The following is a 65789-nucleotide window of genomic DNA, read 5'->3' as shown; positions in this document are numbered from 1 at the left end:
TGGGTTTTTATCTCTTTGTTTACCAGTAACATGTGCTATAGAGCCCTACAGATGCTACACATGTCGTCCCACCACCATCACCAGCTGGATCCTACCCCGGGCGGCCTTTTAACGACCTCAATCAGTATCTATCATGTAACATTGACAGCATGTCGTAATGTTGAAAATAACTAATCGTAACTACTCTAACTTTCGGCCAAACATTAGTTATTGAGTATAAAATAATCAAATATGCTCTGTTTTTAACAGCGTCCTGAAGGTACGGGACTTTGAAATTTAAAATAAGTTGAGAGAGAGAGAGAGAGAGAGAGAGAGGGAGAGGGGAGAGAGAGAGGGGGAGAGAGAGTACTTGAGCACTAAATATCTAAACCGGATGAAGAGATCAAGGTATTTCTATTAGATCTTTCCCTGATAGGTGTTCATGAGTAACTCATGAAAATTAATGACTGTGATTAATTAATGTTGTTAACTACTATGATTCATGTCTTGGTTTTTTCGTTGAATTTAAATGTTTTAGCTTAAAAATCATGGATAAAGTGACCCCCATAAAAACTTTCACATTGCCATGCCTACTTAATGGAAATAGTTCTATGCGCGTGGGAGACCATATTTAGGTAATGAGTGCACATGTTTCGGTCCTAATATGTGACGCGAGGTGTACCGACCGTGCATTGTAATTAATTAGCCATTATAATCATGTGGTTCATCAAAACCGCGCATCTTAGTGTCATATAGAGCCATTGCTATCCTGCAACACGGGCGCTGTCCGCTCCAATGGGCCGCAGTATACCGCGAAAGGTGTCCTTGGTATGAGCTTTTAACTGTCTTACCATGCTGTACTTCACCATTCTCTTCCCTTACTGTCCACATTCATCGTAAAAATAACGGTTAATATGTTTATGTGTTTATGCATAAAATATAGTAAAGGTATGAGAGAGAGAGAGAGAGAGAGAGAGAGAGGGGGGGGGTTGTTTATTAAAAGAATTGATGGTAGTGGACTTTCGACAAAACAATTTGATTAAAATATGACATATGCTTTTAAATATGATGCTTTTAAATATGATTTTACAATTCCGGACAAACAGAAGTGTCTAAGTTGTTTGTTTTTCATACAAACCTCTGGAGAAACTGACGGGGAATTCCCGAATTCCCCCCTCTAAGTCAGGATTATCAGTGATACAGCAGATGCTATACATGCGTGATGACCTCAATGCAAATAAAACCATCGTCTTCATGGTCAGTACCAATATCTATATACCTTTGGCGATTGGTTACCGCCACCTCCACCGACTTGAGTCATCATTTGAAGTATTTTTACTGTGTTTATTTTGATGGGAGACCATCTAATTCATGCGTAATTCATCTGGCGGGACAAGACCTGTTATATTTGATGCAATTGTACACCATATCAGCACAATAGATCTTCAGTTTTTGAAATAGGCGCTGACATGTATTTTACAAATAACGCCGATAACAATGTGCAAACCACTTCAGTCTAAGTTTTGTTTAGTTAATAATGAGGTTAACAACATTTTCCTCCTGAACCCAGTATTTCATTTTGTTTCTCATTACAAGTTTCGTGAGTGTTAAACTGTTCAAGAATACTATTTTTTCTTTGTTCATTTCAAAAAACGATTAATAACACAAAACATGGCTTTTATCTCCATAACATTCAAGAATGAGAGTTTATAGTTTTCTGCTGTGAAAAAGATCAAATAGACCGTCATAAATAAACGTTGCGCATTCTTGTGTCTGTAATTACTTATTAATTCAAAAATCATAGTTGTAGATGACTGAAAGAAATCAAGTAACCAATTGTTGCTGTTAATTACGGCTCCATGTCGTTCCTGGAATGCATCATAATGACCACGTGATCTTTAAAAGGGAAACACGATCATGATAACATTTTTCAAGCTATTGAGCGTTTGGTCGGGGATTTCCCTGTTTTATTATGCTTTTGTGTGAGTGAGGGAAATGACCACTGTTGTGTAAGAGGTGAAGGTCAGCCTCATATATAACCAAATCAGACAGAGTTATTCACTAATTGCAAAAGAAACCTAAAATCAAAAAAACAAAAAACAAAAACACACCAAAACCCTCGCAATATAGGCTGTGCGCAGTATATTTAAAGAACGTATTTTAATGAGAAAAATATATTTGGAATAAATATTTCATTTTGTTTTTCTTTTTTACTTTTTCATTGACGTGTGATTTTCATCATTAGCAAAGTAATTGGTATGGTCCAAGAAAAATAAAATCATAACACAGTATCATGGAACAAGAGGCCCATGGGGCCACATCGCTCACCTGAGCAACAATGACATGGGCGTTCAAAGGATATTGTACCATACGGCCCCTCGGTAGAATTACAAAAAAAAAATTTGTAAAGTATTCGAATTTTACACTTATTTTTGCATACTCTTAATCTTTGACATTGTACCTTTATGTAATACCATTTTTACCAAAAATAAGAAGATCCTATGCAAGATATAAAACTTAACTTTTGGTAGGGGTACACTGTTAACTTCCAATTCTCTATTTTTTCGTTCTGCCCCCTACTTCCCCATCTATATTAAGCGATCAAAATATTTGAGAGCATATAGGTACATTTTCTTTCTTAATACTTACTAGTTATTTTATTTTTTAAAAACTTTTTTTAATATTTATTGTTCAATATTGCACCACTTGGTGGAATGAACTACATGTATATAGGAAGAAGATTTTATTTAAAGAATTCCTACAGATGTGAAGAATAAAATTGTGCCTCAATGCGCTCAATTCCTCAAATTAAAACACATTCAAAAATTTAATTGGTCTTCCCCATCATAAACGACTGTTGTTTACCTGGCGTAAAATCCCGTGACTTTTTAACCTTACTCATTTGATTGATGAATACACTCGAATGAAAAATGTTGTCAGGTGACATATAAAATAGTCAATGTATTGACAGGCATAGCACTGTTTTATTCAAAAACAACAAATGGCTGCAAACCATTTTATGCTGTAATATTGTCTTAGGAATAGCGATAATGCCTTTATCCCCGTAACAAAATGTGTCAGACCTATGGAAATTGTGAAAACCGTTTTTACGGGGTCGTTTTTATTTACTCGTGTCTGCAAAAACTATTAAAATTAATATGGAATTCATATAATTCTGAATCATCGAATAAAGAGGGACCCCAGAAAGTAGTTACAGCATATCATTTTGTGTACACGTATTAAACGTTTATCGAGACATGTCTAATGTATGATCAACCAAATTTCAGCGTCAATCATGGAATTATAAGCAAGACACAGAGCTCACAATTTTGCTGGTTTATAACTTGGTATTTCTTATTCAGCATCTAAAATGTAAACCAAAAATGGCCTCATATCTGTGCACAAAGCTCTGTATCTTGCTTATAATTTGAAGCTTGACACTCAAATATGGTTAGTAAATAGAAATTATAAACAATTAAACAGAAGAGGCATGCACTAAAACAAAGAGCACAATTTATTTTTCAAAATGAATCATAGATATACCTAGTACATATTTCCGTCAGCGATATTAAACTCTGTTTAAAGTGAATAAACTCGAGAAAACGCCGAGCATCTCAACAAAACACATTGCATTAATCTACCATTACGCAAAAGATCATACCGAATTACCGATAGAATGAATTGTATTTAGTACTTTGTTAATACATCAGATTTTGCTAATTTGCGCAGGTAAACAGTTAACTGTCTGATTTATGGAAGTCTATGTTTGATTTGTTACGTAAAAAATACAAATTACAGGCGATAGTTCCCCAGATTACATTGCATTAATAATATGAAAATGAACGAAAATCAAAACAAGCTAACATAATACAACCGTCAAATGTGGAAACTGAAAACGCATTGAAATATTTAACCTCAATTTACTTAATAAAATTGGCATCAATGTATCTTGCATGTTTCAAAGATTCCCTTTGCACGCGAACTGTTGCAAAACATTTGTCAGATCGACCCGTTTATCATTCAACATGGCTGCTTTAAACAAAGAAACTACTCTTACACCGTCCCGTTTAAGAAGTATGGAATACAGAACCCGAAGTTATAATCTTATCTAAACACGCATTTCTTTTATTATTATTTTCGTAATAACTCAGATTTGAAACAGAATTAGCCCATAATTTTTGCAATTTACATTTTTCTTTCAATAAGGAATATTTATGCTAAATTACGTTGAATTTGACTCAGTAGTTCTTAAGAAAAAGATTTTAAAAAATGCACCCCCCTTTTCTGCATTTTTGAGGGTTTCACTGCTTTGAAAAAGATTGGTCTTTCATATCTGCAATTTGTATTTGCCTTACCATAAGGATGCTTTGTGCCAAATTCGGTTAAAATTGGTCACACGGTTTTAGAGAGAAGTTCAAAATGTAAAAAGTTTACAGACGGACGGACGGACGATGGACAAAATGTGATCAGAATGGCTCACTTGAGCTTTCAGCTCAGGTGAGCTAAAAGTGATGAAAGTTACTGCAAGGAACAGATCCCTACTGCAAAGTCTCGGCCGAGCTCTGTCGAAAATGTTAAAAAGGTTGCTATTTGAACCATCCTGAAATGTTGCCATGTCTTTGCACTATATCACCAAGGCAAAAATATATAAATAGTCCGTTTCCGAGCTCTGTCGAAAATGTTAAAGAGGTTGCTATTTGAACCGCCCCGAAATGTTGCCCTGTTTTTGCACTATATTAGTAATGAAATCAAGGCAAAGATAGATAAATAGTCCTTTTCTTAACCCAGCCTGTAAAACAGGGTCGGTCATTCCGAAACATCATATTGTTTAAACAAGAGTTTATTTTATTCTCAAAGGGTCTTGGGAATAATTTTGCTCGCAATGAGAGAATCGGAATCTGAGGCCTGTTTTAAATAACTTAACTAAGTTTGACTTGAAATTTCCCTTTTCCCACTTGACCCCCCCCCCCCCCCCCCCCCTCGATCCGCGCTTTTAGCATCCTTTAAACAACCTATCCTTGGGACCTAGATATCAATATTGCAAAATAGTAGAAATATCTATGCCAAATTCTCAATAGGTGGCATTCTTCTCATGATTTCTGAATTAATTATGTTAATTGAAGTATTGGATGTTGAAATCTACTTTGGCTACGATAAATATCTATCTTCTTTGGATGTTTAGATATATTTTCTTTGGATGTTTAGATCTTTTTTCTTTGGATGTGTGGATCAACTTTGGCTGTTTAGATTTATCTACATTGGCTGTAAAGCTGTTTAGATTAATCATTTTACAATCTTACTACCCTGACTGTTAAGATCAATCTTGGTTGTTTAGAACAATATTGTTTAAATTGTTTTGGATGTTCAGATTTATCCAACGTGGCTTAGGTCTGCTTAGATCCACCTTGTGTGTTGATATCGTCTATTTCACATCGGTCTTCCGTTGGAGAAACTAGATACACATGGTATCTGTGCTGTTGATATCTACTTTGACTGTATAGATCTATCCTCTTTGGATGGTTTAATTTACTTTGGCTGTATAGATCTACCCTCATTATACGGTTAGATTTACTTTGGCTGTATAAATCTATCATTGTTGGATGGTAAGATTAACTTTGGCAGTATAGATCAACCCTTTTTGAATGGTTAGATTTAATTTGGCTGTATAGAACCATTCTCTTTGGATGGTAAGATTTTTTTGGCTGTATAGATCTATCCTCTTTATACGGTTAGATTTACTTTGGCTGTATAGATCAACCCTTTTTGAATGGTTAGATTTAATTTGGCTGTACAGATCCATTCTCTTTGGATGGTAAGATTTACTTTGGCTGTATATATCTTTTCTCTTTAGATGGTTAGATTTACTTTGGCTGTATAGATCTATCGTTTTTGGATGGTTAGATTTAATTTGGCTGTATAGATCCATTCTCTTTGGATGGTAAGATTTTTTTGGCTGTATAGATCTATCCTCTTTATACGGTTAGATTTACTTTGGCTGTATAGATCAACCCTTTTTGAATGGTTAGATTTAATTTGGCTGTACAGATCCATTCTCTTTAGATGGTAAGATTTACTTTGGCTGTATATATCTTTTCTCTTTAGATGGTTAGATTTACTTTGGCTGTATAGATCTATCGTTTTTGGATGGTTAGCTCTACTCTGGCTGAATAAATATATCCTCTTTGGATGGTCAGATTTACTTTGGTTGTAAATATCTATTCTCTTTATATGATTATATTTACTTGGCGTCTTTATGCGGTAAAATTGACTTTGGCTGTATAAATCTATCGTCTTTATACGGTTAGATTTACTTTGGCTGTATAGATCTATCCTCTTTATATGGTTAAATTTACTTTGACTGTTTAGATCTATCGTCTTTATACGGTTAGATTTATTTTAGCTGTATAGATCTATCCCCTTGGATGATTAGATTTATTTTGGCTGTATAGATCGATCCTCTTTGGATGGTTAGATTTTCTTTGGCTGTCTTGATCTATCCTCTTTATACAGTTAGATTTACTTTGGCTGTATAGATCTATCCTCTTTATATGGTAAGATTTACTTTGGCTGTATAGATCTAGTTTCTTTATATGGTAAAATTTACTTTGGCTTTATAGATCTAGCCTATTGGGACGGTATCATTTACTCTGGCTTTATAGATCTATCCTCTTTGGACGGTTAGATTTACTTTGGCTGTTTAGACTATCCTCTTTGGATGGTAAGATTTTCTTTGGCTGTTTAGATCTATCCCCTTAGATGATTAGAATTACTTTGGATGAATAGATCTATTATCTTTATACAGTTAGCTTTACTTTGGCTGTAGAGATCTATCTTCTTTATATGGTAAGATTTACTTTGGCTGTATAGATTTATTCTCTTTGGGTTGTTCGATTCACTTTGGCTGCATAGATCTATCGTCTATGGATGGTTAGATTTACTTTGGCTGTATAGATCTATCCTCTTTGGATGGTTAGATTTACTTTGGCTGTTTAGATCTATCCTCTTGGATGATTAGATTTACTTTGGCTGTATAGATCTATTCTCTTTATAAGGTTAGATTCACTTTGGCTGTATAGATCTATCGTCTTTGGATGGTTATATTTACTTTGGCTGTATAGATCTATGCTCTTTATATGGTTAGATTTACTTAAGCCGTATAGATTTATCCTCTTTGGATGGTTAGATTTACTTTGGCTGTATAAATCTATTTTCCTGGTTGGTTAGTTTAACTTTGGCTGTAAAGATCTATCCTCTTTGGATGGTTATAATTTCTTTGGCTGTTTAAATTTAGCCTCTTTGGCTAAATAGATGTAGCTTCTTTGGATGGTTAGATTTACTTTGGCTCGATGGATCTATCCTCTTTATATGGAAAGATTTACTTTGGCTGTATAGATATATCCTCTTTGGATGGTTTAATTTACTTTGGCTGTATAGATCTATCGTCTTTATACGGTTAGATTTACTTTGACTGTTAAGATCTATTGTCTTTGGATGGTTAGATATACTTAAGCTGTATAGATCTATCCCCTTTATGTGCTTAGATTTACTTTGGCTGTTTTCATCTATCCTCTTTATACAATCGTCTTTGGATAGTTAGATTTACTCTCGCTGTATAGATCTATCCTCTTTGGATGGTTAGATTAGATTTATTTTGACTGTATAGATCTATCCTCTTTGGATGGTTAGATTTACTTTGGCTGTATAGATCTATCGTCTTTATACGGTTAGATTTACTATTGCTGTATATATATTTTTCTCTTTATACGGTAAGATTTACTTTGGCTGTATAGATCTATCCTCTTTGGATGGTTATATTTACTTGGCTTGGGTACTTAGAATAGCTTAGACTGTTTAGATTTCTTGGTCGGTGGATTTTTTCTATTCTGTGTTAGGTTCCTGCGAGAAACCAATATGCTTCAACCCTGTGGTTCATATTCAAGATTCATCAGACATTGTACATGCTGAGGGATTTGGGAAAGGTTATATTACGTGCAGTCGGATATTGGACTTTTGATCTTGATATATGTAGGTCTGGTTACACTGTGTATGTATATAGGTGTAAAACATCGGAATTAAAATTAACAATGCTTACAAATTATCATAGAAACCGGCTCTTGTCCATTCACGGGACGCTGTCTACACGTAGTTATCTCTATCCAAGCGAGAAAACAACATATACAATCCCCCCTTTTTTGTGTACTCACTTGTACTTACTGTTGTATGAATAGTAAGTGGTACCAGAAAAATGAGTCGAAACATTAATATCGATTCAAAAGGGTATAAAACACGACTTAGGAAAGACCCTGCCAGACTAAATGATGGGAGCAATAACAACTGCGTTGGTGCTCTTTGTCTTTTTACAATTAGCAAGTAATGCAGTTGTATCTTGTATTTCAATTAATATTCATTTTAAAAATCTTAAATTATCATAAATAATCAGAATTTCGTTAGTTTCTGTTAATTGTAACTGTTGCTGCTTGCTATTATAAATGAAGTGTGTGGTTTTTTTTAATGAACAAAGTGTTTAGTTACGGTATTATTTGGTTAAAGTTTATTTTCTTAAAACATTTGTTAGAATTTATCATCAAAATTGGAAAATAAAATTTTTCCTTGAAAAAAACTACTGTTATTTTTTTCTTTTAGAATGCAGTAATGTGTGCAAATTTGGCGCTCTGACTGACCGCTATGGAGTAACGGTGAAATGTGTCCACAAGAACGGGTGTCCTGATGGGTTTTACTGCGAAAGAGAATTTTGCTGCGCGGGTAGGTTTTTTTTAATCACTTAAAAAAAGAAGTTATTGAATAGAGTTTATATTAAGGGAGACCATGTTGACTACATAAATGAACGTTTTTCCTTTTCTATAGAAAACGTATTTGTAATTGTAAAATATAAAGAAATAATAAAAATGCTTATTATATTTTTCTTCTCTCATTTCGTCTTCTATTAAAATCATATGCTATTTCAACAGATAAATCAAAATGATCAAATTATGATTTTATTTTCAGATTAAGATAAATGCTGACAGAATGAATTGTAGAATAACTTAAAAAAACGATGCGTATAATACAGGATTACAAAAACTATTTTCCTCAAAGGCCAAGTTTTAAGTGTCCTTTTTTCTACATTTTTTTAGCGCGAAATCCTTGTTCGTATAGTACTCCATATTTGACCACGAATGGCGCACTCTTCAAATGTTCCAAGGAAAAGTGTCCATACGGCTTTAGTTGTACTGACACCTGGAAAATCAAGGTCTGCTGTCCAGGTGAGTTAAAAGAAAAACAGCCATTTAGATAACCGAAATAACTGTGCAACAAATTTACATCTATCTAGAGAAAAAATTTTGCCATCTAATAAAAAATTCAATGAATCACATTGATTCATCTCTATTTGTTTGGATTTAGGAGGAAAATTGTGCACTAGTACTATTAGACTCCAATTAATATCCCAGCCTCTTTTCCTCTTCTTTTTAATAGAGCCTAAAAATAAATGTCCTCCTCCGGAACCCTGTCGAAAGAGGCGATTCTGTACGGTAGAGCCTAAACTGGAACAAACCAAATACGGGCTCTGCCAGACCGGATGTACATACAAGTGTACCTGTCCCAAACCGCCGGTCTGTCGACGCCCCCACTCCTACTGCACGGTATCCTATAGGTACATCAACATCTACGGGGGCAAGCGCTGTATGGTCAGGTGCAAGTATTCATGTCGACTACCACCTGTACCGAAATGTCCAACCTATACTGGGGAATACGGAAACCTGTGTCACCCAAAGTACACTTACGCCACGGTCTACGGAGGCAGGTACCCCACCAAGTGTAAACTTGAGTGTAGCTGTCCACCCTTCCCAAAGTGTCCTGCCTACCCCCCCGTATACGCCAATTACGGACAACTCTGCTACAGGCGCTATATCTATAAAGATATTCACGACAAGAAGTGTGCTGTCCAATGCCGAACCATCTGTGCCTGCCCACCCGCTCCAAAATGCGAGATCAAGTACCGTGGATATTTGAGGTATTGTCCCAGGATCTACAGCTACAAACGCATCAACGGCAGGAAGTGCCCCGTCAGCTGTGTGTCCAAATGTTTCTGTCCTCCTCCACCACAGTGCCCAGACCTGAAGTACTACAACCAATTCAGCCTCTGTCGCCACGTTTATGAATACGAGATGCGCCATGGCAAACGCTGTCCTATCAAATGTAAAGTGAAGTGCGGATGTCCCCCTGAACCAAAATGTCCAAAGGCGTATTCCAACTACGAAAATTACTGTTCTCCCGTTTACACGTACAGAGACTTTGACGGCAAGAAGTGCCCTGTCAGATGCGACCTCACCTGTAGATGCCCACCCTTCCCGAAGTGTCCGGTCAACAGGTACACCGGCGGATACAAGGGACTCTGTAGACCAGTGTTCTCTTACAAAGACATCCACGGCAAGAGGTGTGCTGTGTCTTGCAGGAATATCTGCCGCTGTCCACCGGTCCCAAAATGTCGCAGGAAGTACCGAGGCTATGTGGATGTATGCAAGCCCTACTACAAATATAAAGAAATCCACGGCAACAAATGTCCAGTGAGCTGTAGCTATAAATGTAAATGTCCGCGTATTCCAAAATGTCCCTCTCTCGAGAAATATGGCGAGTACTCCCACCTATGCCAGAGAGTTTACAAATCCAAGAACATCCACGGCAACTTTTGCCCCATATCTTGCCACATTAAGTGCAAATGTCCGCCTCTCCCTGAGTGTCCAAAGATGAGAGAAATCGAGCGTGGTGTTTGCAAGCCTCACTATACCTACCAGGAAATCCATGGAGAGCTTTGTGCTATCAAGTGTGTGGAGAAATGTTCCTGTGACCCTAAACCCGAATGTCCAGACATTAGCAAAGAGAACGCGCACCTGTGTCGAGTACGGTTCCTGTTCACGAAGCCCAAGTACGGAATCAGCTGTCCCTACAAGTGTATTGTGGAGTGTCGCTGTCCTCCTTTACCGGAATGTCCTGCTCTTCCTCCTGCTTACGACAGCATGCAGGACCTCTGCTACCACGACATTAAATACGATTCCTTCCATGGAAAGAGATGTGCTGTTTCATGTGATGTCAAGTGCCGATGTCCCCCACTACCCAAATGTCCCACGAAGTACGCTAAAACATGCCACCCCGTCTATAGTTACAAGTCTATCAACGGTTTGATTTGTGCTGTCGATTGTAAACTGAAGTGTAAATGTCCAAAACCTCCAAGATGTGCTCCCACTACTTACCATTCTGAGTACGGAAGACTGTGCACAAGACAGTTTGTCTACGAGACATACCATGAAAAGAGATGTCCAGTCAAATGTATTACAAAATGCCACTGTCCGCCCTTCCCAAAATGTCCGGTAGTCAACAGGAAGCTGTGCCAGCCGACTTACGAATACAAGGTCCTGAATGGATTGACTTGCGCCGTCAAGTGTAACGTCAAGTGCAGATGTCCTCCGGTACCTGAATGTCCGACCATGCCAACATACGCAGGCTCGTCTAGATACTGCAAACCGAAATACCTGTACAAGCGTATCTATGGAAACCGCTGTCCGGTGAGATGCGTACCTGACTGTTTCTGTCCACCACCTCCCACCTGTCCAGAAATCTTGGAGTCGGATAAGCATTTGTGTACACCGAAGTTTACGTACAAACAGATTGGTTCCCTGTCTTGTCCCATCAAGTGTGAAGCCGTGTGTCATTGCCCACCCCCTCCTCTCTGTCCTTCCTTGGAAAAACACGAAACGTACGGCGCACTGTGTCACCCCGTGTTCAAATACAAGATGGTCCACAACAAGAAATGCGCCATCGCCTGTGACATGGAATGTACCTGTCCACCATTGCCTAAGTGTGAAAAATACAAAGAGTATGATAACCTATGTAAACCCGTCTACCAATACAAGACCATATTTGGCAAGGTATGCGCAGTGCGTTGCGTCAGGGTGTGTCACTGTCCACCCAAACCCAAGTGTCCCCCGGTAAAGACGGATGTTGGGTACCAGGGCTTGTGTGTCCCTGTGTACAAGCACAAGGCCATCCATGGACTCACCTGCCCGATCAAGTGTACCCACAAATGCTACTGTCCCCCGTCCCCCAAATGCCCGCCCATTCCTCGCTACAAGAAGTACACAGGTCTCTGTCAGCAGGTCTTCACTTACAAGTACGTCAATGGTCGACAGTGTCCCCTCGGCTGTAAACTGGACTGTAAGTGTCCCCCCAAACCTGTGTGTCCCCACCCAGACGAATACTGCACTGTCCAGTATAAGTACGTGAGGATCGGGAAGAAGAGGTGCCAGGTGGGATGTAAGTACTCGTGTCACTGCCCGGAGCCCCCACAGTGCACCAACCACCCCCACTGCGACGCCAGGTTCGTGTACAAGATCATCCACGGACAGAAGTGCGCGGTGGACTGCGCATACGACTGTAAATACGGCCTGCAGAAGTAGAGACAGTCTCCTCAGTTTGTGTAATATATGTGTACATGGAATAAAGCCATTCACATTGATGTCCACGTGTGCTCTTTCCTTCTCTTTTTCTTTGTCCTTATTTATTTCTTATTAATGTAAATAGAATCGGTAAGAAAGTGGGCCCACAGGATTGTAAGTATGCAGGAATCATTGGGATTTAAATGTCTATAGCCTCGAAATGCTCTGGCTCAAACAAAAATTGACAACTCAGATATTATAAGGTCTTTTTCATGAGAGTTCTTGTACAAGTATATTCCTGCTATATTAAAAAAACTTACACGCTTTCTGAAAAGGGTCATGAGGAGTAAATCAAAATATAGTTGTATTATATTAAATTTTCACATGTTAATGCATATCAATTTCAATGCAGTTATATTGTTTAATTTAATTTTGTATCATAGTATATGCACACTGTTTTCTGTTCTTATTGCTAGTAATACACTAGCAATAAGAACAGAAAACAGTGTGCATATACTAGAAGCTGAAATCAATAACGACAAATTCAAACATTTTCAATAGTTCAACAAGTTATATCAACAAACATTTAAACACAATTTTTTTTTTAAAAACACCAGCAGGATTTGTAACCAAAACACAAATCCAGCACGAAACCAGTGAGCCAAGAGTGACTTTGGACCTTTTTTTTTCCTTCCAAAAAAAAAATTTGAAAAAAGTATATCACTCGCTATCTCTGGGTCACCTCTATCTTTTTTTCTAAAGCGCAGCAAATTTTATGTTGAAATATGACATCTTTACACTTTTCAAATTCGTTGAGATTGAACCAGAAGAAAACAAAATCATTTGAAAACAGCTTTAAATAAGTAGGATTTTGCATCAATTGCGTTGTGTTGCTATAGTCAGCCCCATATTATGATAAAACCGTTTGCATTTTAAATATCTTTCTACCTATTCCACTTCCCGAAAAAAACTAAATAAAAATAATATTCGAATAACGTGCAAAATAAATTGATGACATTTTCACTCTCCCTGTTCTCCCAGATTCCTGACCATTCTACATCTTTACCACTTTCTGTACAATTATTTTTATCATAATAAAGCAGTGAATATAACATTGTTTACCACTCATGGGTAATAATGAGGCGAGTAACTCTAAATTGTAAATATGTGATATTGAATCCAGAATCTTCATTATATTTGGAGGGTAATTACATATCGTAGTAAATTATTCAACATACATACGTCGGATCGCATTATAATGCAATTTTTTCGTTGTCATTTTCCCCCTGTAGCCTACTATTCTATATATAACGCTAGTTATTGCAAATATAATTATCTGTCATAACTAGGATCATTCACATTTTTACATTAAATGTTCTTACTGACGAATTGGTCGATACTGCTATAAACTTCTGTCTTTAGAGATTATAGAGACGTTTTGTTACATGTACAGTTAAGAAGAACCTGCCAGATGTGTTTCATCTTTTGACCTCTGTATGCAGGAAATGAACAGCATCTGTGGATTCTTATTAACCTCTTTTTCTCGGAATAATAATGCTTCGGGTATCATCTGATATAAGAATTATCTAATTTAAGACATCGTGTTTTCAATACTACAGTAGGTTTTCTCGCACTCTTGCGCAGTAGCGTTACATGCAAATGGCCGATAACATTAATATTCATCAAACGTGTAGCAAAGTTTAGAGACAAATAACTAAAAAAAGAACATGGTTTACGGGCTTAGAGTTTGTAAAGCGTTTAATTATAAGGAGCATGATGTATATTTTTACTAAAACTCATGTCAAAAAATTTACTCCAAATGCGCCACATATACCTTTAAACAATTACAAACATATTATAGTATTGAATTAATGCCAACACTAGACCCGTCAAACCTACATTTCACTTTGTCGTTAACCAATAGTAGATGACTCCAGAAATTTCAGCCCCTACCCTTGAACACTTGTATATTTGAATAATGAAATTTGAATTCCACAGTGCGGTTCCTGGGTGCCTACGATTCCGATGATTTAGCTTTATTTTTCCCCGGTGTTTTATGATAAAGTTAGTGAATAGATGTATACAGATTAAGGAATTATAAAAAAAAAAGGGAAAAAAAAGAGAAGGTATTGTTAGGAAACGTGATATGCATTGGTAAAGTGGGAAAAAAACAATAAAAATATTGATATCTATGCATGCACATAGATTATTTACACTATACTTGTGTTATCATATGCCAAAAAAAAATACGTTCAAATACATTAAATTGCTCCCAGAAACAGTATTGTGACTGTGATATCTTTGCAGGTGATTCATTTATTCTCATTGTTTATCTTGCTTCAATTACGCTATAAAAAGCACTCGAAATGATAATAGATGAATTTAAACCATTTAGAGTTGAAATATTAAAGCATGACGTTTTTTCAAACTCTATATAGGTTTGGTGTGATTTGCAAAAAGTAAAAAGGTCCTTGCATGTTAAACTTTCGGAACCCCAAAAGAAGGAAAGAACAACAACAACTTCTCATCTGTCTGATGAAATACATGGAACGGAGTCCTTAATGCAATCATCAAATTACAAGACAGTACTGGTGTTTACAGATAGATTTTCCAACAAATCGAACACATTATGCAAAATCTGACTCATGCTGCATTGTTTGTTCCAAATTAATGACATGTTTTCTCAGAAAGTTCAAACGTTGGTGGAATTTACGTCTTCGTCATAATGAAACCAGAACTTACACTTTAACTTATAAAAGTTTTTAAAACCAAATATAAATGAAAACTTAACAGCATAAAACATGTAATTAATGTTATGCTTTGTTGATTTTAGGATCAATATAAGTTCTTCTCGTTACATATCTAATGTAACATATAACATTTTGTTTTTATTGTATTCTCCATGAATATACACAAAACTAATATCCACTAAGTGTCCAGACATTATTATCTATATGTATTATGAATAAGTTTACTTATCAAATATGAATATAGGAACTTTTAATTTCTTATAGTTATTCTTATTTCCGTTGCCACAATCAACAAGAGGCCCATGGACAACATCGTTCCCCTGAGCAACAATGATCATAATGAAATCAGCTTTATGGAGTCATATATAACAAATATGAAGACAATGTAGTGAATAAATTCTGTATTAAAAAAAATCTAATTTCCCAACATCACATATTGAGCATTGTAGTTCTCAAGAAGATCTTAAACAACTGTTCATATATGTGATATAAACCTACATCAAACTTTGGAACCATTGTGGGGGCCAAGAATTGATCAGGGGCCATAGTTTAAACAATATGTCAAAATGCTTGCATACAAGTAAAACCATATACTAAGTATACCAGTAATAAAATTTGATTTCTTGAGAATGATTATTTTTTTCCTTTTAAAGAAGATGGGTGAATAAGGCGTGTAAAATGCCCATTTGAGGAATAATTAGATACTGCAAAATTAAAACATCATTTAATCTAGATCTGATACTTTTAAAAACAATGATTAAAAACAATGTATATTTAACGTGACATCGGTTTGTAACCCTTCAAAATTTTAAATACTTGCATTAGGTTGATTTAAACTGGCGTATGCGTGTCAAAAGCTCCAAATATTGTCATTTTTATAACTTCAATGCCTTTCTTTTATAGAGTGGGTCTGAGCTCCATATTTTTGTCATAGTCTAAATGCAGGTTAATGGAATTTAAACCGATTTTAATCAACAAAAATGTGGAGAGATGACCCACTATACTTTAAAAATGTCATTTTGTAGCCCAACAATTGAACGTTATAGAAAAATAATGCCGTAATATAAGTCCGTAAATTCGTGGCCAATGTCTCATATAGCATTTAAACAACGCACTCTATTGTGAATGAAATGGCTCAGTGGTTAGAGCACCGAACATTTTGTAACTGTATAGAACTTGGGATTTTAGGTTTTGGGTTTGATGCCACTAAAACTTAAGGATTTATTATTTTTTTAATCGTTTTTTTGTAATATTTCAAACTGAATATAGTTGGAAATTATCCTTTTGTAAACTTGTATTATAACATATCAAATATATTTAATTGAAAAAAAATGTTAAATTTTAAGTTGTATTTTACGGCTAAACCAAATAGACAGTTGCGCCCTCTTCTTCCCCCATCTTCTTTAATCCCTAATGTGGCTCCACCCCTACCCTGAAGATTAGGATTTTGAAAAATTTAAATCTACACTATCTGAGTATACTTTCACAAGTTTCAGCTTTTCTAAACATTTTTGGGAGTTGATTTTAATCAACTCTTCTATGCAGTTACTCAGACAAACCGAAAGAGAAACAGTGTTTGGACCTCAGCACAAATCATTGCTGCTGACAAAACTTAGTTCTTGAAAATAATTGATAAATTCGATGTAATGTATGCTAAAGCATTGTTTTTCAAGGAAACTTATTTATAAATACCTTGAAAATAGTCAAATTTTAAATGGTACGAATAATTTAAATATTTTTTAGTCGTATATATTCCTACGCCAGAGTTCAATATAGTCTCGTTCAACTCGACGCTCGGCTGTCTCCGTAAATCCTTGTCGGAGATTTTCGGTGTCAGCCGAGCGTTTGGTTGAACGAGACTAGAGTTCAATATTGCTTGGATCCATATAATTTTCGAGAAATATTTCTATTACTGATACATAGTTTGATTGAATTAATTTTATCTTTATATTATTTAACATGATCCATAGGGGGGTTTCTCGACATTCTTGTCGAAAAAGTCCAAAAACTCATATTATAAAAATGTGCGTTATTCTAATTAGAAACTACATGTACTTGTCATGCAAAATAACATATCATTGATTTTAAAATAAATAAACATGGACAAAATCAACTCCCGTCCGTTCTTCATTACTTTGATTTAAAAGAAGAGTTTTATATTACACTCCTTGTAAAAATTCTTCCCCCATTGTGACCCCACCCCAACCCTGGGAATCATGGTTTGATTTAAATCAAAATAATATAAATACAAATTTTAAAAAGGGGATGTTATTTGAATATTTTTGTACACTAATTCAAATCAATATAGTTCAAGTATTGAACCTACTTAAGGGTTACAAAACAATGTTATGTTTAACATACATTTTTTGACAGAATAATCAGACACAGCATGTGGTTGGTTTTTTTTTCACTTTTCAGTATCGTATCTGTCTTAATATAGACATTTTATTTGCCCTATTTCCCGATTTTATTTTACATAAAACTTTTTCTCACTTACTTTACATTTATATTTCTTCCATATTACTTCCAAATAAATTGACTACTTATTGTTAAATCGAACAGGTGTGTTTGAACTTTCTTTTTCATTCGATTTTCAGCTTCAGCCCTTTATAATCAATGATCCCCAGAGTGTAAGTATAAAGAGACCTATACTCGGTAATGCAGAAATCCTACATATACCAACCAATTGCCTTTTGTAATTCATCCTTGAATGAACACCAAACATGTTTGGGACGTTTCAGAAGTTACTCTCCGCCACATGTTCTAACATCAGTCGGTCATTACTCCAACGAATCGCGTAAATAAGAAAAGGAATTTACTTAGAAAGGTTCGGGATTTTCTTTAATTTACAATAGAATTTTCTGGGTTTTTTTAAACAGTTCTTTTCATTTCTTTAATCAATAGGAAATTGTCCTATGTTGGAATGCCTTAAGTTTCCGTTGTATTTATTAGGATTCGAACTCTCGACCACACAGTCGCTCCGTCGGTCGTCTCCCTGAAGATGACGCGGCGAACACTTTATATCTCCTTCTGTTTCTTCCTCTGCTGGAAAGCGGGTAATTTTACCTTCATAATTAGTTCTCTTAAGAGGACGGGAATCATGATTATAAATCGTTTAATCTAGTGACAGATGCGTTTTTAGAATTACTGTTTGACCAGTTTCGAAACATTGATTCAGTGAAAGTTGTTACAGTTTATCTAACGGAAGATTTTTGGTAAAGTCTCAGAAGTTTGAGCATGTTTTTTCTTTAAGCTAAAAAAAATCGTTAAGTGTTACGTTAGTCAAATATAACACAGAAACCCAGAGATTTAATTACTGAATAAATAATCTGCCGGAATGAATTATTGTGACCTGATACTTGAATATACATTAACAGTCATTATATTTTTGTAATCATTTCGTAAAGCTGCGTTTGATCCGGCCGCTGGACCATACGGGTACCTCACGGACAAAGATGGCCGGAAAATCCGGTGTAGAACTTCCAGATCCTGTCCGGAAAGATCCGTCTGCTATCAGAGGACCTGCGCTCTAGGTACGTAACGTGAATTTGAATTCAAAATGGCTAGAAACATCTTTGCAGTACAATTCTTTGCAGTTAGTGGTATTTATTAAACATTTTGCTTGCTTTTAAGAGTAAGGGGTGTTTTAGAGTATATGTAATGAGAATCGGTTTTATCAATCGTCTTTACAATTTCAATTTTTAGCAACCATCTAAATCAATAAATTTTCTTAACTAAGTCGTTGTATTCCTCGTAATATATATGTATACTTGAATCAAAATTTACAAATGTTTCTATATTGTTTTGAAATTGAATTTCATTTTTGAAATAGCAAGGATCATCTAACCTCTTTAAATATATTTGATTTTGATTGTGTATCTTTGACCTACAAAGTAGTTTTCCTATAACTTATAGCATTTAATCCTTGTGAAAGAAAGACTCCATTCCTAACGAAGGCTAATACACTGGTTACGTGTTCGAATGACACACCCTGTCCACGTGGATACAAATGTACCACCGTGGAGGGATTATCGCTAACCGTCTGTTGCTCACATACTTCTCGTGCAGGTACGAAAATACACGGGCCAGCCTTGTGAACTAAAATCAAACATGAATACATAATCTGCTATGATTTGTCCCGTCGAGCTCTTAATATTTGTTGATATTTGTAGATAGTTATCTTGAGATTTAATTTTTCTCATAATACGTCAAATTTCAATTTTTCTAACAGAATATACGCAGGATTTCTATTACATTTTCATTCCACTGTTGATTACATGTAAGGTCACAAGAATAAATCAGATGAAATCTTCAGGTTTCATTATTTCAGAATCTCGGACGAGGCCAAGAAATCCGAGAAATGACTGTCCACCACGACCCGTCTGTAAGAAACCTCACAGCTACTGCAAGGTGTCCTACACATTCACCACAGTCGGCGGGAAACAATGCCCGGTACATTGTAAGTATAGGTGCTCCTACCCTGCTGTTCCAACGTGTCCGGCTCCAAAGGGTAAATATGGACACCTGTGTCACCAGCGATACGTGTACGCCACCATTGACAGCAATCGTCGTCCGATCAAATGTTTGCTAAATTGCTTCTGTCCTCCTCTGCCAAAGTGTGCAACTCCTCCAAAGACCAAAGGTTTTGGCCAACTCTGTTTCGAGCAATACCAGTATAAGGAAATCAATGGTAAAAACTGTCCCGTCAAATGTAAAACTGTATGTTCTTGTCCCCCAAAACCGCCATGTGTGGGGAAGCATAAGGGCAGAGACTGTCAGCGGGTTTACGAATTTCTGAAGATCAACGGTAAGACATGTCCAGTGAAGTGTACACGAAAATGCTTCTGTCCCCCTCCCCCTCGCTGCCCACCTATTCCACACGACGGAGAAGTTCGATTCTGTCAACCCGTGTATGAATATCAGAAAAGATTTGGTAAACTGTGTCCTGTTCAGTGCAGCATTCAATGCGGATGTCCACCTGCTCCAAAATGTCCAAAGCCGCCGAAAGGTCAAGAAAATCTGTGCTCGCCTGTTTACGCTTACAAACGTGTAGGTTCTTACAGATGTCCAGTCAGATGTAAACTGGATTGCAGGTGTCCTCCATTTCCAAAGTGCCCGCCTCAAAAACCTGATGAGGCCAAGCTCTGTAAACCTTTGTATACGTATAAAGATTACCAAGGTAGGAGCTGTGCAGTGAAATGTCAGTTGGTGTGTAGATGCCCAAGTGTTCCAGTTTGTAAACCAGTAACGGGTAGATATGCTAGTCTGTGCAAACCCCAATACTCGTACAAAATGATTCAAGGCAACAAGTGCCCAATAAAGTGCGATAATAAATGCGAATGTCCACCAATCCCAAAATGCCCATCTTTGTCACACTTGGGCAAACACAAGGACCTTTGTCAAAAAATATTTGTAAATGCGAAGATAAATGGAATTTTGTGTCCAATAAAGTGTACATTTCGCTGTCAATGTCCTCCACTACCAAAATGTCCTCCACTTCAGAAGCCCAAATACGGGACCTGCACTTCTGTTTATGCATACAAGGAAATAAACGGGATTGTTTGTGCTGTCAACTGTACGAGTAGTTGCCACTGTAATCCTTTACCAAAATGTCCACCGATAAACAACAACGCCACCCATCTGTGCAGAACAAGGTACATCTTTTCAAAACCGGATCGTGGTCTGGCTTGTCCCATCAAATGTGTGGTAGAGTGCAGGTGCCCGCCCATTCCTCGATGTCCCCCGCTACCGGAGAATAAAAACCATACCAATCTATGTAAGCACGTCGTCGAATACAAAACGATCAACAAAAAGCAATGCGCCGTGAGTTGTCATGTGGATTGCAACTGTCCTCCTTTGCCAACACTTCCAAAAGTTATTCCTAAAAATTGTCATGTAATTTATATATACGAAAACATAAACCGACTTCTTTGTGCCGTTAAGTATAAACTGAAATGTTTATGTCCAAAACCACCCACATGTCCCAAAATAAAGCAAGATCCAAAATACGGCAACCTTTGTGTCAACCAGTTTACATACAAAATGATTGGTAAAAGGAAATGCCCTATGAAATGCTCCACCATTTGTAATTGTCCTCCGGTCCCCAAATGCCCGACACATGGACAAGGATTGTGCCAGCCTGTTTACAAATATGAAAAGATCAACGGCCTTACATGCGCAGTTGGCTGCAATGTCACGTGCCGCTGTCCACCGGTTCCAAAATGTCCGCCGATCCCTAGTAACAGCACGGCCGCCAAGCATTGTTTTCCTACGTACGCTTACGAGAAAGTATATGGTAACCCCTGCCCGGTTCGATGTAATGTGGATTGTTTCTGTCCCCCGGCTCCAGCATGTCCAAAAATATTGGAGCAATCCAACTCTACTTGTACTCCAAAATTCACCTATGAGAATATCAACGGGGTTCCCTGCCCCGTGAAGTGTGAAGCCGACTGCGAGTGTCCAAAGTTTCCCGTCTGTCCTTCGCTTGATAAGTATAAAGGTTTAGAAGACTTCTGTCGTTTTACCTTTACTTACAAGAAGATAAACAACAAGCAATGTGCAGTGAAATGCGCCGTGGAATGTTCCTGTCCACCTCTTCCAGAATGTCCAAGAATTGATAAGCCGAGTACAGCCTTGTGTAAACACGTGTATAGATACAAAGCTATTGGGGGTAGGAGGTGTGCTTACAGATGTGACAGAGTTTGTCACTGTCCCCCAGCACCAAAGTGTCCACCCTTGAAAACTCACCCTAAGTACAAAGACATATGTAGCTACGACTACCATTATACCTATATACACGGTATAAGATGTCCAACCAAGTGTAACATTGGCTGTTTTTGTCCTACTTTACCGAAATGCCCCGATCTTCCCAAAACGTCTGGCTTTGAAAACCTTTGTCGCCATGACTTTGTCTATAATAATCTAAACGGTCGCATCTGTCCTGTAAACTGCACCGTCAAGTGCAACTGCCCCCGGCTTCCGGTGTGTCCGGATATCCCTGTGTACAAGGAATATCCGGGAGTTTGTCAGAAGGTTCTCCAATACAAGACCATCAATGGGCTTCACTGTGCTTTCTCCTGCAAAATCAAGTGCAAGTGTCCACCTAAACCAAAGTGTAAACCTCAAGGTCATGGTCACGTGACTTACAGATACGAAGAGTTTCACGGCCAGAGATGCCCTGTGAAGTGTAACTACGAGTACAATCCACATCCTTCCCGTCCTGGCCTCCCCCCACGGCTTAAAGTGGTGCCCCATATCATCACCCATGGCCGACGATTTGAGGGCATGTCCTATCCAGGATTTAGGTCAAGTCCTGAATTTGAAGACGAAGACGGTGGCCACGATGCTCATGGACAGTCCGAAGATGAACGAGAATCTGACAACGATCTGACAGAGGACAGTGGTTATCCCGAGTATTAATCAGTTTTCTGTACGATATACTAATGTCAATAAATCGTAATTCTCCTCTTTTTATGTTGCTACTGAATTATTTTAGTATGAAATACAAGATATTACCCCCTCCCCTTGAAAAAAAAAACTTGGTCCATTAATTTCTTGGGACTTAAGAATATTTTTGTAGCGACATATTGACTGTCACTAATTATGTTCTTTATTTCTAAGAAAATCGATCATCACTGAAAATACAATTAACAAAATCTAGTCAGATCAATTATTTAAAACATTTCGCCCAAGTATGGAAAAACTCATCACGTGAATTACTTTTATTACATCAATTAGATTATCGTGTTTATTGTTTAATGAATAAAAATATTTGGTTAACTTACTGGTATTCAAAAAAATTGAGATTTATTATTATGTTGGACTATTCTATTATCAATAAATGCAAAAAATCAGACTTCCAAACATTGTAGTAGATTCCGTTATAACCTCCAGATTAAATTAACGATTTTTATCTCCCTGTACACATAAAAATTTAGTGGAAATTAAAAGAAACAAGAGACCCATGGGCCACATCGCTCACCCGAGCAACAATAGCTATTATGAAATCAAATTTATGAAGTCATATACAAAATATCTGGACAATGCAGTAGAATAGATCCTGTATATTCATTACTGTGAATTCCTTATCTAACGCAAAGAATAAATATCCGCATAAAATCGCGTGAAGCATTACTCGCGGATATTAAAATCTCGCTTTAATTTTTTAGACAGTTTTGAGCCATATGAAACTATAACAAACAATTGGTGCTCACGATTTCATTTTCTCGCGATTTGTTGCAAAACGGCGGCATCGCGGAATTAGGTACTCGCGTAAAATAAGGAATTTACGGTATGTTAAACATTAAGCCCCTTTTGTTACAGGATGATTTAATAGTCATAATACAAAATGAGTCTGAAAAAAATATCTTTTTGAGAAGATTTTTGAAAAATACCAATGTATTTTCAATCATTCTTTATCATCTTCCCTTGAAACAGGGCATTACTCTTCATTTTAACAAACTTGAATCCTCTTCACCCAACAATACTTAGTGCCTAGTTTGGTTGAAATTAGCCTAGTGTTTCTAGAGAAGAAGTCGAAAATATAATTTTTTTTATTAAAACAAGACACAAGTGTTCTGATCAATGTAGGGAAACTGAACCAGCTTATGCAGGACTTAATCATCAAATCTGACCAAAAACTTTTCTTCCAAAATACTACTATTTTCTTGCATTAATACAATTGAACTTTAATTCCTTAGATAATATCTCAAATACCACATATATTTTTAAATAAATCAGAATTCCCATGCACTGTTTCTTTGGCTGATACATGTATACGTTTTCCACCTTTGCATCTCAAATCCTTGTATATTTTGATGATTATGCTTACTAGTAGTCATATTGAGTTTGAGAAAATAAGGTTTAAGTGTATTTCTGCTAGCAAACATTGGTTGTTTAAAGATACTTAACTTAAAACAAACCTTAATCTTTTGCTTTGTAAGTACAGAAATCAGTGTAACATTTGCTAAGTACTCATCTTAACAATACATTAAGCTTTTGCAACAAAACATATCTGAAGAAAACAAAACTGATGCTCATTATAAGTAAAACTGGACATACCATAATAAGTAAAACTGGACATACCATTCATAATAACAAACAGATTAACCAACTTTGATAGTTATTTTTTATTTTCATGAGATTCAGCTATGGCAGTGACTTGATACAAATACAATGCAATAGATGAAACAACCTGAGCACAATTGCAATGGAGTAACTGTCTTTGATGTTGAACACTAGGTCTTTTTTTCTGCCATCTTCAGACTTTTCTTTGCCATCTCTAGAGCACCCTCATAAGTGTGATTCCCACCAATAAAACCGCCCGCATGAACAAAGATACATCCCTCAATCCCAGACTTCTCTGTAAGGACATCATCTCTCAGGCCTCGCCAGTCCTCTGGCAACGACAGTCTGTACACATAAATACATGTATATACATATGTACACAAACAGCCAATAAACATAAATATTTTATATTCATGAATGTCCAGCCTCTAATCCCATATACCGTGGAATCATTTTTAATTGTGGGGGTCATGATCAATATTCATGGGTAGCCAAATTTTTCTTGGTTCGTGGGGACGTAATTTCGTTGGTAGCAAGTTTTATTTTGTAAAAAAATATTAAACATATGCTTGCAAATATGTATATATATACGTTCGTGAGAATGTAAATTCGTGGGCAAAGGTTACCCACAAAAGCCACAAACATTTGTCACCTACCAACAATGATTCCACAGTTCATTACTTAGGGGTAAAAAAAAACTACTCTTTAAAGAGGCAAGGTCACCATTTTGGTCAAAAATTATTTTTCCAATTTTACTGTTTACAATGCTTCAGTAACGCATTGTTAATAAACAGTCAAAATTTTAGTGTCATTCGTTGAGTTATAAGGGAGTTACAGTGCTTACAGTTCTTTGCTATGTAAACAAAGCTTAATTTTGTTTGAGGTGAAAATTCCAGTTTTAGATCTAAAATGTATGTATATAATGTTAGGAACTGTCTATTTATGCTTAAAATGAATAAGAAAATAGGCAAATCAGCTTGAAAATGATTTTTTATTGGTATATTGAACAAATATAAACAAAAACAGGGCACAAGCCTTGTTTACATGTCAAAGACTTGTGAGTCCTGTATCTTTCTTATAACTCTACGACTGACTCTCAAATGTCATTTGATCATTAGAAATGCATTCCTAAAGCTTTGTAAATAATAAAATCAGAAAAATAGAATTTGACCATTCCCCTTTAAAGTCATTAGTAAGATTATTGTGACTCTTTACCTTGTATGACAAAAGGAAGAACAAATTTAGATGTAGCATAATGCTAATATGGATAGGAAACAAACTCATTTCAAATTAAATTGTACCACTTTTGATAAGCTTACCTGTTTGAAAAAGACACTAGAGATTCTGGCACACACTGTATCCTCCATTTGTTAGCTTGGTCTGTGTATAGGACGTATTTGATTGGTGGGTTGATATCAAGCTCCGCCTCCAAGTTAAACAGGTGGTCCTTCCAGGGACAGCCCCCCGTTTTAAACACCACTATCTCCCCACTAGGGTCTACCTGTACAAACCAAAGAAATATAATCCGAAACTCCTCCCTCATTGGTAATTGATTGGATATTTTGTTGTGCTCTGGTTGGTTAAAGATATGTGGTAAGTGTGTGACAATGACTAAAACAATTTTGCAGGTACCCATTGTTCTTAATACATGTATCAAAAAAATTCACAATTGTTATTGTGAACATTAAGGTGGCTCTATACACCCACAGTTTATTCCAATTTTCAATAGAAGACCACAAAACATATACTTATCAAATATTAAAATGATGATAGGGATACTATAGGTATTTTTAAAGAATTTTCAAATGTTTTTTCGTGTTTTTGTAAATTAATTTTTAAAAAGTTAACTATTAACAAATTGAGAGAATTTTTTTGGTCATATGATGGATATTTCATTCGGACACCTAAAAATAAATATAATACTTCTTAACATTCAAAAATTTTATTATTGCAATTTTTTTTAGTACATGTATTTCCCCAAAACAGAATTTTTCATATTTTTTCTTACTCTGTTGACAAATCATCTGAAAAAGCTGCTTGATGTTATAAGAAAATGTATTTTAATAACTGTGACATAAAAAATTTGAATAAAATCATTGCAAATAAACACAAAAAATATTTTAAATTTTATTTGGTATGAAAGTTCCTCAGGTAAGAGTTATCGTTCGGAAGTCCCAAGGCCCGAACATCTTGGGGACTTTTCATTTCTGAGTTATAGAAAATTTTCTAAATATCATGATGGAATGATAGATACATACATATTTCATTATAGGCCTATATAAGTGAATTTATTCGCTTTAATGCAAAACTAAGTCAAATAAATAAAGGGGAAAATTAACTAATAGGATTTATGTATCCCAACCTGAGAGAAATTCAAAGCCACTTTCCCATCCCCTTATGATGGTTAGGAACATCTGTCAATATTAATGTGGATTAAAGTATATTATAATTAAAATACTTTCCCAGGTTTAGAATTTTCTTTCACAGTATTCAACCCAAAAATAAGTTTTAGAAAATTTTGGAAAGTTAAAAATTTTATTGTCCTCAACAGGATTCGAACTCATGACCTACAGGTTTGTAGTGAACCCACTAACCCACTGAGCTAAGCTGTAAGATATCGAAGATTGGAAAGAAACTATTTAAAAAATTAAACTTGATTTAATTGTTTTATACTATAAATAATACGTCACAATGTGAAGGTGTCACATTACTTGTAAGTAATGATTTTTCCAATAAACAAATTAAATCTAAGACTATTCATTTAACAATTTTTTTAAAAGAGCGGTCCACATACAATTCGCCTCAGTTTAAATCAGCCAGTACCGGAATTGCATGCTTCCAGATTTACTTTTTTGCGTACCTGCGTCATCAAAAAGTGGTGTATAGAGCCACCTCAAGACTTGCAATATCAACAATAAGGAATATCAAAAAAAAAAATTCCCTGAAAATATTTTTAAAAATATGTGAGAAAGCAACATGTGTTTTATAAAAACAATTTCTACACCAGTAAATCAGCTGATTAGTTATCACAAGAGTTTATCAACCTCAAAGTACCCACAGTTACATGTATATGTATTATCTTTTTCTGAATTTAACCGCATCAAAAAAATAATGATTGCATTTTCTCACAAGGTAAAGCAGTCTTAATACAAATAATATAATCATCAATGAATACAACTTGAGAATTGTTTACCTCTGTTCTCCCTTTGACGGCTTCTTCCACTAGCTCTCTAGCTGGTAACCACGACTTCTTGTAATACAAGACCTTGTCCAGAAACTCAGCTCCCACCATCTTCATGGCTTTCAGAAAACCAGCCTATAAAACAGAACCAATTTGCTGGACATAGTACTTTGTTAATATTTAAGATTTTTTTATGAGTTGCAAATTTAGCAAACAAAGAAACAAACATTTATTCTTTTTACATGCCCTTGTTATTTTCATAATTAAAGAAAAACAGTTGTTCACAATAACTGATATTATTTCTGTGTGTTTAATTATTTACAATATTAAAACAATCTCAAAATAAGCAACAAAAATAGATACATGTATTAACGGAAACACCTGATATAAATACATAGTACATGTACTATATTAAAGCAAATAAACAATCTATATTTTGGCAATGAAATTTACTTTATAAAAATGAAATTCATATCGCACTGTGCTGCACAGAAAAATTGTTTGTCCTCATAGATGGGATACAAATATTGTAAAGAAGTAGTTCTCTTTTCATATTAATGTTTTGTGCACTATGGCTTCTTACCATTTCATCAGCATTTGGTTCGTTCCACAGAGGATTGAAGTGACTGACCCGGCTGCTAATGTTTGTGGATATCTGGTACCTGTATCAAAATCAAGAACACATACATTCATTACCTACTCTGATCGTACATATACATGTCATATATATAATGTCTACTGCTGCTAGAGTAAATCAAAAAGAGTTTGTTAGACTATTTAAATAATGTTGATTCCTTATCAAATGCTAGAATATTTAATTGTGTAAAATTGCGAGAATCAACCCTCGCAGATTTCAAAGTTGAAACTCTCGCTTTTATATCTCAGATAGTTTGAACTTAAAAAAAAATAACAAAAATATTGGTGCTCACGATTTTATATTATCACAATTTGATTCAAAACAGCGGAATCACAGAATTAAGCACTCGCATACAATAAGGAATTTACAGAAATACAGGAAATTTGATTCAGATTTTATATTCTCACAATTTGATTCAAAACAGCGGAATCGCAGAATGAAGCACCCACATAAAATAAGGAATTTACAGAAATACATGAAATATACTGTTCAATCTATTTCCTAACTTACTTTTGAAAAAATGAAAAGTTTAACTGTAACAATAGTTTCAATTATTTACTTCTCCACCGAATAAAAGCCTTCACACGGCAAGAAGATGGTACCTTGAAAATACAGTAAAACTTTGTTATCTCAAACAAGATGGGACAGTTGGACTGTTTAAAAACTTTGAGATATCCTAGTATCCGAGATATCAAGAGTAAAATACTTTAAAAATAAGTGGTTGGGACTTACAAATCACTTTGACATATCCATTGAATTGGAGATATCAGAGTTCAAGATATTAAACTTCAATTGTACAATGTACTCATATGATGTCATATACATCATATACATACAATACAGAAGACCTTGATAAATAAGTGGTGTACATGCAGGTGTGTATATATTTCAAGGCTATTCGGTGTCACTAACCAATGCTAATTTGAGTTCAGACATGATTCAAAAATATTTTCACTTTAATTTATTTAATGAAAGGCTGGAGAGGATAATAGAATCACCTGGGTTCCCCGTCGTATTGATTAATTCCGTTGTCAATAGCATCAATCTCCTCCACGAAGTTCTCGTACACTTTGTCGTACACGACATCTGTTATTGGGTCTTCAACTGGAAGCTCTAGGATCTTACTCACGATCTCCCGCCCAAAGTGACAGTACACCAGCCCTGCACTGCTCAGCTTTGTTGTCCATTTCTTGGGCGGATTGACTGTGCTCATTGACTCGTTAAATGTCCTGAAATATTTCACATTATGCCAACTCAATAAAAAAAAAAATTTGAACGCCTTAGGAGTTTCTAATACCTTTAACAAAATGAATATCAATTATTCATATTCAATAAGACTAGCTAGTAGCTAAATAAATTTCATTCATTACATAAAGACAAATTTTGAGCCTCAACTAGTGTTCCATAAACAAGAATTGCAATTTAACTGTCCAGCATAACTCTACCTTTGGTGATGGTCAAATCTATTTTTGGCTGGGTTATACACTCCCCCAACATCCACCACCACATCACATGTGTCCAGGACTGCTGGGTCTCTAGTCCTGATAAAAACAAAGAAAGGAGTGAAGGTGTCAGACATGTTTAAAACTTATACCTTCCATCGTGAATCAATACACAGTACCATAATTATGAGTTACCATACTGTATCTGTACCTAAAAAAGCAATGTCCCCATTTAGTTATCTCATTATCAAATTAATGTGGTATAGTCAGGTATATGGCATTTCTACTAGCTCTGGCTAGTGAGTGAACCCTTTAGATCCATATTGGTAGAGTGTTGGATTTGCTTGCCACAGGACCCAGGTTCAAACCCCAACAGAGGCAATATTTGTCTCTTACATTACAATAATAATCTGGTATACCTGATAACTTCAGCATCAGCATACTTTGGAAGCTGTCTCAGCATGAAGCATGCCAGAATCTCGTCACAGTGAAAGGAGCCATTGTGTGTCCCTATCTTCATGCTGTCTATAAGTCTAGGTTTCTTGTTCGGAGATTGGTCCTCGCTCATGAATGCTTGGGCTGTGTTCACTGTATCAAACAAGGGGTGTCAGTACATTATAGTTTCACTTTGTGACCAATCAAATAAAAGATGCTCATATTCATACAACATTCCCAACCTTTCCTGGCAATTACCAATGTATAAAAGGATAACTTTGTATTCCTTGCCACTAAGTACATCTGATGGTTCACTTTTAACTTTATAACGATGACATCCTAATAATAAAATCCACAGACATTTGTAAAAATAAAATTTAATCAATAAATTGCTAAGGAATTCAAATGAACAGCATTACAGCATGTTCATAAACACTGTGAAAGTGAAAGTACACTGGACCGGTGTTAACACGAGGTACGTGACTGACATAAATCTACATCAAATTTAAAATTTCTATGTACTATATATGTAATAAATAATAAAAGATATACATTTATTTCTAGACGACTTATCATTGATATTATCAAACGTTACCTAAGCCCGACTAAAATCCTCACCGTCTGGAGACAAAGCAGTGTAGGAACAAACCACAGTTTCCGGGTTATTGGTCCGCCGGTGGTTTTAACTATTAGTGCAAATTTTATGATAATGGCAGTTGTCGCAGATGCAGCTACTCCGAGTTTGCTATAAAATAAGCAAGAAGAGGTAACTTACAATTTCAATCATAGAAAGAATAAGCCAACTGATATTTATGCAATACATAAGCTAACGTTTGTCGTTTATTTCGAGGTATTTATCCGGATATTTGATGAATTTCTCAATGGCGCACTGCGCTATGACGTCACGCCTTTGTGTTTCCTGCAAAGTGCTCGCGTCCATATTTTTTTTTACAGTTTTCATATAGATGCCGATTCAAAATTTTCCTTAGAAATAAAAGTCTGTTTTCATGCAGAAGAAATATTTGAAATTTTATGCTTACCAACTCAAAATTTGTATATGTTTTCCAGCTTTTATTGTTTTATCGTATTTGAATATATTAAAGTTAAAATCTTACTCTGTCAGACTAAATATATATCATATTGATATACGTTATAGAATTGTATTATAGTCATCATTTACAAATTTTTATTTATGGTACCAGGTCCAGCACAATCTCCTGATTAAGAGTCATTGAAAAAAGCTATATAGCTTAAAAAAGCAGTGCAGAATAGCTTGATAATGCTATTTATGTGCAGTTTTCCCACAAAAATGTAAATTATCAGATATATACAAAATATTGCAAGTTAACTACTAATCATATTTATACCATCGATCATACATGTTAACCTTCAGTTATGAAAAATTGGTAGATTTTGAACTCAAAAGCGGTAGCATTGCACGCGGCGTGCAGCAGTTTCAATTTTCATGTGAAGCTAATGGCTACAATAAGGAATATGAAGGAATGCAATAAATGAAACAATAACACTATTATCACATATCATTATTGCAAAGCAAGATTTATTTGTGTTCATTGGTGTAGGATTTTGTAGCTAGTTTTGCTTTTCTTAGAGTGGTCTTTTCTGGAATTGATTCAAAACAACTTTTGTTATTATTTAACTTGGTGGCCAAAATTGAAGAAATAGTGTCATTTGATAGTTCAGATCTGAAACTTGTCTGTGTTTTTTTCAAATGAGAAAACACCCTTTCACATTCTGCATTTGAGTTGGGAATAGTCATGGCCACTGTTATAATAAAACAAAGTTTGGGGTCAAAAAGCGGTAGACTGCCGCGGAAATTGGTGGAGTTAACATGTATGCTATGGACCATTAAAACTGATTAAAGAGCAATCCTAATTGAAATTAGTGCTGCTTTTGAACATTTCTAAGCAAAAAATATATTTCCATTGTTTGGGTAGCTGTCCACAAACTTGTGTGCACTAAGACATGGATACATATCTCTTTATTGTGCTGAATGATTACCAATCAATTATCTTGTTTACCATATCTGACCTTCTTTATATTTCATGCAAGAAGTAACTGTGAGGTCATGAATCATTGTTTACAGAACAGTTTAAAGTTGAAAACTATCACCACACTTAAGTGCGATTTTATGTACATGCTAAAAAAAAATACACATTTAAGAAAAATGTATGACAAAAAAACTTAATCAAGCTATTCTAAAAAGCTTTGTTAAGCTATAATGATAGCTTTTCAAGCTATATACCTAAATAAAGAGACTGTGCTGGACCTGAGTACACTGTCAGGTCCAGTACAATCCCAAGATTTAGCCATTTGTAAGCAACATTGCTTGAATTACCAGAACTGTTCTTCTTTGTTTAATATTTCATTAGGTAATTGAAGCTTTGTAGCTATATCTAGTGATTGTACTGGACCTGTCACTGTCATGTGGGGCAAATCCCTTTCTCCCTCAAAGTAAATAAAATTGATAAATGCAATGAAAGTACTAACAAACAATGCAACAGATATATATACTTGTACATGTAAGTTCAGTGTATATGTATGTCCATGAAGTACATGTAATAATATGCCTTGAGTAATGTATAGCTTGAAGCAATCTTTAAACAGCATGTTTTATAGTCGTGTATTATCGGTGTATGTAAGAGATATTTATTAATTCAGCCGGTCAGGAGTTATGTTATTTTTTTTCCTTCTAAAAAAAATTTTTTTTCACAAATATTTTTTGAATTGCAGGTTTGAGTTTGTCATCTCTTGTAAACAAAATCACAAATTATAGTGTTGAAATTGGAAAATCAACAGAAAAATGAATCCACAAAACTACCACAAAGTTTACATGAACCATGTTCATTCGAGCACTCTTCTGTCCCAGTTGTCCACCATGTGGAAGAGCCAAACTCTGTGTGATGCCATGATAAAAACTGGAGCTGTGACAACAAGAGTAAGTGACGTGATAATGTTAACTGGAAGTATCACTCCATCGCCATTACAGGGCTCGACATTAACGCTTGTCCGCTTGTCCGGTACCAGTTAAAAAAATATACGGACAAGTTAATATTGCTTGCCACTTATCCGACTGGATTTTTATGTAAAGAAGTCTCCAACATTTTAAAAAGTAAAGAAAGTTTTGTGATAAGTTTATCTGTAGTCCCGTTATAAGTTTATCGATTAGTTATTTTGAATTTGATCCCGACTTCAAATTGAATCAATTGAGTTACTCTTGATCGGGATTGAAGTTCACTAATTACAAACAACTTTCAATATTGATCTGTAAAGATGTGGATCTTAGTTCTTACACAGTACCAAACACACATGTTATCAAAAAGAAAGGAAGAATAGGTAGCAAAGATAAACTTAAAAGGATTATGGAAAGAAATGTAATTTATATTAGGTTTCATTCATCATTGAAAGACTATGATGACTTTTTATGTTTAGTTTAAAAAACATGAGAAATCAATTTAAAAGTTACATGTATTTTAAAATTTAAAATGTCTTGTAATTTGCCATGACAAAGCTACAGCTGACAAATCATGTTTAATGTTATATGGAACCAATACATTTAGGAAAGACACTTTAAGTTTCCATTTAAGAAGTCAGGTTATTAATTATGGCAAGAATAATCGATAAATGACTTTATTTTAGTAATACAGAACTGAAGTTTTCAAGTTGACAATATTTGATCTTTAATACTGAAAAAATTTTGGACAAGTGAAGTTGAAGATCGGACAAGTAAATATCTTGGTCACTTGTCTGAATGGACAAGTAGGAAAAAAAGTTAATGTAGAGCCCTGCATTATTTTATGTCATATGTTTTGCTTAGTTTTGTCATAAAAAATTTATTGGTTTCTTTTTGCACTATAACTTTGGCATCATTGACGAAATTCCATAACAGATGAATTTTATACTATTGATTTGGTTTGTTGAGAATTATTTTGATGCAAAAAAACCAGGTTTTGAAAAGATAATGAAATATATCTGGTTCAATGTGGAATAAAATGATTGTTTGCAAGTAAACATATGAATATTTAGAATAGAGAGATTATATATTCTTAATAACTTTAATTGATGACCACTGTCTAAAATCTGAAAAGATGGAACTCAACGTTGCTTAATTCCATAGCTTTTGTATAATCATGTACATGTATATTTTCAGGCTCATAGAGTAGTCCTTGTGGCAGCCTGCCCTATGTTACAGACTATGGAGAACGCTACATCTGGGTCTCACCTGGAGGTCCGGCTAGCCTCAGATATCAGTCAGGAGTCTGTCAACACATTTCTACAGTATCTTTACGAAGGCTACATGATTCTAACTGAAGAAAACTGCAGCGAAGTGGAAAAAATTGCAAGGCTACTGCAGGTGGACAGCATTACAAAGTGTTGTGCTGACTTTAACAAAACTATCAATAAATCAGCAGGCGCTCAGTTCCGGTACAGCTTTCAGGACCAGACAGACTTTAAACACATGAGAGTTTCAGACCTGTTCAAAAAGCAGGAGAGATCTACAAAGAGAAGCAATGAAATGCATCGACCCCTCAGTCCCAGTGTAAAAAGACAGAGGATACACACTTCATCAAGTCCAAAAATCCACGATACAAGCAGTATGGCGGAGAGCTATGGTGCCACTGCAGATCCATGGGACAGAGTTCCAAGGCTGGGGTCAGGATTTCAGGGTCCAGGAGTAGTTGATATCAGAGAAGATGGATTTGAATTGGTACAGACAGAGCCTCCTAAAAAAGATTCCAGTGGCAGTGTTCAGGAGCCAGTCAAAGTCCAGACCAGTGTGTCTCTCTCTGTGTCTAGTCAGCATAATCATTCGTCAGATTTACGGGTGGTGAATGTCTTAGGTGACCCGGGACCCCCAGCTCCTGACCGGGCGGGTAAGTCTTCACAGGCAGCTCCCTCATCCTCTGGTGCATCGAGTCGTGATCCCATCACTGTCAGTCCGCTCACCTTCCAAGACTCCCCATCCTCATCTTCATCATCAGTGGACATCAGCCGCAGCATGGGGCTACATGACAAAACGCCTCACAAAAAAGATGCCGATAAATCAACCCATCCCAAGGTACACATACCAGACTACTCAGAGCAGCAGTTCAGCAGTGAGATGATGAATTCCAGCTCCATGCCTCGCAGCAGTGAGGACTCTAGCTCCTCTTATAGGGCCCCATATCCAGTTGCCATGACACAGATACCAAGGCAACCAGCTCCGAAACCATTTGCTAGTGGAAGTGCTTCTCAGTCCTTGCCAGTCTTTCCAGAAACTCTCTGTTCTCCATCCTCACAGAAGTCTCAGTCCACCCCTAGAGAAAGCATTGAAAGACCACCATCCATTGGCAGGGGTGGAGAATCTGGGTGAGTCAAGTCTTCATGTTTTACTCTGTCGTTTTTGCTTATTTTTTGTTTAAATGCTTTAATTCTTTATCCAAGGCCTTTAATTGTAACTGACTCTCAATACCACTTTTATGAATAATAACTAATCTTATCATTTCATTTATGTTTCTACCTCCAGTAGAGAAAAAGGTGATGAGCAGCCAGATTTAAGTATTGTCAAAATAGAGACAGCCACCGAGAGAGACATGAGCAATCTTGAAATGTACATGGGAGGGGAGGAGTCATTTGGTAGTCATGGGCATCCACCAATCAGGACTGAGGAGGATGACCCTGGTCCTGACTACAGTGTAGAGGAGCCCCCCACAGACTGGCAGAGAGAGGACGCGTCCAATGAGGGCAGCAATGTGAGCGGGATGGACAGCAGCGGCAACTGGTACATGGGACAGATGAAAGGTAAGGACAAAATTTCTGGGTGTCAATGGTGGAGAATTCACACAGGTCACATTGGAATGTCAGGAGGAATTGTAAATATTTAAGGGAAGAAATGCAATAACTGCCCTCAACCAATTTAATGTTATAACTTTGGGATGGTATGCAAGAAATTTAATTTGTTTTCAAAGCTGCACAAAAATTAAGATAGAAAAATAACAACTTGATATTAAAAAAAAATCTCACATTGTTAAAAAATTCAGGTTTGGGTCGCTTTCCATCAGTTTGTCAAAGACGGAAAAAACTTTTAAAAAGTTGGCTCGTCAGTTGAAAAATTTAGTGGATTTTGGCAATGAATTGTTAAAAAGAAACCAACTGCTGATGTCAAATGGAGAAACAATGAAAAATGTGGGGGAAATGAATTTGTAGTTTAAAAAGCCTGACATTTGGTGACTTCTGTGAATTCTCTTTGTAAAACTCTTATGTAGGTGTACAAGCATTAAATCTAATGTAAGACTTGTTAAAAATAAAGTAATAAATGGGTAACCAGAATCACTGATAAACACTACATGCATAATCTAAATTCCTTACCTGTAGAAAAATTTGGGGGAGATTTTGTAAGAAAAATTACATCTGTGTAAAGATATTTAAGAAATCAACCTTAAAAAAAACCATAACAGGGCATGTACAATTACATCATGAGTTTTACAAAATAAAATTTTATAATGTGCTCTAGAATTGAGAAAATTTTGTGAAATATACCAAAAAAATCTAATAGATTTTCTGTCACTTGTAATTGAAATATTATTTGGAAAGACTCACCTTTTCTCAATTCACTAAAGACCACTACAAGCTCAATTTTGCTAACATTATTATTATTACAAAGAAAGTTGTATTAAATTTGAATAAAGGTAGATAATGATCAAACTGTGATGCGTGCCTTAAAGGTAAATTGTTTGAAAAGTGTAAAAATCAATCAATTGAAGCAAAGTTTGAATATTTGAAAAATTATTATATATAACATGGATAAGTTAAAGCAATATTCCATAGAGTTGATCACTGTCTGCCATTGATTTGAATTTCTGAAGGGACACATGCTTCAAGTATCCGTCACTCTAACCTGTAGATATTTTTTTCTGAGAACTGTAAGAGATGTTTTACACGGGATTTTCTATTAAACATGTGACAGATACTAGCAGAACTCCCTACAGATTGTTAACTTTTTGTGTTTGTGTACATGTAAGCATCTTCTTGGTCACTAAGTGAAGTGAATCACAGGTGTATGAAAACTAGCCTCAGAATACTGTATCGGCTTATTAGAACATAACTGAGAGATTTATAAATAGTGAAGTACATGCTAAGTTCCCATGAAGATGTTTACATGGATGTTTGTTGATCATTCTTCACCATCCATTGCTCTTCCCAGTCTCTGTCTGCTTTGGTTTTATCTTTTATTTTTATAAGTTTCATTAACTTTGGTTTGCTAGGCTGGCAATAGAATCTGGTTAGGTTCAGGTCTTGATTTCTGTCAGGAGTAATGGTTCTTTACTTGATGAGGATATAATGCAAGATAAGTTAGCATTGGGTATGGTTTCTAAAATCTTGATTTAGTAGTAGGTTGTGCAGGCATTTAAGGAAACTTCCTAGTGTGTTCATGCTTTATTGTGGATATGGTGAGGAATATATTCTTTGGTTCTTGAAGACAAAAGTTAAGATTTGCTGATTTTGAATGCTACCAGTTCTGAAGTTAGTCAAGTGTGGTATTGTGCTGTTTTGATGGTATTTTTGTGTCTGTGTAAGGAGTTCATAATAGAATTCTTTTGGAGAGAAAATCTGTTACCACAGAAAAAGATCCTGTGAATCTTGTTGCAAACAGAATATCCTATAGGCTAGGGAATAAGGAACCAACCCATTGACACATAAGAGTAAAATATCTGGGAATAGCATTGGATATGGTCCTGAAACAGAAACCGCAAGTGCATCTTGCACAAGATCTTCTATTGAAAATGGAAACAGTATCATCAGAGCAGGAGGATAAACAATCGTTGCATAAACATAAAATCGCGAAATTTTTATAACCTTTACTGGAAGACAAAAGAAGCTGTGCAGCTGTTCAAAGGTAGGTTTTCTTTATATGTTTTGTGCTGTATATGTTTGTACTTTGATAATGTTGTTGTGGTTGTAATAGATAAAGAGTAGGTGATTGTGAAATAAGTTTAAAACCATATGGAAGTAGGAAAACTTCATTCATGTACAATATTTTTTAAACAATCAAGCTCCCATATTTTGACACCAAGTGCTGAGGATCAGTTTTGATCTTATTTTGATGGTGTAATTTTCTCTATTCCTTCTTTGTCATTTGGTATTTTCTGACAAGATTGATTCTTTTTCGTTATATGGAGATGAATTCAGTTGGAAACTTTTTTCTCTTTTACCTTACTTGCATACCATCTTATCAAAAATGGCTTTCAGGTAAAAAAAATTTATAAGCATTTACTTAATATGAAGTTTTGTTTGAATGTAAGTCTCTTTCGTTAATGAAAACAATGTAGCATCTTTATCTAATGGATGCCACCAAATTCACTTTTCTTAGAGTAGAGGTAAATCTGCAAGGAAAGCCCATGAGGAATGGACATTTACAAATATCATATTTACATGGATTAAAATTAGCATCTCGTTTCTACAAGAACCCCTTTAATGTCCAAAAATGACACCACCACCCCATTTCATGAATATAAAACTAAACATTAATAAATGGCTCTACTTCTATTATGCTGAGATGAAAATCTGACTGAATATTCAATTAATAAAATTTTGATTATTCTATATTTTTTTCTTGATCTCAGAGTGGTCAACAGTTTATCATTTTCTTAGCACCCTAGATGCAAGATAGTGATGTTTGGTAAGAAAAATAAAACTTATTGAAACAGAAGTGATACGATTATACAATTTTTTTATATGATTCTTAATCTAACAATACGATAATTTCTCATTTCCTATATATTCAATAAAGATCATTTGAGCAGAAAAATATCAAGACCTTTAATTTTAAAAAAAGAGAAAAAACAAAAAAAATTAAAATAAAAATGATGAAGAAGACGTGCTCTTTTTGGTTGAGAAGTGGAATGCACTTGTGTCATCACCTTGGGTAAGTAAAGTCTTCAACCAAACTGCACACCATATTTTTGTAATAAAAAAGCACATTGATTAGTTTCTTTGCAAGTTTCATGAAACTTTTTTATACGTTGAATTTTATCTTACGTTCTGTTAGAAGCAGAAAATAATACAATGTTCGTTATCCTCTGGTGTTTTTTAATATGTGTAAATAAGTGTTTGTTATTAGTACACAAAAACTTTTAGACTAATTAACCTGAATATTCAGAATTATCAAAGGCTACCTCTTTAGTGTAGTAAACAGTCAAATCTATATTCATTATCAAAGTTAACTGGGAAAAATTAACAAACACAGTAGCTCAATTCTATGTATTGACATAGGCCACAGTAGTTCAAAGAATAATTTGGTTAAAGGTACTACCTTCTTAAAATATATGTCTAAAGAGGATGTTTCCTTGGCAGTGCACTTATTTAGTTTGTTTCAAATCATAGTGAAATGTTTGTGTTGGATATAATATTAGCCCTTTGTAATGTTAGTAGATTGGCACTTTCAGTCGTAGTGGTTCAAAAAATGGAGTTTTTTATCCTCTTTTTCATTAAAAGAGATAACAGTAAAGGAACAAAATTTGGATGGTGCTGAAAGTGTACAAAATGTATTTCTTTTATAATCATTTGATTCAGTGAAAAAAGTGTTTGTTAATCACGTAGTTTTTTAAACATTTTTTTTATAGTTTCAGACGAACGGATAAAATGGACAGCTTTTGAGTTGGAAGAAGTCCGAACATATTTTGCAAGTTATTTTGATGGAACAGCGCAGCGCCGTTGTCCTGGTATCCAGGAATGTCAGGAAGCTATATTGCTTAGTAGATTACGTAATGGAACCTTACATCGACGAAAATGGGCATCCATCAAAAAGAAAGTGTCTTACCTGATGCACTCTGTGCAGAAGTAAACACCAGATAATAGATCTTAAGTTGGCAAGATGTGGCATTCTGCGCAGACGTGAACACAAGATAATAGATCTTAAATGGGCAGGATGTGACATTCTGTGCAGAGGTGAACAACAGCTGATGATAGATCTTAAATAGGCAGGATGTGACATTTTCTAGTTTCTTTTGAACCCAAGTGATATTTTGGCTGTTTTCATGATTTGTATGTAAGAATTATTCCTTAATTCACTATGTGGATCATATAGATGGTTCTCTTATGTCTGATGACACCAAACATTAGTGATTATTTTTATTAAGAAGGACCTTGCATCTTTTGATATATAAAGTTTATACAGTTTTCCTGTTTAAAACCACTGTGTAATGAGTTTGGGGTTACTTTTGTATTTGAAGGGAAAAGTTGCATTGTCTGTGTTTATCAACGCTGTGTAATGAATTGTAATGTAATTGATAGAAAAAAGGTGGAGAATTTTCCTTCTTTCATTCTTAAGACTACATTTAAGTCAGATGGGGGTGGTAAATTGAGTTCAATTAATTGTTCAATCTTTTTTACCTTTAGTTTTGATTTTCATTTGCTCTCTTTCTTGGTTGTGTGTTCTTGTGTTTATCTCTTGTGTATCATCTTGATATCATGCCGATTGTTTTCCTCTAAAGAAGGAGCCTCTGATCTCTTTACCAGGTAAAGGCAAGTCTCACAAGGAACCTGCGCCAGATGATCAGCCATTGCCAAGTCCAAGCTCTGCTAACAAAGTACCAGTCTCGAGACAACAGGAAACATTTTCATGTGTGTTCTGCTCCACAACCTGCAACAATCGAGAAAACTTGAAAAGACATGTAGAAATTAATCATAACAATCCTTTTGAAACATACCTCCATTATTGTGAATATTGTGGCAGGGGATTCAAGTCCAAGGAAGGGTTTGTGCTGCACACGAGAATGTTCCACACAGAGACGGAGAAATTTCCCCAGTGTCAGATCTGTGGGAAGCGCTTCCACTGTGCTTCCTCATATAAAACGCACATGTATAGTCACTCTGGACAGAAAAGATATAAATGTCTAAAGTGTCACAAGTCTTACAAGAATAAAGTAACATGGACAAAGCATGTCTGTCGGAGATAGAAATTAAGAAGTAAATGAAATGGGCACAGTGTCTTAATTTGTCATGAATTGTTTCTCTCATATTTGCATGTTGTTTTGTTGTCTCTTTAAGAATGACAAATATCATTCTTTGAATTTGCTAAGATTCTCATTTATGATGCGTTTTTGAGGTTGAAATAAACATTTTAGTATTGATATTTGTTTACTCGTATTTTATCGTCATTGAACTCAGACAGGGACTGTTGGATGCCAGTAAATGATCGCAAAACTAACCAATTGATATACGTTTATTCACAATATTTCACAGAACACGCAAGTTTACAAGTCAGTTCACAACTGAATTTTAATTTCTTCTAGGTTCGGTGCAATTGGTTTCAGACGTTTCTCAATTCCACGCCCTTCAACATCAACAATACCTTTCTGCCTCTGTTGGATTTGACGAATATCGTAATCGAAAAATCCTGTCTGGCAAGAACCCACGTCAGTGCAATTCATGCGGAAAGTTTTTCGGCTCGCATTCGAGTTTGCATCGTCACAAACAAATGTACCATTCTAATAAAGAACTGCCTCAGTGTAACATTTGTGGGAAACGGTTTTCCAGTTTATCCAATCTTGGAGTCCACAAAATATCTCATACCAATGCCCGACCGTTTAAGTGTAACCAGTGTTCAAAGACTTACAAATATAAACATGATTTGAAAAATCATCGATGTAAAGTTTTAGAGCAGACTATGTGACCAATGTACTGAAGTATAAATGAAGAAACCTGCAAAATGTTTTATTTTTATTCAGAGTATCAGGTTACTAAAGGCATTTTTTTACATGATATTTGGCAGCTGCAAATGAAATTATTCTAGGAGCCTTTGTCAATATGTTTGAAGCAAATAATCGGTTGTCCGGTAATCCGCTTCAGAAGTTATTTCCTTTGTTTGATGTTTTGGGAGTTTTAGTTGATCTCTCCTCCCCAGTTGTCGTTAGTAAAGGTGTTTGTACTAAGACATACAATAATACTAAACGGTCCTTTAATTGCTTGTAGGTCAAGCAAATGAAGGCTTTGAGGACTTGGATATGCATGTTTCACCAAGTAAAGGTTTGACCTCTGCAGATCAGGATGATAGCCTTTGGGAGTCAGGTGAACCGACGTACCAAAATGAGAGGGTTATCGTCAGTAGCATATACAGCCATCCCTGTCGCCTCTGTCATGAATCGTTTGGTTCTTCTTCAAGCCTTTGGCGACATAAGAGATTAAGACATTCCGAGAAGAAATTGCCGCAGTGTCGGTTCTGTGATAAGAAATTCACAGATTTGCATAATTTGAAAACTCACGAGATTTCACATACCAACGAAAGGCAGTACGTCTGTGTCTCATGCAACAAAGCTTACAAGTATAAACAGGATTTAAAGAACCATAGGTGTAAAAATATGGAGCAACCCCTCTAACGAATGTACCGTATGAAAAAAACTAAGAAGATGACATGTCATCCTTATTCATACTAATATCTAAACTTCAACAGAAGAAACCCATGTGTGTTTGGTTTCAGACAATAAAAATGCAATTATTTTCAAGTTATTTTTTGTCATATGATTTATGAACCAATTTTAGGAACTACACTTTCAAAATACATCCTTGCGTATATAATGCTTCAACACTAATTTGTTGTAGCTAAGCTTTTAATCATCATTTAAGACATGATAGACATGCATGTATGTAACGCTTAGCCAAGGTTTGGCTCTAACATTTGAAAATTATTCATAAGTGACCAGTAGTACGAAAATAAGATGCTTGTTGTCTGTAGGACGTAATTAAAATCATACAGGATCTGCTTTGGCACTGCATTTGATTCTGAGGCGATGCACAAGATCAACAAAATGTCGATATACGGTACTAGTTAACTGGATTTCATAGTCTACAAAAAATCATACCACCAGGACCACCAACATAATAACACTGGCACCAAAGTTCCCGGAATTACAGTGGGTTTAAAGTAGTTGCGTGTGGAATGCTTGTCGGACAACTTATCCTAAAAATACGTCATTTTATGTAGTTTTGGGGTAACTTTGAAATAGTACCAGTAACACACACGTTGATACAGTGACGATTTGAATTTTGTTAATCTTTATCCCAATATAAACGAATTGTTAAGAACTGTGAAATATTAAACATTTGTGAAATATTTTACGTTATATCAAATGGAATCCGTTAAACTATTCTTAAAATTGGATTACCTGGTGTATAATTAACTTATGTTTTTCCTTTGAAGAAGTGTTCATGTATTCTTTTTTCACGAAGTTCATACTTATGGAAGTTTTTTGGTACCGTATCATTTGATTTATCATATTCTTAACAATGGATGGTGTTGAATGTGATCTATACAATGTAAATTCTGGTTCGCATTTTGGAGGTTTTTTTCTAACTTCAAAAACTCAATTGGGTATTTTTCATTTAAGGATATAAGTTTCCACCAAGGCAACAAGTAAACGTCGAATGCGGGCATCTGTCATTGTTTGATAGGAGAGGAAGTGAAATGAAGCAGAGTGTCAGTTGGTGTTCTTCGTGTTCCAAACAGTTTTCATGTGCCTCTAGTCTGAGGCGTCATCGGGATATTTTCCATACGGATAAGGAACTGCCGTCGTGTACAATTTGTGGAAAGAAATTTCCTACGTCATATAGTTTGGCAATTCATATACGGTCACACACAAACATTCGACAATTTGTATGTCCTATGTGCCAAAAAAGTTACAAACATAAAAAAGATCTTCAAAGGCATAGGTCTTATACATGTGACGCTACAGTTTCTGAGAAATAATGTATATTTTGTTTTAATGTGCCCTTTTTTGTAATTGGTGTGTTTGATTTTTTAATTTTGCTTATTTGTTCGGATCAAAAAGGTACAGAAATGACATTTTCTATAATAAATATGTTATAATTCCGATTTTGCTGTTGTTTTAGTAGAAATTAGATATTAATGGCCACAGTGTATTAGAGAACCAAAGACGCTACAGCTTGATTTTTTTCTATATTTAGATGAGAAAACACATGGATTACAGTTACAAAATCAAAGAATGTTCTCGGTTCCTACATATTCCTTGATGCAGCAATCGTTTCTAAGGCAGATGCAAGTCAATGGGGAGAGACATAACTGTGACGTTTGCGAGAAATCATTTAGTTCAGTTTATAGTCTTGGTCGCCATAAACAAATGTTTCACGTGCAAGGAAAAACAAACTGTTGCAGGGAATGTGGAAAATCGTTTTTTAACTCCTATCTGCTGAAAAGACACTTGTTATCGCACTCATCTGACAGACCATTTATATGCCCAGTTTGTGGGAAAACATACAAATACAAGCATGATCTTAAGAACCACTGCCTTGCTCACGCCAACTGAGGACATCCTGCGTGTTGTGTTATTAATTTTTGTAAAACTCCTGATCATTTTGTTAGTGACCGCAAGAAGTGTTTTTTCTATGCTTGATTCTTGCTAAAATGTGGTGGCTTTGGATGGTTAGTTTTATCTTACTGACAATGAGATTCATTGAACTCTCCAGGACTTCCTAACAAAAAAGTTTTTTACTTTTAGGGAATGTCAGTTCTGCCGCAAAAGTTGGCGAGTTCCTTGGGACAGGTTTAAAGAGGACGATGAAGTGTTCCCAGAGGGGAACCATGTACTTTGAAGAGTGCAAATTTTGTGGAAAGGGTTTTCAGTCTCGATACGGCTATGAATCCCATATCAAGGTGTACCACTCTGACACGCAATCTCTACAAAAGTGTAATATTTGCGGAAAACCGTTTGTGAATCGCGCCAATCTGTTAGTACATTTGGCGTCACACACGAACAATCGACCGTTCAAATGTGAGGTGTGTCAAAACACTTACAAGCTGAAACATCATCTGAAAGGTCATAGGTGTTCTGGTATGAAGAAATAGAAGGATCGACATGGAGTGATCGAATATTACATTTCGAGTGTACGTTGTTTTGATCTGTTCTTAATAAAAAGAAAATTCATCGGGTTTAATTTTTTTGTTGGAAAACATCCAGTTTGGAAAAAAAAGTTGATAACCCCATTTAGAAAACTTGGTTCTTTATTGAGGCGGAATTGTATTGAATCGTGTGGTTATTTCCAAATTAAAAATAGAATTGCTAATTTGACCCAATTTGTGTTCAAGTTATGATTTTCTTCTTGTAGGGACGACAATGGTATTGACCAAAAACTCTCCAAAGGCAAGAGTTGGTATAGAGAGTTCTCAGTTGTTGCCCATTAATCCAGATTTCCGGTCGCCGTTTTGTTCTGTTGATCCGCTGGATGTTTCTATTGTAAAGAGTTGTGAACAGTGTGGAAGACAGTTTCGATCTACGCAAGGCTATCGACGACATATTCAAATGTACCATTCGGACAGACAGTTTCCACAGTGTAAACTTTGTGGAAAGCATTTTGCAAGTCCACATAATTTAAAGATCCATCACGCCTCACATACAAATTTGAGGCCCTACAAGTGCGAGATATGTCAGAATACTTATAAATTAAAACATCACCTGAAAGATCACAAGTGTATTGGAAAGACTAAGCCACCTCAAGAGAATTAATACTCGCATATAAATGAAGACAATAATAGCTTAGTAGTGATTCGCCTTATGTTGTTAGCAATTTACTAGGTAGTGTGTTCGTTGAGATTCTCGGCTTCAAATAAATTTAAAATAACTTCATGTTTGTTTTTTTCTTATTACACAATTAGAAACAGATTAAATTTGCAAAATGAAAATATTTGGGTTAAGCTAATTTTTATTTTGTTTACTAATGGTGGAGGTCGCGTAATTTAACGGTTACATCAGGGTTAATACGAATCCATCAAGATCTTTTATTCTTGCAATTGTAGAGAAAGATACTACATCATCAAAAGGGCCTTTGGAATTTTTGCAGAACGTATTCGGAAGACCAAGGCCACCCTTTCAAGGATCAGAGACTATGAATAAACCAAAGTCAACACTCACCGGTTACGATATAAATGGAGACCCTCGATTACAAAGCCAACAAATAAAACACTTTTATCGCCCGATAAACCCTTCCATGTTTAGCCCGACATTACCATTTAGATCTCCAAGACCCCGGGCACCTAGACCAGAAATAGTTGCACGAAGTCACGAGGACTTCGAGGCTATGGAAAAAGCAGGACTGAAGCATAGGCTTGTGCACATATTAGATGGCAAGGATACAAGGAATTGTAAGATGTGCGAATCGATGGGAGTTCGAACTGGGACACGGATTGTTCGGTCGTATTACATGTGTGAAGCATGTGGGGTTCCTTTGTGTAGGCCGCAAAGAAGAGACTGTTTTATACAGTATCATAGTATGGTGGGCTACTTTGGACCTTTAGAAGACATTGGGAATAATGCGCCATAGCTATACTTTAACTCACTATGATAAACCTATTATTTAATTTGATTGATTTTTCCCATCTGTAAATACGTTTTGTTTTGTTTACTTAGAATTGCGTATTTTTTTGTGATTTCTATAAAACGATTTTGATAAGTCAAAAGTGTTCATTGTTTATTATAAAGCCAGAAACATAAGTAGCTGTAAGGGTGTGACTTGTGAATTTACATCTTTTAAAACTTTGGATCCATAAAATCATGAAGTATAAAGATATGTTCATAATAATTAAACAATAAACTATGAATTCCTAAGGAATGAGGAAAACATCATATACCGTATAATAGAGAGATTCATCATGGTTGGTTACTGTTTTGTTTGGTTTTTGTTTTCATTGCTATTAGTTGTTTCAAGTTGGTTAATATAATCTGGAAGTGTGAGTCCTTTAGTTGAAAAACCAAATAACACTGATACGAAGCAAATTCTAAGGGAATCTTTTCATGTTTCAGTTCAGAGACACTTTAGAAAAAGGAGTGCAGTCGTCCTTCCTATGAATATGGATGGGGAAACCACTAACCATCGTCTTGTGCTCAACCCAGGGAATGTAAAACGGAATTGTGTTTACTGCAGACAAATGGGTTTTCGCTTTGCTTGTGGAAATTCTAAAACGTCTTACTATCGTTGTGAGGAATGTCAGGTTTCACTCTGTAGGATATCTGTGAGTGATTGTTTCTATCGATGGCACGAAAATCTGAAAAACTCCACACCATGCTCTACTGATTGATGTATAGACAGTCTCTAGTAGGTACTTTTGTTAAGCTTCTGGTGGACAGCGTGCTCAGTATCCAAGGAATGACTTCCCTCTCTCTCTCCCTTTTCTTTGTTCCTGTGTAATATTGATGGACAAACTAATGGAATGGGTAATACATTTCTTTTGATATTTCAGTCGGAGAATTGCACCCAAACCATCCCAAGGATACGGTTAAACGAGCAGTCGTAGCGTCCGTCGTGCAGACTTTGCCAGATGGCGTTATCCGATACCATAATTTTGAACCTGGATATAGTAAAAAGATGTGTATCGTCTGTAGGGAAACAGGTGCTCGTTTTGCATGTGGAAAAGTTCGATCTTCGAACTACCGATGTGACGAGTGCCAGTTGGCTTTCTGTCGCGTTAGCGTCAGTGATTGTTTTTATCAGTGGCATAAAAGACTAGATGGGATTGACCTTTCCACTATGTCAAGTGTTCAGTTGAAGTGACGATGATTTTTTGCCCTTTTACAGAATTCTGTGCGCTCACGTCATAAATATCATAAAAGAAATGTTCGCATGTGTTGTAAGCTAAGCGCAGGCAACTTTGGTGTTCTGAGGAAGTCTTATCAGACTATGAAGACTTAAACAATTTTAGAAAATTGGATAATCAATGTACCTTGAATGTGATTTTATATAAAAATACTAAAATGCTTTCACTTTTCAGTACCTACAAATGTCGACGCTTACCCTAGAGGAAGGCAGAGACAGTCGAAATTCGAAGCAATAAAAGAAGTCACAAACGAAAATACGTTGGTTTACCATCAACTCGTTCCTCACCCAGGTTATATGAAAAAGACTTGCGCCTACTGTCGAGATCATGGTATTCGCTTTGCGTCAGGGTGTCCCAAGACATCTTACTACCGCTGTGACCTATGCCAGGTGGCGCTCTGTAGACCATCAGTTAGTGACTGCTTTGTTAATTGGCATAAGGAAAGAAAAGAGGGGAAATTTTATATACCGCCATTCTAGATGTGTCGCGGTGTCCAGAATGCAATCGCAGGGACTACCTTTTTTCAAGAAAGATTATCCCATGGTCCAATTGATTTAATACTTGTTTTCATATTTTCAATTTTGTTTGTTTCATGTCATATGGCATCTTCATAATGAAAGTTTTCGAATGTGAATATTTTGTTTGATTCTACTATATGCTTCCAATATTTTAGAGATTTTTAAAAATATGTTGAAGCAAGTAGGTTTCATGAACATTACAAGCTGTTTAATGGTGTGTATGAACTGCTTTCTTTCACATCCCTCCATCCCTCCATAATGATTTGTATTTCTTGTTGATTGTTTAGGACATTTTTGATACATAGAATTATATAACTTTTCAAGGGATATAGTCAATTTGATATTGTTTGATACATTTCAGCATTGATTTTGAATATAACGCGTTGTAGATAAATCCACATTAGACGTATCATGCTCCACTACTTGTATAAATATTACTTCTTTGGTCTTGTTAATGTTTATGTATTAAATCGTGTATTCACGTTGATGTTACTTTTAGAAAACGATTATTTTCTCTACTCTACATATGTGAATAGTGTATTGTATCTTTATATTCAATTTGCAATAAAAAAAATCAATCTGAAAAGGGTTTTGTTTATAAAGCGACTTCAATTCAGTGGGGAAGTTTGTCTAAGGTACATTTGAGGTTGAACTATGCGGTTGGGATTTTCCTTGTCTATATAAGTTAAAAGATTTTCCGGTTGACATGCCTTGAATAAACGATCGACACATGGTCATTTATGTGGTCACCTACAATATGCTGACTTCGCTCGGTTTCATTTTCTTCTGTTAGTTAATTAGGAGAAGTAATAAACATTATTTTGTCACAGAATTTAAAAGAAGGACCAATCACCGAAAATCACTAAACGTCATTCCTCTCTTTGTAGCGATGTTTCCTTTCGGTGTTGTAAACCGACAGCTAGGATCATTTGCTCTGGGCTACAGATTTCCCAGAACCCGAACAACCTGTGGCAGTACCCGGTCTCGCCCTCCAGTCGCATTAGTTGAAGGAGAGAACAACCCTTCTCTAACTCTGATACAGAGTAAAGAGGGGAGGTACATGCTGTTCACGAAGGAGGAGTCGGAAGAACCTGTTAAGCATTTCTTGGTGGCCAATACAGGATACTCTCTACGTGTTTGTCAGTATTGTAAGCTGAAAGGTGATAAATTCGCCAACGGGAACACAAGACAGACGTACTACAAGTGCGATGCCTGTGGGGTACATCTCTGTAGACCGCAGATAAGAGACTGCTTTGTGAATTACCACCAGTTAAAATTTGCGAACAATTCATAAATGTAAGCATACGGGTGATAGAAGACAAAAATATTTTGAAATCATTTTTCTCAATTCTCAAGTGAGTAAAATTTGAAATAATGGACAATACAGTAGTGATAGCTGGATGTTTTTCCTGATGCATTGACTTGTCTTGGACATTTTACTATGTGATGTTCTGTAATTGTTATTGCTGTTTAGTTCATTGCAGATGTATGTAATAAATCTTTAAGCTGTGTCATCTTTTTGGTTTCTTTCACAAGTCAGAAATTGTGTGAATCTATTCCAACATTTTTTGGAATTTCGAATATTTTGGTATCAAGTTAACTGAGCTTGCATGGTTATTGTGATGCTTAATGTTTTAATCAATTTCGAACATGTGCGTATCTAAATTTAGAAGGTCGATCGGTCTTCATTCATTTTGGCGTAGCCTTAAGTAGCTTGAGATGTTGCCTAGTTTTTAAGGGCAGCAAGGTGTATTGTATCAGCATCATGTTATCGTCAGAGTGATGAATATTAACTACCCAGAAACTATTTTCCATTTCCTTTAGGTAAAGTCCAAAGATTAGACAGAAAAGTCCAAAGGTTAGACAAACGAATGGCAGAACCAGCTGCTATGAAAAGGGGAGTTATTGAGGCGCCAGTGCTTAATACTGTCACTACAAACTTAGAAGGCCAGTGTGAACTGTACACGATGGAGGGAGGGAGATTGATAAGGCATACCCTCAAGTCAATGCCTGCAAGGAAAGTGTGTGCCTACTGCAAATTCACGGGGGAAAGATTCGCCAATGGAAACATTAAACAGACCTTTTATCACTGCGAAACGTGCAATGTGCCTCTCTGCAGGTTCCAATCGCGCGAGTGTTTCCTCGTTTATCACAAGCTGAAGTTTCAGGGAACCTCTTAGGGTTTTTATTTTTCATTTTAACCTTTGGATGTTTATTGCCCATGTAGGTTTTGAATTCAAAGTTGTATAAATTCATATCAGTGGTTTAGCTTACGCAAAACAATGCCTGGTTGTTTTCTGTTCTTCTTCCTTTCTTTATTTTTCTGTCGTTCACACGTGCTGATGTTGTAACACTGTTAATTTGCCTCCATCTCTGTTCACTTGTTTAACCTTTTGACTGATTTTTTACATCTATAGGCAAGAAGGAAACTGCTTCCCCGGAATCGCCAGCTCCAGAAAGCGCCGTTCTCCACATCCTGTCCACAATGCTTTCTGAAGGAGATCCGGAGTTAGTGAGAGTAGATCGTATCGGGAACCATATGTTATCGCCCATAGCATTTCGTATGCAGAGGCCGTGCGCATACTGTAAAAAGAGAAATGGACGATTTCGAGGCGGACAGGTGCGCCGGTCTTATTATGAGTGTAGCATTTGCCAGGTGCCACTCTGCCGGCCTCAAAGCAAACCTTGCTTTCTTAAGTATCACGAGGACCTGGTCAGTAAAATGCACCGCAAGTGATTGAGAGTTCATACTGTACGGTCTGCTTTAATTTCACCATACGTATGTCCAGACTTGTTGTCAGGAAATTACAAACTACTATATTAAGCTAATGTGGTATTATCGTTCGTTGACTAGATATTTAGAAAACATTGAATGTACAAAGCTTAGATTTAGCATTGTTTTGCGTTTAGTAAATATTAAATATAGGAAATATTTGTTTTAATTTAGATGTATGTTCGAATAATAAAGATGAAAAAGTATCCGGTTTTTCTCGTTATCTTTGCAATTGAAAAATTATAAATATGTATCTTTGATATGAAGGCTTAATGACTATCGTTGACCTTCCAACCATCGTTGAACCATCGGCATTGTGACTGCAGTCCAATGTAATTATATAGTTTCAAGTAATGTAAAACTTGTTTAAGTGACGTCTAGCAGTTTTATGCACCATTTCGCTATTTAGAATAATAATGTTACGGTGTTTGCCCCTGTCAGTAAGATATGTGTTGTCCGTTCAAAATAACAAAACAAAACTTTGTTAAAAGGAACAAATTACCCACAAATGACTATCATTCTCCTGACTTTTAGATAAAAGATAAATAGCCAATTTTTAAGACTTGAAAATTCTTACCGTTTGATTTCTTTCTTTAATTTATTAAGAACAGATTGATTTGGAAAACATGTATCCCCTGGAGTAGATGTCATGTAGTTATTTAAACTTACAAGGTGTTGGTTATACTAATAGTACACGTTTACTGTCTTGAAAAAGATTTTTCAAAAAAATTTGGTACACAGCGGGTTCTCTTAATGAGTCGAGGATCATTGAAAATTTGAGTTCGCAAAGTTGAGGGTCCAACTAACTAAACGTTGAATGGTTTTGTCTACTCGATATCTTGAGAGAAGTTTCCTTGTCCTTTATATACACTATATAAAAAATGACCTTTCAAATACTAGTACCTCATGGGTAGAATATTATTAATTAATTAAACATTTTCTAGTTTTTCCTCACTTTAATAGGAGTTATTGTTCTTTGCCTGGTGAAAGTCTCAGAAGTTCTCGTTTGGTTGTTTGGGGTTTTTTTTTGTTTGTTTGTTGTTGTTGTTTTTTGTAATAAGCTGTCTCCAGGTGTAAAGTACAAAATTGATTATTCCGTACTTCTAATTATTCAGCAGTAACTTTCATACACGCACAATTTGATATTTTACTGACATGTCGAGTGTTTTGTTGATTCTAATTTAGAATAATTCCTTGACCTTTTATATCGAAAAGTCTTTAGAGGGCCCATAAAGTTGTTGAATGTCTTGATATATCTGTCTTATATGTTATTTGCGTTATTAATACGTGTGCATCTATCTGCTTTCTGATTTTCCTCATAAACATGGTGTTTCATTGTTTACAGGAAAACTACTTGTAAAGTCGACTTTGCTAATGACGTATTTTGCGTTGCTAACATGAATCATAAAATTCACACCTGGAATACTTTCAGGAAATCAAAATTTCTTCATCAATGTTCACGATGATTCATCGAAGACGAGGGTACGAAAGATTAACGACCATTCCCTCGTTATCATCAAGAGTAAGAAGGACTGTTCATTTCAAGAAATTCATCCATACAAACGTTTTGGCGGGAAACGCTTTCCTTGCAAATACTGTACCATCCACGGCGTGAGGGCGCCCATATCGGGCCGTATCTTGAGATCTTATCACGGCTGTCAGACGTGCGGAGTGGCCCTGTGTAGGGACGCCGACAGGAACTGCTTCTTTAACTATCACAAGGAGATTCTTCAGAACAGTGAAGAGGGTGACCGGTACATATCGGAGTACAAACTTTACCCTAGATAGGACCACTGTCTCCTGTCATATTACAAGCACCATTGTATAACACAGTGAATCTAATTTATGGTGGGGAATCGCATTAATTGAAGTCGAAGTCACCCGTTGGTTCGTTAGAATTCCTTCTATGTTTAAGGATTGTTATCTTTTTACTTTGGTGTTCAATATACGCCATTTCCAAAGCCTGATTTTCCCTTCTTTTTTTTAACTTTGTTACAGCTGTCTCGTTTTGCAAACCTGGTTCTTGACAGCAATGCATCTAACCTTGATAAGCACTCGCGGTTGAAATGTGCAAGGTAGTTAATAACCCATCCAGGGGCGTTTGTTTGCGTTGTAAATGTTCTTGTAGTTTTGAGCCTCCAACATGCTTTGGAGAAAATGTGTCTTTGATTGCTTTTTATGCCAATTCATGTATTTCAGAAAAAACTAAATTACGCGAAAAACATTAGTGAAAATTGTTATAACGGAAACGCGAAATTGTTGAATGTGTTGAAATTTTACTTTGATCTCAAAGAACGACACGATAAGTTATATTACACAGTCAAAAAATATCGCCTTTTAATATATCACGACTTACAAATATGAATGATATGAAAAAAATGGGACATAAGACAATTTTTGACTTGACATGCTTTTATGAATAGGTTTTCTTTTTATTTTAGTTGTATGATTTATTTTTATGATGAAATGCATATTACTTGTTTCTACAATAAATATTGCATTTTTGTGTCAGGGTGTTTTTTTTTTTTTTTTTGGTTATGTTTTCGAAAATCGCCTTACTACTTAAAAGATCAAAAACTTGTGTTGTTTACAAATGGCATCTGTAAGAAGAGTTCTGTGGAGTAAGCAAATGTTTGTTATGACCCCCACAACGAGAGATATTGCCCAGCGATAGCTCAACTTTTATTTTGGTTTTTTTAATGTTCTGTTAATGTATGGTAAATATATCTTTTACCAAGGACAGTTCCAAGACATTAATTTAAGATGTTTATTTTTGGATTTTGTTGGATGATGTTGAGCTATATATGTCGTTGAGCTATATATGTCATTTCGTAATTCGTCTTCCATTCTTTTCAAGGCTCGGTCACTGACAACGTTTCTTTTGATCCGGCTATGTTTCATCCACATCGCCTTGTCTCAACAGATTTCAGCAAACGGAAGTATTGTGTTGTCTGCCAGAGCATGCGCAATAAGACGGCGGGAGGCTATCGCGTGCAAACGGTTTTTAAATGTGGCGTGTGCAATGTGCCGCTGTGCCGGAGTAATAGAAACTGTTTCTTTATGTTTCATAAAGACATAATCGGAGATTTGTATAGTGGTTTTGGAAATTCCAGTGACAAATGACATCTTATTTTAATAATGCGTCTCTTTAACACTTTTTGATTCTTGACCACTTTGTTTTTTGTTATTCTTCCTTGGTTTTATCTGTTTATTTTAACAATAGTCTACACTATAAGTAACTCTTAGATACCATGTTGATATGTTTGTGATCTGCGTGTATTTTACGAGAGAACTGACTGTTTGTTTGTAAATCAACAGGCGTTAGAAGACACCGCCATCTTCCTGTGTTGTATAGTAATCAGCACCATCTAGTTCATTGCAAAAGGAAGCGCTGTCTGAACTGTTATCTAAACAAGAAGAAGACTGTGAAGGGCTGGGACATTTTTACCTACTATAAATGTGAGCTGTGTAACGTCCCACTGTGCAAGACAAAGGACTGTTTCGAAATGTTTCACCAAAGAACCGATTCACAAAGCTACAATGAATACCAAAATAGCTGTTGAAACACTTTCAGAGTATGAGTTGTTTACCAAATTATTTGTATACAGAGTGATTTTTTTCTATTTTACAGCCTTAACACCACTTTATCGGACTATTCTAGCTATTGTACTGGTGTAAATGTCTCATGTTTAGATAATTTGCGGAGTAACATAAAGTTGAATTTTAGTATTTGAGTATAATGATGATGAATAACAACTGTGTGTCTCAAGCGGGTGGTCGCTAGTATACCTGATATATTAGGATGTAAAGAAGATAGGCGAATAAGCTAGTGAAATGCCTAAATTGTGACGGATAAGAAACGGAAGAATAAACATTTCAGTGTACATGTACTTTACATTTCTTTCAATAATCTATTCTCAATTTTGTTAAAGTGCATCCGTGCTATTTTTTTACCCATGTTCTTAAGGTCAGTCTAGGAATACTTGTTTTTATCTTTATTCTGTCAAATAACGTGCTGTTATATGTGTTTCATGTATATTTCGAAACAATTAAACTTTGCACAGGACTTTTTTCGATTTATTTGCATTATTATTTTATGCTTTATTCGCATGTATTCATAACACAAGAGTTGTGGGTTCAACCCCCTATCATTGTAGAAGCGGAAACAATTAGGTTGCTATTGTTTCTTTGCAAAGAATAGAAAGGTACGGATGTCGACGATTTTAATCTCTCTCTTTAAAAGAAATATGGACATTTGTGTGGTAAAAACCCTCTGCGGTCAATGGCCTGAGGTGCCAAGCATAGATCGATATTTGAAGTTGTTTCTAATGACGATTTATTATGAGCGAAAGAATCTAGACGTACATGACGTAATTAAAAAGTCAATTCTAACTTTTCTGGTGCTAGACTATTTGCGTTACTGTACGCTTTAAAAAAGCAGTAACTAGTACATGCGCTTTATATATGTATATGCAGTCTTGTTGAGAATATTTCGGTTAGTTAAATTTCCAACTTCGAAGAGGAAGGGAGAGCATATTGCTTTGTTGCTGTCCATTTGTCTGTCTGTCAGTCGATCCACAAAGTTTCCGTTCATTTTCTTTCCGTCCATTTTCATTTTCCGTTCAGAGGTTGCACTTAATCAAATGAAATTTGGTATGCAGATTTATCATAATATTTAGGTCAAGTTCGATTTTGGGTACGATCGAGCCATTTTCGAAAGAGTTGTGTCCCTTGGACTTAAAAATTCCAATTATTTGCACTTCCATTCATTTTCTTTACAGTGGCATTCAAGTGAGGGGGCATAAATATTTCACAAACATCTCTTGTTTCAATTTTACTTGTTTATATCTGTTGAAATGTTACATAAATGAGATTTCATTCTACATGTTATTTGATCACATGTAAATGGTGAGATACGACACTTACTCATATTGAATTGTCAAGTGAATTCTCCATGCATTTTAAGATGACGCAGGGTGGTTTGTTTTTTTTTTTTAGATTTTCCATTCCTTCCTCCTATCCGTCTTTCGAAGAATCCTATGAGGAACACGCGACCCTTCGGGGGACACGTTCCCGCCAAAATCACACAGGAGGAGACTCAATCAGGGAGAAGACCATGCCAGCTGTGTAAGACCAAAGGGGAGAGAACTCCGAATGGCGGCGCTGTGATGACGCGGTACAAGTGCACTGAGTGTCAGGTGCCCCTGTGTTCCGGGGACAGACGCCATTGTTTCTTTGTTTATCACAGGGACAGGTTTCCCGCAATGGCGCTGTCGGGGGCCGGAGAACAACGTCCTGCGTCGTTTTCTGTTTCCAATCAACCAGAGTTAAGCCCATTTAGAAAACAGAACTATCTATCTTAAAGTAAATAATGCCTCTTCTTGTAAAGAAACGCCATTTATACATGTATAATTATACTATTCATTTTATGTAATATGTATCATCATGATTTAAACTTTAAAAGTTGGATTATGCTGCAATGATGTATTTATGATAGATAATATCAGTCTTGTGGTTCTTTATTTTACTTGTCGACTGTTCATGTACGAATCATGTTCCTGATTTAACACTAGTCGTGATTGAAATTATGTCCAAATGTTTTCGCAGTGACGTTACGGTTGCATATTGGAATGCTCAATTAAATGTTTTGGTGTTCTTCGTTTTAGAATAAATGTTTTAATTAAAAATCTTGTTTTGTTTTATTGATGCTGTTTTGAAATTGATATTTCTAATAAATCATGAAAAGTTTATTGAAAATATTGATTAGATATTTTGTTTAATTTCTAAATGATAAAAAAGAGTTTTCCCCCCATTTATTTTAAAGATATTTTGTAACTGTTGATAAATTTATTACTGTTTACTTAAAAAAAATTCGTACTCCGAAGTAGAGACTGTGTTTTGAATTCTCTCCATGAATACCTGAAGGTTTTAAATTATACATCCAAGCTTATCCTACAGTGTAAATTGTACTTGGAAGAAAGTAATGATTAATCGTAAAAATTTACTTTAATATATTTGATTCAACATAAGCCAAATCACGTTAGTAAATAAATTTAAGGTGAATATTTGATATTTAAAGTGACCGGCATTTTCCCACCCTAACCCTTCCTGTGTAAGATTAAACCAAATATCTACTTTGGGGCACTAATTCAAACTATTAAGTATTGACTTTGGCTGGATATTGATTTTTTTCCATTCACGTAGATATATAAATACGAATTTTATTTGTTCTTTCCACCTGACGCACGAAATTAATATATGTAAAAGATATTGTCTATATTTAACATTTAACTATATCATATTTCATATTACACTGGTTATCGCTTGCGTCAGTGTTAAATGTCACCCGCTTTGATGAAGCTTTCATGATAACAACCAGTATTCTATTTAAATGACGAGCTTGAGAGTAAATGCAACGGCAAGATTTTTAAGTAAAAGACGAAAAAGAAGAAAAAAAACAACATTTCATTGGTGTAGAACAATGCATTGGCAATACAGTGGTCATGTTTCAAAAGAGTAAAATGATATTAATGAAAATTTGTGCGACACGTGTCTTTTCGAGTTTACTTTTTAAATTGGCATGTCACGATTTTGGTCTGTTTTCCGCCGTTTTTAATGTTTATAATGTTTCTTTAAGTCATTTATAAAAGTCAACCAAAAGTTCAGTATCTAAGGGAGATACAGAGCTCACAATTTTTTTAAATGTAAACAAAGCTTACGTCATGATTTGCTTACATTTCTAATATTAAAGTGAAAATTTTAGCTGTAGACCCAAAATAAATGTGATAAGCGCTTAAAACTTTATTTATGCTTAAAATAAAATAGAAGAGAGAAAAATCAGGTCAAGAAAGAACACTGTTATCGGTATATTGAACCATTGTTTACAAAAACAGGGCACGAATCTTGTTTATACAAAACAAAGATTTGTGAGCTCTGTATCGTGCTTATAACTGTGCTACTGACACTCAAATTTTGTTTGCACATTAGAAACGCGTTTCTAAGGCATTGTGGACAATAAAAAGGAAGAATAAAAATTTGACCAATATCATGACCATGCCCTTTTTAAGTAATTGATTGGACATTGTGTGTACCATAGGGCCAGTGCTATATATTTTAAGCAAAACGCACGTATCGAACAATATATTTCCAATGCATTTGTATATTTTGGTATCCAGACATTGTTTCCTAAACGCTTTTAAATATTTGTGTTTCAGATCACCCATTCCAATTGCAACCGTCGCGCCAATTTGTGTGTCACGTGTGTGGGAAAGGTTTCAAGTTAAGGCATCACCTTAAGGAACACGTGCGTATCCATTCCGGGGAAACACCTTACCAATGCAGCGCGTGTGGTAAAAAGTTCACTCACTCGGGAAACTACAGCAGACACATCTCCAACCCGAACTTCTGTCCTCGAAGACCCAAACTATGACGTCATATTACATGTTCTTATGTTAACATAATATTATGTATGAATGAGAGAACTTTGATACATGCAAGAGAGAGAGAGAGAATTTATGTAAAGTGAGTTATCAGCTTTTCCTCCTAATTAAAAAATTGTTAAATTTGGCATATAATGCACAAAGTGAGATGAGTGTTGTAGTGAACGATGAATATACACAATAAGATGCAAACATCACTGTCATTAAATTGTATTGCAAAATCAAAACACGTGTCACGGGAAATGAAAAGGTGGCGACAGGAAGCTGCAAGTTTCTCGTAATAGCGCGACAGGTTTTATAGATTTATTAAGTTACAATCTGCAAGATCGAGTAAATATGGCATTACTTTTAAATTGAAGATGTCATTTTCTCAAATTGTTCATTTTCTGGCGACAGAATGGTGACTGGTTTTTTTTAACCTGGATCTTCTTGCTCTCAACCTGTCTGAAGCCGTGTATTAGATGAACTGCTTCTTAATCCGTTTCACACCAAGTCACCCAGTAAAATATAGTCCGTCAAGGACAGTTTCGCTTGCTGTCGTAAATTATTAACCGTGATTTGAACTTAATCTTGAATATAAAAGTTGTTCTGTGTTTATGCCGTGTTGTGTTTTTAACGCCAGTCAATCTGAGTATCAGGAAAACTTAAAATTATTGCAAATTTTTTTATGTTCCTGGTGGAGGAGGCTTACATAGGGATTGCCTGCCTCCCAATCCAATTATGTAATGAAATACGTTTAAATCAAATCAAATCAAATTATTGCAAAATTTTGTTTAAACACTTCGAAGATTTTACACGTATTGTTTACTTTTTACAAAGAGATCTGTATGAAAATAACTTGTACTTAAAAAAATGTACTTTAATAATAGACTCGTTTGTCGCTATTCATGTTTTTTTTTCTAATTCCAAAGGTGAATTCTTTATAAGATTTAAGTGTGATCAAACTTAAAATATATGAAATATGATTTTTATAAATTGACTACCATAAGAAATACAAACAGATTTGCGAAATAATTTAATGTTCATTTGATAAAAGGAATAATTATGCAAGTTATTCTTTTTGTTACAATAGAAATACCAAAATAAACTTGTAAGTGTCAGAACTCATTCAGGCACTGAATATATGGTTTATATATATCTCTCTATTGTATACTTCCTATATGTACAGCTACACTGCATATTCTCCTGTTCACCTTCCTATAGATGTTAACATATATATCTTTGTATATGTTCTAACAAGCTGCACAGCCTAAAGCTAATGAACTCGACAAAGTGAACTAAACGTACTTATCCAAATATTCTCGAGCAACCTTAGTTAAAGTTTATATAACAAATGTAGAGCAAATATGCACTAAGAAGTTACATATTAACATTGAAATAAAGATGTTAAACGTTCCTTGTGGATATAAACTTTAAAATATATGACAGAGCTACCCTTGCTGTTAACATCAATACGAGCTGCTGACTTTTCCAAGAAGTGGAAAGTTTTTCTATAAATCGGTATAATTTTAGAAACGGTAATTTTAATTCGCCATACGAGACATGTAACTTGAAAATTGTATAGCTCATACGATATGGAAAAAACATGGCAATCAGAGAACTTAAGATATATCAAATATAAAGTTATTTGTTCGTTTATTATTCCCCTACCGGTTTTCACCGGAGGGGACTATAGCTTTCCTCTGCGTCCGTCAGTCCGTCCGTCTGTCTGTCCCACTTCAGTTTTCCACGTTTTTTTTTTTCTTTATGCGTTTGAGGAATAATATGAAATTTGCTGAACAGCTTCAAAATGTCAAACTACAGATCAAGTTTACATTTTTGTAGCGTCTCGTTGACATATTTTCGAGAAAATTAATTTTTTATATTTCAATTTTTTAATGTTCAGGTTCGTTATCGGGTTTGGTATGTATTGAATAAACGAGGAAAGTATGTAGTCAGGAAAGTATGTAGTCAGTAATAATATCGTGCCTTACTTGTACCATTCCTTTTATTGTTTCTAACAAACAAATATTAAGTTCTGTAAAATAGTGTCAAGCATTGTGTTGTAAACTTAATCGACAGGGTTTTTGGTATTATTACAATCAGGTTCGTTATCGGGTTGGTCTGTTGATTTGGGGTACAGAAGACTGTAAGAAATGATATTCTGATAACAGTGCATTGTTTTCACAAATTTCTACAAACCGGTAGGGGACGCGTATTGCTTATGCAATACTCTCAGAATGTTTGTTCTAAAAGAGAGTTAGTTATATTTTTAAAACGAAAGAATTCTTAGTAACACATCCAAACACTTTAAGGCCACCGATCTGTTTAGAATAAAACTTTTGATACGTAGGTACAATCTAATTTTTTCGTTGATTTATTGTTTATGCTATATTTTCGTTACACTACATTGGGGAGTTAATGAAATTGTCATGTGATCTCATTGTAATGGTGATGACGTGTATCTAATGTGTTATATCGGATAACGCAGTTTAAGGTTCGACTTTTATCTATTTCTAATTGTCTCCTAATTCCTGTCACGTTTACGTTCACGAGGAATAACAAATAACACACCCAGTAACTGATGAACAACACTTAATGTACCACAAGAGATCTTGTTGGGACAATCTCCATCTCAGATACTACGTTCAACAACATTTCTCATTACGGTTTAAGAAACAGTTTTAATATAACTTGTTGCTAAAATCTTATATCCGATTTATTATAATCAAGCTTAATGGACATAATGTCAACAGCAAAAACTTAAAGGCACTCAAATGAAAAAAAAATTCTTTGATAAAAGAATTTATTGCAGAATATCGGCATCTTAGTTATTGCAGCTCATCATTAAATAAATTGGACTATTGATATTTAGAAATAACGACATTTTTGTGATTCTGTAGACAGGTTTGTAGAAATGTCGCGTCCTCGGTGTATTACGTCTAACTCCGCATTAAATAGTTAATGACAATCAGCAATCTTTATGCAAAATCTAACTGAAGTCAAGAAACGTGTGCTATATGATTTGTCATCACTGACACTGTTGATGGAAGCTGACGTCATTAATACGTTTTGTAAAACGCCCCCATGCGCATGTCTGTTCTATTTGGTCTTTGTCTGATTCTGGACCGTTGAGCATGTCATCAAAGCGAGAGACTGCCTTTGATGTTAGTTTTAGAGTAAAACAAGTTTAATTCTTTTATCGGAAATATTACCCACCAGTCTCGCGAAGACAATGGGTTGGTAGTCGTCTATGTTAGGTAAAACAGGTGAATTGCATGCTGGTTCATCAGACACTGATATTGGAGTTGTTTGTCGAAAACCTTGTTTTTTATTTATGTTTTACATCAGTCGAGTTGGTACAAAGCCCAGAAACTGGTGAATGAGGATCGTATAAAGTCTTATTTTCTCATTTCTTGACATGAGTGATATTGACAATAATTTAAGTTAGCATATACATGTATACACGTAGTTTGTGACGTTAACGTTGTCTGAAATCGTCTAGTCGTTCGATGTCTATCTACATTAACTTGCTGAGTAAGGGTGTGCCTAGGCTTTAACAATCATCAATATTTGATTACATGCATTTGCATACATTTAATTTTAATGACAACTTGAACGGATGTTTTACAGTAGATAAACTTAAGGTTTGATTATTTACAGATACAAAAAAAAAAAAACAACCTGATAATGTAATGGTGCTTATTTCCTTGCGTTCAAAGTATTTAGAAGATGAAAGAAAAAAATAAGAAGATTTATGAGGAAAAGTGAACAATTTTGCAATTGTTTTTGTTATTTTTTAAAGATGATAGTGAAAGACAAAAATGAAGTTAATATGGTATGATGTGCTCTTCTACCGATCATTTACCAAAATTAAACCAGACTATGGTGAAAGGTATACGTATCCTGCTTGATATCCAAGATACAAAAATTTCAACATTGGCCGGTGAAATTGGATTAATTTTTTATATTAAAGTGTGTTAGCAACGTAATTATGTAATGCCTTTCTTTTAGAACACGATCGTATTAGAAGGTTTAACAATAACCCATGTACATGAAACGATGCGATTCCTAGGTACACGGAAATATTCACGGATAGCTGACCTAACTAGTAATCTTTCGTAATGGAATTATTAATTCATCGCAAAATGGTTCGTAATGCTTCAAAGCTGATTAAATGCTTTTCGTTACCCTGGAGACGGGTTCTACCCCGAACACGGATCTCCCATAACCATAAAGCTAGTGTTTGACTCAGCATCACCCGCTAATCACCATAACCGTTATTGCATCTTCGTCAAAATCATAAAACGGATGTCCAATTTTTGTACTTTAAGACAGAATGAGGCGGTCGCTTTGGAGCGACACATTATGGATCTCAATTTCAGACTTCACTGCCTTCGCCTCCGGATAAAATATTAAACTTGTGCTTCTACTATTGTCCGCTTTGCTTTTGAAGTCATTTTTGCGTTTTTAACAATACGCGGTTGGCATATAAATGTCACAAGGCCAGTGGTTCGTGCTTGATGTTTGTGATCAAAATTTTAGTGCTTATAGAATAGAATGGGATTCCCATGACACCATTTATATAACACACCTTCCAATCCTAATGTTGATTGTTTAATTGTAATGAATTTACATTAAGAGAGACGGAATTTCGGTTAATTGTATGTTGAATTATAAAACAGCATATTGTTTTGAATTTTTTATTCATTGATTTTAATAAATTTGTCAGGTGGGTTCGGCAAATGGTTGTGAGAATGAAATACGGCGCATGTATGAAAACACTGTCCCGTTCTCAAATGCATTATCTTTTAAATATTGATTGGTTGCAGGTTTCTTTTTATTTTGTTTAAAAATCTTTGATAGGTTTAGAGTTTACCTGCCTTTTTTCTTGACTATATTTAACAATGATTAATTTGCTGTACATCACACTATTCTGTGCGTTTTTATTAATCATCATGCATGGTAAATGCAAAAAAATATTTTAGCATTAACTATACAAGAAAGGTGCATATGTATATTCTTTAAATATTGTTTCAAAAATCGTACATCATGACGCCATGTGGAACGTGTGTCATTCCTAAAATATGTTTATAAATAAAAGATAAAATCAAATCGATTTCATCAATTAATCTACCATTTGCACTTAATTTCCAGGTAGTGTGCACGCAATAAATCTCAAATCAAAAGCTGTAAATCGAAGAAATGGTGCAATATGCACTATAATCTTATTTGTCAACGCAGCATATACTAAACGTTCAAAGAACCTGGAGTAAAGTCACAAAGAAGCGAAATAAGGGATTTCCACATGACATTGACTCAACCTTCATATTTAAAGGCAGAAATATCAGCTTTACAGAAATATACATCACAGGCCTGAAATATCTTGGTCCATTCCCTAGCATGCACCCGTCATATTTCCTCTTTGCAAATATCTAAATGTCACAATCGTCAAAACCTCGGTCCTCGGGCTAAGATCAGTTGCTCCAACATGCCTTAGTACCCGTACAATTATTGCATCGTTAATCATTTTATCATTAAGGCACCATAAAAACTCAATTAAATTGAACTATTCAGTAATTAATGCTTTTATTATTTTTTTAAATCAAACCTTTTCGGTTATTGAAACTTTTACAACAATTTTATTTAATCTGTAAATCAATTTTATTTAATCTGTAAATCAATTTTATTTAATCTGTAAATCAATTTTATTTAATCTGTAAATCAATTTGGTGTCCATTTTTCTTTTCCTGTACTGGGTCTTTTTTAGAGAAGAAAAAAAAAACTTTAAGCAATTATACTACAAAAATTTGTTGGAAACAAGGTGAAATATTTGGGTTACAAGACACAAATCATTAAAACAATGTCTGGTTATCTGATGATTGGCGATTTTTCATGTTTACCTTTCAAAGGAGTGTGTGGGATCGGACAATATTTCAACACAACAGAAAAAAATGTAGGAAAACGGACATTGCTCATCTGAAGAACCGGATGTATCCTCGGTTACACAACAGTTTAACAGTACGGGACAACCCTATAAAAACTAGGATCACATTGGTATTTTTAAAAATACTTGGGCATCCTATTTGAAATTATTGTTTTTATTTATGCAGAATATCTGTCGTTAAATACAGATTGTTTTTCACCCATTCAGGTCAAAACGGATATAAATTTACTGAAAAAATCTGTAATTCATTTGTTTATTTTAAAGATATATAAATTTGTTTGTCCAATATATTTTTTATATGTATCTTTACTCTAACTCCTGAGATAATTATAAATGATAATATTTGTAGTGTTTTTTATTTTGGTATCCTCTTATACCATGAATTTACATGGTATTGAGAGGTTGAATGAACTAGAATAGGTATTTGTAATTTAAATGTTTATTATCTTCATATTCAATGTAAGAAACAGAGAGAAGTACAAAATACAACAGGATAAGGAAAATATAAAGGTTGTTTACATCAGTTTAACGATAAACTTTCGTATGTAATTTAAAATGCTTCGTTGATTTACACAGATATTGAATGCATTGTTTCATTCCTTCACTGTGAGTCAGGATTAATTTTCTTGAACCACGTTCTTTGAATTGTTTCATATTTTTTATAAATTACAAGCACTATCTATTCCTATGTAAAATTTATATGAACAACCTTAAATTAGGACTCCCTGAAAATAAATTCTCCCATTAAAGTCCCTGTCACACTGTCATGATTTATATTATGATTGCCTACGAATTACTAAAAGTTAAAAATCGACATTATTTGTCAGGTCAGTTTTGCGATAATTCTACAGACGGTGATTTTTTTTAATCTAGTACGACTCGACTACGATGTCTGCTCGACAATGTACGATGTTTGTGCGATAACAGGACGAGTTGTGGCGATTCATGTACGAATTAAGTATCGAACGCTTTGAGATCTTCCCACGAGCAGGTACGATGGAAGACGATTTTTATTCGATACTCTTACGAATGAGTACGAAATTGTACGATTGGTACACGATATTACCACGAATAAATACGAGTTTTTACGATTACATACCTGGAGTGTTAACTTTTAAAGTGATTATTAAAATTAATGATTGCATTTTTGCATAAAATACTTACCTGGAAATATGTTTTAATTTCAAACATTAGATGAATAATGCAATCAGAGTAATATAGCTGATAAAAGATGTATCAAAACACGTACAGGTAGAAGTAAATTTGTGAGTTGAGATTACCAACAAAATACATATTGTGACAATGTTTGCAATTGTGAGTAAATTGTGATTATAATATGCTGACGGGCATTTATCACTGAATTTATAAACGAACAAGAAGGTTGTGATATTGTTTTCGTTCATGAATTGTTTAAATAATCATGAAAGTGGCAGCAGTAATGTTTGATTTATTTCCTGAATAAGATTATCAATGGAGAACAAAATTCATTTTTTAGAATGAAGAAATTACAAACATATGTAAAATTTCGAAAGAAAAGATTCTATAATAAACGTCCATAATTGCTAAACGATGTACTTAGTGATTAAAAAAAGAATACTATTGCTAAACACTAA

At 35.2% G+C, this 65789-nt stretch overlaps 3 protein-coding genes and 1 pseudogene across 7 annotated transcripts; 3 read left to right on the top strand and 1 right to left on the bottom strand.

Moving 5' to 3' along the window:
- The first annotated feature begins 8270 nt into the window (after positions 1-8270).
- Positions 8271-12491, top strand: LOC128168942 (NF-X1-type zinc finger protein NFXL1-like). Its single transcript, XM_052835112.1, has 4 exons — positions 8271-8349; positions 8623-8742; positions 9114-9242; positions 9454-12491. Exons 1-4 carry the CDS (start codon positions 8295-8297, stop codon positions 12429-12431), a joined length of 3282 nt encoding a protein of 1093 aa, XP_052691072.1. The 5' UTR covers positions 8271-8294; the 3' UTR covers positions 12432-12491.
- Positions 12492-17871: 5380 nt separating this feature from the next.
- LOC128170737 (multiple epidermal growth factor-like domains protein 6) lies at positions 17872-22629 on the top strand. The gene is made up of 5 exons (XM_052836813.1): positions 17872-17987; positions 18113-18216; positions 18568-18693; positions 19076-19228; positions 19491-22629. Exons 2-5 carry the CDS (start codon positions 18162-18164, stop codon positions 22577-22579), a joined length of 3423 nt encoding a protein of 1140 aa, XP_052692773.1. The 5' UTR covers positions 17872-17987; positions 18113-18161; the 3' UTR covers positions 22580-22629.
- A 1635-nt stretch (positions 22630-24264) lies between these two features.
- LOC128162727 (MYG1 exonuclease-like) lies at positions 24265-30666 on the bottom strand. Of its 5 annotated transcripts, none has more exons than XM_052826045.1 (9): positions 30517-30656; positions 30164-30260; positions 29906-30074; positions 29490-29585; positions 29043-29273; positions 27991-28069; positions 27420-27542; positions 25546-25727; positions 24265-24571 (listed from the first exon to the last, which is right to left on the bottom strand). In XM_052826045.1, exons 2-9 carry the CDS (start codon positions 30222-30224, stop codon positions 24397-24399), a joined length of 1116 nt encoding a protein of 371 aa, XP_052682005.1. In that variant the 5' UTR covers positions 30225-30260; positions 30517-30656; the 3' UTR covers positions 24265-24396. The 5 variants fall into 5 exon arrangements, with proteins under 5 accessions (XP_052682005.1, XP_052682035.1, XP_052682016.1 ...); XM_052826075.1 differs by having other exon boundaries at positions 30180-30260; positions 30517-30576; XM_052826056.1 differs by having other exon boundaries at positions 30540-30575.
- Positions 30620-50592, top strand: LOC128162726 (uncharacterized; annotated as a pseudogene).
- Positions 50593-65789: the final 15197 nt, after the last annotated feature.

The sequence above is a fragment of the Crassostrea angulata genome, chromosome 1 (assembly GCF_025612915.1).
Source record: "Crassostrea angulata isolate pt1a10 chromosome 1, ASM2561291v2, whole genome shotgun sequence".
In the NCBI taxonomy this organism is placed as follows: domain Eukaryota; kingdom Metazoa; phylum Mollusca; class Bivalvia; order Ostreida; family Ostreidae; genus Magallana; species Magallana angulata.
This window is presented reverse-complemented; position numbering and strand designations above follow the sequence as displayed.

Excerpts from the sequence above, each read along its gene's own strand:
- LOC128170737 (XM_052836813.1), top strand. The coding sequence starts at position 18,162 with ATGACGCGGCGAACACTTTATATCTCCTTCTGTTTCTTCCTCTGCTGG. Across the intron at positions 18,694-19,075 it reads TCAGAGGACCTGCGCTCTAG|CATTTAATCCTTGTGAAAGA; the intron begins GTACGTAACGTG and ends TATAACTTATAG. Across the intron at positions 19,229-19,490 it reads CTCACATACTTCTCGTGCAG|AATCTCGGACGAGGCCAAGA; the intron begins GTACGAAAATAC and ends TCATTATTTCAG.
- LOC128168942 (XM_052835112.1), top strand. The coding sequence starts at position 8,295 with ATGATGGGAGCAATAACAACTGCGTTGGTGCTCTTTGTCTTTTTACAA. Across the intron at positions 8,350-8,622 it reads TGTCTTTTTACAATTAGCAA|AATGCAGTAATGTGTGCAAA; the intron begins GTAATGCAGTTG and ends TTTTTCTTTTAG. Across the intron at positions 8,743-9,113 it reads AAGAGAATTTTGCTGCGCGG|CGCGAAATCCTTGTTCGTAT; the intron begins GTAGGTTTTTTT and ends ACATTTTTTTAG.
- LOC128162727 (XM_052826045.1), bottom strand. The coding sequence starts at position 30,224 with ATGTACTTAGTGGCAAGGAATACAAAGTTATCCTTTTATACATTGGTA. Across the intron at positions 30,075-30,163 it reads ATTGGTAATTGCCAGGAAAG|TGAACACAGCCCAAGCATTC; the intron begins GTTGGGAATGTT and ends TGTTTGATACAG. Across the intron at positions 25,728-27,419 it reads CCGTCAAAGGGAGAACAGAG|GTAGACCCTAGTGGGGAGAT; the intron begins GTAAACAATTCT and ends TGGTTTGTACAG.